Source organism: Amblyomma maculatum, chromosome 11 (genome assembly GCF_055883805.1).
Source record: "Amblyomma maculatum isolate TAMU_Amacu chromosome 11, ASM5588380v1, whole genome shotgun sequence".
NCBI classification, from domain to species: Eukaryota; Metazoa; Arthropoda; class Arachnida; order Ixodida; family Ixodidae; genus Amblyomma; species Amblyomma maculatum.
The window spans coordinates 31445238-31515510 of record NC_139354.1 but is presented as its reverse complement, the minus strand read 5'-3'; the positions used below and the strand labels follow the sequence as shown (position 1 = coordinate 31515510).

Here is a 70273-nt window from a genome sequence, read left to right as displayed (position 1 = left end):
CTTGCAAGTATTCAGCAACCGATATCAATATATGCGTCTAAAATTTAGCAAGGCGGTACTGATTTATGCAGCTGAAAGGAATAGCACAAAACACACTAAATTAAAATTAACCGCCTTTGTGAGGGCGAGGTACTCCCCTCGCCTGCCACAGCCTGCCAAAGAATTTTTTTCTGTTGTAGGCCGTCATTGCACCCGCCACCGTTTCGGTTGTGGACGACGGCTGTTGTTGTGGCGCGCGTTTCTCTCCCTCTTCTTTTTCTTCTCTATTTTCTCTTCTGTCTGGCCGAGGATGGAGGCGAAACGAAGAGGCGTCGTGTGCTGTGCGATGTCAGCGCACGTTAAAGATCCCCAGGTGGTCGAAATTACTCCGTAGCCCTCCACTACGGCTCCTCTTTCTCTCTTTCCACTTCCACTCCCATCTTCCTCCCTTCCCTTACGGCGCGGTTGCGGTGTCCACAGAAATCAAGTGAGACAGTTACCGCGCCTTTCCCTTCCTATAAATAAATAAATAAATAAAAATAAATCAGGCAGCGGAGGTGGCTCAGCTACAGAGCCAGTAGCAGGCTTGTGCATTTTCTTTTCCTTCTTCCTACAGCCACAACAACAACACTAGTCATAGCTTTATAGATCCTCAGGTGGTTTAAATGAATGTGCACGGTCATCGCGACTGCTCCTGGTCCTACGGGGCTGCGCCTGGTAGGTCACCGCCGCTTGCGGCGGAGGATAGCCTGCCACCCGATTTTTATCTATTGTAAGCCGTCATTTCACCCGCCACCGCCTCGGTGGCGGACGACGGCTGTTTCTTCTCTACTTTCTCTACTGTCCGCACGAGGCAACGGAGGTGGCTGAGCTACAGAGCTAGTAGCAGTCCCGTGCATTTTCTTTTCCTTCTTCTTACAGTTGCAACAACTGACATCGCACAGCATACGGACACTTCTTCGTTTATGAAAACATAATTAGAATCAGTCAAGTTGTTTACAGGAAAGGAAATGCCCAATATATGCCACTCGCGGAAGAGGAACTAGTTGGTATGGATTACGTGTGAAAAATAAGGGGTGTCTGTAATTGTAATTGTGCATATCTTGTTCGAATTCTTTGCCTCAGTCTGTCGAAAAGCTGGAACAACTGATTAGTTTTGCTCAAATTTGTGTGTTAGGAAGTAATGTAATCGTCAGCAATTTTTTTGCCTATGACCACTTACTAATTGATAATGGATTTTTTTTATCTCACCAGTTTCGGTTTCGCCTGTGACGTTAAAATCAAGCCTTGAAGCTCGGCATGAGAAAACAGCGACATAATCGCTGATTTGTTCCTTGTAGCGATTTGTTTCTTGGGGCAGGCTAGCTTTATTATTGTAGTGAATCCAATGAAATGTGAATTTAATGGTTGGTTGGAACGTCTAGCGCTGGCAGTACTTTGGGCACAAGGGCACAGCTTCAGCGCGAGCGAGATGGGCGCCGGAGACAAGCGATGGTGATGGCGATGCCGCAGCGTTTTCTGTTCTTTGTCTTCTTTACATTTCCCCCGCATGAAGAAGTCGCCATCCTGGCGACTCAGGGAGAAGAGACGACCAAAGGGTTGTAATATGGCTTGAGGCGGCTAACGTGGACAACCTCGCGGCCGCGACGGCGGTGGTCGGAAGAAGGGGTGACTGGCTCGATGACGTAGTTCACAGGGGATGTGCGTTCTAAGACGCGATAAGGTCCGTGGTATTTGGTGTCTAGTTTGTTGGTGGCGATTGTGGCAAGCTCTCCAAGAGATGGGAGTTCCAATTCACCTCATCTGTCTCTTCAGGAACCTGTATGAAGGACAAGAGGCCACAGTCAGAACTGCGCATGGTTTTACCGATTGGTTTCCGATTGAGAAAGGAGTGAGGCAAGGCTGCATACTGTCGCCCTGCCTATTTAACCTATATGCAGAGTGCATCATGAGGAAGGCCGGTCTGGACGAGTCTTCATATGGAGTGAAGATTGCTGGAAAACGTATCAACAACCTTAGATATGCGGATGATACCACTTTAATGGCAGAAAGTGAAGTGGAACTCAAGAGACTTCTGATGCGCGTACAAGAAGAGAGTGAGAAGTTTGGGCTTAAACTGAACATCAAAAAGACAAAGATCATGGCGTCTTGCCCTATCAAGTCCTGGAGCATCAATGGACAAGAAGTGGAAGCTGTGACAGATTTTCTCTTCTTGGGCTCCAAGATTACCTCGGAAGGAGACTGCAGCCATGAAATTAGGAGACGCCTGCTTCTGGGAAAGAGAGCAATGGTTAGCCTTGACCGCCTAGTAAAGAGCAGAGACATTAGTCTGCCAACCAAGATCCATATAACTCGTGCTATGGTCTTTCCAGTTGTTATGTATGGATGCGAGAGTTGGACTGTGAAAAAGGCTGACCGCCGAAGAATTGACGCGTTTGAATTGTGGTGCTGGTGAAGACTCTTGAGAGTTCCTTGGACTGCCAGAAGATCAAATCAGTCGATATTGTCGACCATAAACCCTGACTGCTCATTGGAGGGTCAAATTCTAAAGTTAAAACTCAGCTACTTTGGTCATCTGATGAGAAGAGAGGAGTCGCTGGAGAAAGATTTGATGTTGGGAAAGGTTGACGGTCGCCGGAGAAGGGGTAGGCAGCGAACGCGATGGTTAGATGGCATCCTCGAGGCACTGCAGATGAAGTTATGTGATGTTAGGAACATAGTGAGAGACCGGAAAGCGTGGCGTGAAATGGTCCATGGGGTCACGAAGAGTCGGACACGACTGAACGACTGAACTGAACTTGTTGGTGGCAGGAACGCATAGCCAAACGAAGCTGTCGTCCAGGAACGTGGGAGCAGGGGTATCGGTATCATGCTGGTCTTTGCGATAGCCTTGAGTGTTGGAGGTAAACGTGCGAGCTAGCTGACGGCATTCCTCGGCCTTCTGTGCAATATCTGACAAGGCACTGTACTCAGAGGCATCTGGATGGTATGGCAAAATTGCGTCCAGAGTACAAGATGGTTCACGGCCATATAAGAGAAAGAAGGGCGAAAACCCAGTTGTTGCTTGGGTGGCTGTGTTGTACGCGAACGTTACGAATGGCAGTACCTGGTCCCAGTTGGAGCTTCCCGATTCAGATGTAACATACATTGCGAGCATGTCCCCAAGCGTACGGTTGAAGCGCTCCGTGAGGCCGTTTGTTTGTGGGTGGTACGCAGTTGTAGCCCGATGTATCGATTTACAAGACGACAGGAGCTCTTGGACTACTTCGGAAAGAAAGACACGACCTCTATCACTCAGTAGCTCGCGAGGGGCGCCGTGTCGAAGAATGAAGTGGTGCAGAAGAAAATGGGCTACCTCTCGGGCTGTCGCCGCGGGAAGTGCAGCAGTCTCGGCGTAACGGGTCAGGTGGTCGACGGTGACGATGACCCATCGATTACCAGCGGCACTGCATGGTATCGGACCATAAAGGTCAATTCCCACGCGATCAAACGGGCGAGCTGGACACGGTAAAGGCTGGAGAGGGCCAGCAGGGTGGCGAGAAATCTTGCGTTGTTGACAGGCGGTACAAGAGCGAATGTAGCGACGTACGAAATTGTACATTCCCCGCCAGTAGTACCTCTGACGAATTCGATCATAGGTTTTGAGGACGCCGGTATGAGCGCTTTGCGGGTCAATGTGATGGTGGGCACAAACCTCGGAGCGGAGGGGGCGCGGAATGACAAGAAGCCACGTTCTGCCATCTGAGTTGTAGTTCCTGCGGTAGAGAAGGCCGTCCCGAATGGCGAAATGGGAGGCCTGTCGGCGTAGTGCTCGAGGATGCGTAGCCGCGGAAGTAGTGCCAAGGATATCTAGCAGGTTAGAAACCCAAGGATCTTGTCGTTGCTCGAAAGGCATATCCTCAATGGTGAGTGCTGACAAGAATGCTTGAGGAGGGGACGATGAGTTAGGCGAGAGCACCGGTGACCGAGAAAGAGCGTCGGCGTCAGAGTGCTTGCGGCCAGAGCGGTACACTACACGGATGTCGTATTCCTGAAGCCTGAGAGCCCAGCGCCCGAGACGGCCAGACGGATCCTTGAGAGACGCGAGCCAGCAGAGAGCGTGATGATCTGTAACTACCTCGAAGGAGTGGCCGTATAAGTAAGGGCGGAACTTCGTTACAGCCCACACGATTGCTAAGCACTCCTTTTCGGTAACGGAGTAGTTGGACTCGGCTTTGGTGAGAGCACGGCTTGAGGCGACAACGTATTCGGAGAAGCCAGGCTTGCGCTGGGCGAGGACGGCGCCGAGGCCGACACCACTGGCATCGGTGTGAAGTTCTGTAGGTGCAGTAGGGTCGTAATGGCGAAGGATTGGGGGTGACGTCAGAACATTGCGCAGTGTCGCGAATGCATTATCGCAGGCTGGCGACCAAGAGGAGAGGTTAGGGGTGCCTTTCAAGAGCTGTGTAAGGGGGGCTATGATGGTTGCGAAATTCCGAACAAAACGACGAAAGTACGAGCAGAGGCCCACGAAGCTTCGCAGTTGTTTCAAAGTGGTCGGTTTCGGAAAGTCAGCGACGGCGCGCAGCTTCTCAGGATCAGGCAGAACTCCATCTTTACACACAACATGTCCGAGTATTGTGAGCTGGCGGGCACCAAAGCGGCACTTTTTGAGGTTGAGTTGAAGACCGGCGCGGGTTAGGCAGGTGAAGACCTGGCGAAGTCGAGTCAGGTGGGTCGGGAAGTCGTTTGAAAAGACGACGATATCATCGAGGTAGCATAAACAGATGTTCCATTTCAGGCCGCGCAGTACAGTGTCCATCATTCTTTTAAATGTGGCTGGGGCATTACAGAGTCCGAATGGCATAACATTAAATTCGTATAGTCCGTCTGGAGTAATAAAGGCGGTCTTCGGACGATCCGCCTCTGCCATGGGCACCTGCCAATACCCGGAGCGTAAATCGAGTGAGGAAAAGAATTCTGCGCCTTGCAAACAGTCTAGGGCATCGTCGATTCGTGGGAGGGGGTACACATCACGACGAGTGATTTTGTTGAGGCGGCGATAATCAACACAAAATCGTATGGAGCCATCCTTCTTTTTAACTAGGACCACAGGAGACGACCATGGGCTACAGGATTCTCTAATTACTCCGCGTTGCAGCATGTCATCGACTTGTTGGGCAATAACACGGCGCTCAGTCGGGGACACCCGATACGGCCGCTGATGGAGAGGTGGGTGAGCGCCAGTGTCAATGAGGTGAGTAACGGTCGTCGTGCGGCCCAAGGAAGATTGCGGGATGTCGAAGGAGGAGCGGAATTGGTGTAGAAGGTCAAGAAGTTGTTCTCGGTGGCGCGGCTCTAGAGCGCTGTCCACAGAATGGTCAAAAAATGCCGCTGTAGCGGATCTGAAGCCACACGAGTTGGAGTCAAGGCGTCAACTTGGCAAACAGGGAATGACAAATCATCAAAGGCGAACAGAAGGTCCACGGGCTCGATGCGGCCGAGGCACTCCCCTTCGATCAAAATAGCGGGAGATGCAAGAGGATTGGCTACCAGAAGTGTGCTAGCGCCGTTGTTCATGTCAAGGACGGCAAACGGCAGCGGTAAGTGGCGGCGGCGGCAGACAACGTTAGAGGGCACAAAGAGGACTGTCGCGGCGGTGGTAAGAGAGGCAGTGAGGGGAACCAGAACAGCGCTAACGGGTGGGACGGTTGTGTCGTGAGCTACGAGGAGTTTGGTCGCAAAACGAGGACACGGCTCGTGGAGCAGGGCATCAGACGGTGCATCACTCGAATCAATGAGCTCTACTTGAGGACTGGCGCAGTCAATAATAGCATGATGCTGGGACAGGAAATCCAGCCGAGAATGACGTCATGAGAACATGTGGGGAGAACGACGAATTCGATGATGTACAAGGCTGCAGCAATGACGACGCGAGCAGTGCAGACAGCTGTCGGCTGTATACTGTGAGCGGACGCGGTACGAAGCGATAGTCCCTCGAGAGGCGTAGTCACCTTTCGGATGGAGCGGCAGAGTTTTTGGCTGATAACTGATACAGCGGCACCGGTGTCGACGAGCGCAAGAGTATGAACACCTTCAATGATGACAGGAATAACATTCGCGGGATTAAGACGAGAACTTTGAATTTCTGTCGAATACGCAGTTCGTGCCTCGCGAACTGCGGCGTTTAGTTTTCCGGCTGGGTAACGGGTCGTCGGCGCATTGGCGAAATGGAGCGGCGACGTGGTGATGGCGAACGACGAGGGAGGTAGTCCGGAGGATCAGGGGGTGCTGTTGGAGGACCCGATGGGACTGGGAACTGGGGGGCCAAATAAGGTGGCGCAGGCCGTGCAGCAAAGGCCATATTTATTCGGCGCCGGCAGTAGCGTGTAGTGTGTCCGGGGATGCCGCAGTGGTAGCAAATAGGCCTGTTGTCTGCAGTGCGCCATGGAGATGGTGTCTGACGCAAGGGGGGAGCAAAGGCTGTTGGTGCGGACCGCATGGGGGGCGAAGCATAGGCATATGCTGGCTCAGGCGGTGGACTTGAAGTGACTTCGGCATACGTGCGACGCAATACTTGAGGAGGAGCCGGCGCGAATGCTGGAGCGTAGCTCAGTGGCGCAACGCCGGACGATGAAACTGTGGGCGTGAGTAACGGCATTGAGGGTGCGACCGGAGCTGATTGAGGAACAGGATTAGGGAGGACTTCAGAGACATGCTGCTGGATTGCATGGCGAAGCTCCGGAACAAGGCCAGTTGTTGACGACTCCTTAACATATGGCTGTAGGGACAGTTGGCGCCCGACCTCCTGACGTATAAAAGCTTTGATGTCTTCAGAGAGGCTAGATGACTCCCTCTCCGCGGCTAATCCAGCGAGTGATGCATCAGGCTGGCGAATCAAAGCACGCTCCTTGCGGAGTTCGTCGTAGCTTTGACAGAGGTCGTATATTTCCTTGACCGTATTGGGGCCTTTGGCGATAAGCATGTTGAAAGCGCCGGCATCAATTCCTGTGAGGACATGACGTATCTTAACGGCCTCGGTCATGGTCGGGTCAACGCGGCGACACAAATCAACAATGTCCTCAATATAACTGGTGAACGTTTCACCGGGCAGCTGTAGTCGCGATCGAAGACGCTGTTCCGCGCGGAGTTTTCGGACGGCGGGGCGGCCAAAGACATCAGAAAATTTAGTCTTGAAATTCGCCCAGGTGGAAAAGTCCGACTCGTGGTTTCGAAACCACAGATTAGCGACGTCGCTCAAGTAAAAGATGAGATTGTTGCGCTTACGGTTGTCGTCCCAGTTATTGTGACGGCTGACCCGTTCGTAAGTGGTCAGCCAATCGTCGACGTCGTCATCGCTGCTTCCGCTGAAAGTAGCCGGGTCCTGTTGACGGAGCGCACCTGTGCAGGTGACGGGCGGAGGCAGGTGCAATGAAGTCGGCTCCGTCATTGGGGTAGTCAATGTTCTGCTGCGAAGTTCCAGGGCGAGATGGGTACAGGGAACTTCAGATTGACCTCCACCAAGTGAAATGTGGATTTAATGGTTGGTTGGAACGTCTAGCGCTGGCAGTACTTTGGGCACAAGGGATCGAATTACCAGCCGCAGGGCACAGCTTCAGCGCGAGCGAGATGGGCGCCGGAGACAAGCGATGGTGATGGCGATGCCGCAGCGTTTTCTGTTCTTTGTCTTCTTTACACCAATGGCATAGGAACGATATATCACTCTATTAGCCCTTCACCTAACCTAGACTTGAATTTGACGTCACAGCCGTCGCACGGCTGCTGAAACCAAACCGAAACAGGCGAGAAAAGAAATTCGATTATAAAATATTCAGCAGCCGTAGGCGAGTATGACGTGGTGATATCTGTGTAGTAATGTATTAGGCATGATTGCAAAGGATAAAACACCAACTAAGAAATGAGCTAGCTGTTTATCCTCTTTTTAAGCTTTTCAATGACGTCAAACATATTGAATGAATGCTATTTACTTTTCAAGCAGAGAAGGAATCTCGGAAGGAGCAACCTTATTCCGTACCAATAAATATGCTTAAGTACCTACACCTATGGGGCTGAAACGTCGAGGCTAACCAAAAGAGTTCTACTCAAGTTGAGGACAACCCAGAGGGCTATGGAACGAAAACTGGTGGGGGTAACATTAAAAGATAGGAAGCGTGTAGAGTGGGTCAGAGAAATAACTCAAGTTACCGACATTCTAGTGGAAATTAAGAAGAAGAAATGGGCATGGGCAGGACATGTAGTGCGAAGAGAGGATAACCGACGGTCGCTTAGGGTAACAAACTGGATTCCAAGGGAAGGAAAGCGTAGCAGGGAGCGGCAGAAAGTTAGGTGGACGGATGAGGTTAAGAAGTTCGCAGGGGTCAAGTGGATGCAGCTAGCACAGAGCCGGGTTAAGTGGAGAAATATGAAAGAGGCCTTCGCCCTGCAGTGGGTATAGTCAGGCTGATGATGATGATGATGATGATGATGACCTATACCAAAATAAAGGGCCAGAGTTAATCGGTTCATAATTGCTAGAAATCGGCAGATCTGGCCTCGAAACACAATGGACACGTTAGCTCTGCCTAAACGGCACCCGTTTTAAGATATTTGTTTCAGTTAATGACGGGGCAGTTCGGATCTTGGAAAGCGAAGGCCGAGATTCCTCGTCTGCAATCAACAATGTTGGTTTCACAGGTCTTTACGTAATGTAGCACGATGACGTTAAAGTGCCTGCTCTTTCAATTGCAGATTTCACGGCGTGCGAAGCACCAAGCAGGCAGAAAAATGTTCAGACTTAAACACCCTCAAACATGGTTGTAGTACCTATAGTGATTCTTTGAGTGTTGCGATGAGAGGGATTTTTCGGCTTGATGTCGTAAAGGCGAAGCCACTCGCGTAAGACGAGGGAATGCTTTTCTCCTTTACCAAGCATGGTGTAGCTTAGATGATGTCGTTAATATTCCACGCTACAGTACAAAATGTCTATTGTATTGGCCTGAATGAACTGCTCTTCCTTACTGAATACTCGTTTATTGATTAGATTGTGGGCGTTGAGCTTCAGACCGAAGGGCTCCCCTATAACTATTACTCTATTATTCCTTACCTCCTGACTCTTATGTATTGAACAATTATGCTATTTAGCTAAAATACACCCGCACTTTTGCTTTCTTTTCCAGCGACTACAACAAGACTGACACATTGGCGCAGGCGAGAGTACTATCGTTACTCAAGCAAGTCGTATAGATATGTGCTGCACAAAAGCTTTTTGCAGTCAGGTAGGTGCACCTGTCAGCACGCTGAAGAATAAAATTTCCATTAGTTGCCAAACTTGAACACTGTGGATGCTGTTACTAAGTTGATAAATGATTGCTCTTTATACGCAATATCTTTTAACATTAGGCCAGGTCCGGTTCGGTTATGCCCGCCGTGGTAAGGTAGTGGTTAGAACTCTAGACTGCTGTACACAAGGATGTGGTATATAATCCGCGCCGCGGTGAGCACTTATCAGTGGAGGCGAAAAGCAAGGTGCCTATAGGCTGGTGATGTCAGTTCACCCCAGGTGGTCGAATCTTCCGGAGCACTGCACACAGTGTCTCTCGGAACCAGGTAAAACACGCAAATGAATAACCTTGGAAGTTGAAATGGGAAGAGGTTGAAGTTACCGGAGTCCTTCACAGTGGCGTCTCCCAGCTCAAAGTCAAATTTACGGCGCCACAAGACCATGGCAGCTGCATTAGAAAGAGCTCACATTTTCACCATATCATCAGCCGCACTATGCCCACTGCCAACGGAGTCATTTGTCGTCACCCTAATTGTGCTTGTGAAGTCACAGTAGCTTCTAATAGCCGCTTAACCGCTATATAGGTTACATATTAGGAGCAAGCTACATAAACACCAAGTTGCTTGAACCCCGGGAACTGAAGCACCAACAAGAATTCAGCAGCCTTGATTCAAGTGAGAATTAAAGATTGCTCTTCTTTTTATTATAATGACTAAAGAAAGGTACCGTAACATTACTATGCAGTCCAGTTGTGATTCCCACAAACTCCTCTTCTGCATGTCTGAAAGGGAAAGAATGAGAACATATTTAGCAGGCGCATATGAATAATTTTGATCTTTGCGGGACATGAGAAACAGACAGACTTTCCGATTGCTTTCTTAACTCATCATTTTCTAACAGGCACCGAAATCAAATAGCCCAGCATTTGTATTTAATGAAATGTCTTCCTAAATATGCCTTGGCCTTTTCAACAAATCTTCATACCTGAATTATTCAACATTTTAGATCATTTCAGCTGGTATGGTGGTGAAAAAGAGACAAAGTGCTTTCTTTCTGGGAACAAAAGAAAATTTATTTCACCAACCTTCTGTTATTGCTCTAGCTGTAGCGCGTTTTGCAAGAAGAGTGGTATAAAAAGCGTCTCCACAATATTTAGTACCTTTCATTTTTATTCTTTCCTGAAGTTTGCCTGTCACCCTCACTATCTGTTGCCTGAATCCATTTTACATCCAAAACGGGAATAGAGCTACATTCTTGGTAAGAGAATATAAAGTAGGGCAGAAGAGAACCCTCAGGCAACCAACCAATGTTTTGATAACAACTTTTTTGTTTACTTGAGATTAGCTACCTTTGGAAATTTTCGGACAATAGTTTCCTTTTAGAAAAGCTCCAATACGGCAACTCAATTTTTTCAGATCGTGGTACACATTTTCCACCTACAGCGACCATCTTCGTCGGCCTTATCATCCCCGCGTTTTCCATGATTATCGCGTTAGACACTTTACTCAAAGTTCGATTAAAAATACTAAGCTTTGGTGTTCGCATGCTAAGCCTACACATTCTGCACGTAATCCGAGCCCTGGACGCTGCTTCTCCAAAGAACGAGCTCCTAATGGCCTTGATGGCCTAGAAATTTACCGCATAAAATAGCCTAATTTCCTTTCAAAACTTCATCTTTCAGCAAACAAAAGTTTCGATACAGAATACTTGGGCAATGTCCACAAAACCTTTGAGTGCCGATTCAAGGCTACCAGTGTTTGGCAAAGTATTAAGCGTGCCCGTACATGCATCTATATTTAGCGAAGTCGAAAATGAGTGAAAGAAATCTATTATTTCGCGTGTTGGGAAAAGGATCGAGCTTTTTGTCATTCCGGTAAAACGTTCACACATAGTCATTGAAAACCATGCATTCCTGCTGGAACGAGAATTAAGCACTCAGAAGAAATGCTGTTACTTACCTTTTGTTGGTCGCATTTCATACCCTCTAGTATGTCAACTTCTTGGCACCATATTCGGTAGCCTATTTGGAAGCAGCAGTTCATTTTACATTTTGTGGCTAAATGTTGTGGCTGAAATATAAAAACATAAATTTTCTGAGCACATCATTTTGATAGGGCGCACCTTTCTTTGCGCTCATCTGGCTTCAGGAGAAATAAAAATAAAAAATAAGCGAAGTACGCTCCATATAGTTACTACGATCAGCTCTTCCCAAGTTTGTTGAATGATCTGCAGGATTTGAAGCATTGAAGAGCGAAGGGAAGCATTTCCGACAAATCGTTTCAGACCGCGGGGCTTACGCTCTGCTAAAATCATAGACACTTTTGCTAGGGTACCTTGTATGCATCGCGTTAACAACAGCCGCTCGGAAAGCCCACATCAGTAAAATGAACTCAGTTTTATTCGTATTTTGGTAGAAAATAATAAAAAGCTACAGCTTAAGGTTTGTCTATGATTCTGCAGAGGCGAATATGAGTTGAGATTTCTGTGCCGCCAGCAGTTGAATGTCAGCTTCGAAGTTGAAAGTGTCATACCTACTTGAAAGTGCGACTAGCCTATCGACAATAGTTTCTGCACTCATACACCTAACATTGAGCAAATTAAGGCATTTGACCAGGAGACAAAAAACGAGATGTCATACAAGACATAGTGGCGAACAGTTAGGTTGAGAAAGTTTGAGGCTGACCTGAGGCTTGAAGGGATATGGTTGTAGTGCCGCACATCTTACAACAAGGTATAACCGCTGTACAAGATCTGCACAAAGCTTGCAAAAGGCGCTCGGAAGTGTTTGAGGATGTGTTACGCACACATGCCCAACCCAGGTGATTAAGAAGTGGGTCAAGGCTGAGTGCGAAGTCATGGAATGCGTTTGTAGTGCACAGCGACCCTCCTCTCGTCGCAATATTATTTCATAGCTTTATAGCTGCTCCTGACTGATGTTTGCATCACTATATCCGCATCTGTGATTCCTTATGCAGATTCCTTAGGAACGGGGCTATTACACGTTATAAATTTTACTTCTGCGTAGTAAAGCAGATAGGCATGAAAATAACGTGAACGTGTACGCAGCATAAACGGGAAGCGTTATAATTTTCGTATCTCGGTGACCATACCCTACATGAACGCGGACACTAAAAGATGTCTAGATGGTATGTGATCTTACCAATTTACATAAGGGCCCTGCAAATTAAACTGTCTGTGGTTCTGGCAGCACTCGGTAGTGGCAATAATCTTTCTTCAAAGCCGAGAAGCGCCGGAACAGGAACGCGGTAGTAGATGAAAGCTTATCTAGTGACTCCAGATAAGTGAACCTTGTTGCGCTGCTCTCTAGGGCTCAATATGTGTTACCGAGGATACCACCCATCGCAGAGCACCTTACCCTAACTAGACTCCGGAAGCAATCTATTTGATACATGTATGTCCACCACGACAGTGTCAATAAACATCTCTGAACGTACACAGCAGCGCACCGAAATGCTAATAATTATAATAATAAATGGCTATTTAGGTTAGAACGTGCCATTATGATTACCTCCCGGCTTCATATGCGACCAGTGCAGTTCTCTACAGGAGTGTGCCGGTTTAACCACTGACGATTCCAATTTTTGTTATCATTAAGCAGTAAAGTCCAAAGCAGCGCTGATGAGTGACAGTTTCCTTCTATTTTTTGTCATCATCGGTGAAAGCATGTCTGCACATTTTCTCTCCTATTCGATTCACCGTACATCCCTGATCTCTTAACTATGTTCATTTTTCTTCTAGGTGCTCTCTGTCCTTTCGACAGACCATATTTGGCTGGATATACTGATCATACCTGTGGCCTAAGATAGCTGATTGATTGAAAATCGAACATTAAGCACGTCAATTTATTTATTAAGCAAATCTAGTTTGGTTTTATCTCTCAATTGTACATTTATTGTTTCCCTTGTTAAAAAGCCGATGGGAGTACATAAAATTACACGACTGCTCGAAAATATATGTGTAAATGAACCAAGAAGTAAAAAGTTATCTCGTTGTGCAGCTTACCTTCTGATAAGTAATTTTGTATCTTCCGTATTTTCCGAGCATCTTTTGGCAATAAAAGGCTTCAGCTATCGTTTGGCCGGGCAGTTTCTTGTGCTGATTCATATAGTTTGTAAGCGATGTTTCCCGCAAACAAGCATCAGAAACCGTCCTGCAACAAATCGAAAAGTGCTAATGTTGAGGCGGGTTCTAGATATGTATTTGAACGAGAAAAGCTGCTATGTATACGCTCAAAGAAGCGTTGCCAAGCTTAAATCACGACTTTGCGCATTGGAATCATTGAGGTCAGGATACTCTGTCAGCACGTGATCACCAAGTATGACTATTTTTTGCTTACCTCTACCAACACGAACACTTTTTTGGTTCCACGTGACCCAACGGCGCGACCACGTGACCCAATGGTGGCTTGGGGCGAACGCTATTTTCGAAAAATAGGGGCCGCCCTAGCGTTAACCCAAGACCCCAAGCGCGCATTGCGTTCTGCGCATGCGCGTTTCGACGCTCCAAGCTCCTTGGGGGCCCCAAAGCTTGATGCACCCTATTCAAAAACTCTCTTATATATATATAAAGGAAAGAAGCCAATAGTCGGCGAGGCCAAGGAAAGCATTGGGGATTGTACTTTGTCTTTTTTTTTTAAATTATTACTTGGACAATCACAGAAATTAGTACTGTAATCTGTTTAGGGGAAAGAGAGTTAAACACAAAGTAGAAGAAAAAACAACGTGCCGATGGTGGGAACCGAACCCACGACCTCCGAATATCGCGTCCGGTGCTCTTCCAACTGAGCTACATCGGCCGCTGTCCCCCCTGCTACTTTCTTGGGTATTAATGTTGGCTGTGTACGAACCTTGAGAGTGTTCACCAGCGCAAGTAGCAGGGGGGACAGCGGCCGATGTAGCTCAGTATATATATATATATATATATATATATATATATATATATATATATATATATATATATATATATATATATATATATATATATATATATATATATATATATATATATATATAGCTGCGATCGCTCCACAGGCAAACGATAAGACGGCCTTGGACGTGATCTCCACTGGTATCCCTGGGCGCAACGAAAAGGAGTTATTTCGCGTTGACCGGGGACATCAACAAAGGCAAGAACTCCTCATTCGTCCAAGCTGTGGAAGAGTGGTGTCACTGGGAGTTATGTCCGCAACAAGTCAACCACACATTTGGCCAGAAGTTTGGACTTGGTGTTCCATGAAGGTACACCGGAAACCGCATACGCCATCAACAAAGTAGAAACCAAGACATACTTCTTCACTGATCACAAGAGCGTATTCATTAGAATAAATAAAGTAACTACATAAGATACACCATGGCTCTGTCTACGGACAGAGCCATGAAAAACCGAGGGCGTCAGTGCAATCCGCATCCGTGATGAAAGTGACTGATAAGATGGCATGATTTGCTGCATCGGTAGTGAATTTCTACTGTGAATGACAGTCGCAATGGAGAGCAGCCGTTATCACGATGCCAACTCCTTTAGATGTATCAAGATTGCAAAAACTAAATTTGGATGCTTTTCTTTTTATCATCTGAATGCATGTAGCTTAAAGAACAAAGAAGAAGAAGTAGGTACTTTTTTGTCGACATTAGATCATGATTTTGACGTGCCTTCTTCCACTGAAACGTGGTACACTGATTTGAACGATGTTGTCTGCTTTCCGGGTTACAGATGTGAAGCACTGTTCAGGAAAAACAAAAAAGGGGGTGGTGTAGCTTTGTACATGAAAAACAGTATTCCTTATGAACTGCTCCCGCAATGCACAGTTTTGAGCCCCGCATACGAGTCACTTTTTATTCAGACAGGTGCATTCATCTTTGGCGTAATTTATCGGCCACCTTCTTCGTCCCTTCAAAAGTTTTTTCATTTTTTCGACGCTGTATTCGATGATTTTGCCTTGCAAAGTAAACCTGTGGTAATAATGGGTGATTTCAATATTAACATGCTAGAATAGTCACATTCTGTGAATGAATTCGTTGATATAGTATCGGCCAATGGGTTTTATAACATAATCACAAAACCTACCCGCATCACACACTCCAGCGAAACACTTATTGATCTTTGTATAACAAACAGCGATATTCACGGTACAATAGCAGGAGTACTCCTGAGTGACGTCAGTGATCACCTATCAACTTTCTGCTTCATTCAAAGGTCATATAAACAGATTGTCGAACGTACCGATCGACCACAGAATTTCCGGATTATAAGCAAGATCAAAATTGACCATTTTCGTCAACTCGTTTCCTCTATAGACTGGAGCGAATTACTATGCGAGGAGGATCCTAATATTTTGTACGACAGATTCTTGGATAAAATAATAAAGTTGTATGAATGTGCTTTCCCAGTTTCCCAGTTGTAGCAACAGCCAAATGCAAAAAAGGAAGGAAGCCTTGGATTACGCGAGACCTGCTTAGACGAATCAATGCACGAAATAGACTTTTCAGCCAGTTTATAAAATCGAAAGATTTGTCAGTCCTGAAAGAGTATAGAAAAATTAGAAATAAGTTAGGTGCTGATATAAAAAAGTCTAGAATTAACTATTACGCTCAGAAGTTCTCGGATATTTATTTTGACCCTCAAAAAACCTGGCGTACAGTAAAAGATCTTCTACAGAAACCGGAGAAGAACGTACCAACTCAAATGACAATTGGAGGAACTGATCTTAGTGGTAAAGATCTTGCTAATGAGTTTAACAGGCGCTTTTTGGCACTTGGAGCCTTTCGTGCAACAACGTCCAGAAATACTGGACAATACGTAGAATCTAATGTACAATATAGCCTTTTCCTATATCCCACAACTCCTTCAGAGGTTAATGACATAATACTTGGCCTCAAAAACAGCTGTTCCTGTGGTTTTGATGGCATTAAGGTAGCACCAATTAAAGCAATTGCTGACTTAATAGTTAATCTACTTTGTCATCTGACAAATCTAATCTTGACAACAGGTGTTTTCCCCGACAAAATGAAGATAGCAAGAGTGGCTGTTTTGTTTAAAGGCGGTGCTGCAAATATCATCAGTAATTACCGACCTATATCAGTTCTCCCGTTGTTTTCCAAATTAGTAGAGAAAGTGATTAAAATTAGAATCACTACCTACCTTAATAAACATGAGTTAATCTCTTCTAGCCAATACGGATTTCAAAAAAATAAATCGACTGAATCTGCTTTGCTTAGTATCAAGGAAAAGCTTATCAAAAACATAGAAAATCATCTGTACACATTAGGTGTTTTTCTAGATTTTAGTAAAGCATTCGATTCAAATAAACATGATATACTTCTTAACAAACTGCCATTTTATGGAATACGAGGGGTTCCACTTAAACTATTGCAGAATTACCTTTCACGCCGCTATCAGTATGTTGTTGTTAATGGTTTCACCTCCGAGTCTGAGTTGATTAAATTTGGGGTTCCCCAAGGGTCAATTTTAGGACCTACCTTGTTTCCTCTGTACATTAACGACATTGTATCTCTGCCAGAAACTCCTCCTATCATCCTTTACGCCGACGATACAAGTGTATTTTTTTCAGCAGAAAACTTAGACTCCTTAATTCCACATGTAAATTTATGGCTTAAGAATTTATCTGATTGGCTTATTGCAAACGAGCTAGCATTAAATGTTGACAAAACAAAGTACATTGTGTTTACTCCAGTTAACAAGGCTGTTCATATTAGTAATGAAGTGATATTTCAGTCGCGACCACTAGAACGGGTTTCAGAAATCAAATTTTTAGGCGTTCAGTTTTAGGAAAACCTGAGTTGGTCTTGTCATGTTCGCTTCATTAAACGCAGTGTTGCACAATGCATTGATATGCTCAATCGGTTCCGTTTACTGTTGCCTCGTTATCTCCGGCATCAGCTCTATTTCAGCACTGTTCACTCGCGGCTACATTACTGCCTGCTTGTATGGGGCAGCACTTCGAGGACAAATATGGAAAGCCTCTATTTATTACAGAAGAAAGGTGTTCGCTTTAATGAAAATCTATCACGACGTGACTCGACATCATTACATTTTAGGCCAAATCGAATTCCGGACATTGAATCATTATTTAAGCTGCGATTATCAGAGGTTGCCTTTTCAGATTTTAAAAGCAATCCAGCACTATTCATATTCAAATATACAAAACATGAGCCACATTACGAATTTAGGAAAACCATTTTTATCAAGAACAACTGCCGGACAAATTATGGTAGACAATTATTCAGTTGGCAAATTCCTAACCTCCTGAACCTCTATCCTGACCTGATTGATATCATGAAAACCTGTTCCTCTCTGCCTGCCTTCCGGAAACAGGCAAAGATTTTCTTCTTTAGTCATTTTCTTCACTGAATGCCACGTGAATAAGTTTAAACCAGCTGGTGTGTGTAAGCAATGCAATGTTCCCATATTATACACTGTTTGGAAGATCAAGTTCTTCTGGAATGTCTTTCTTTTCGCTCTGTCAAATTAACGTATCTGTTTGTATTATTTTTTTGAAACAAAGGTGTTTTTTTTTTGTCTAGCAAACCTATCTGTGGGTATTGTTTGTTTTGTAACAAAGGCGTTTTTTTTCCTATGTATATATTGCAACATGAAATCGTTTGCTGTGTTCTTGCTATGCTCCAAACTTGCTGTGTTCTTCCTGTGTTCCAAACTCTGTCTGCATGAATGTAGGGTGTCTAGGGCCCAGTCAGGTGACCGCGCGTGTCACCTTTAGCCCTCTTCACCCAGACAGTTTTGTCTAAATCAAAATAAACTCAAACTCAAACTCAAACTCGATAACCTAAGCTAAACCAAACATGGCTCTAGCAATTCTTTAGCTTAACCAGAGCTAAACGGCAGCCATTTGTTTTTCAGCTTTCGCCGCCTCACAGCTTGTCATACGCAGCACCAATTTCCAGCGACGCTAAAAGTAGATTTCGGAATGTGATTGTCCTGGAAAATAAAACGGTGATCTTTTGAATGGGATGATGTGACCCTCTGCTACTTTACAAAACCATTGCATACCTGCCTCTGCTTTTATGTTTAATTTAGTATGTGATCTATCCTTCGAGCTCCTGTATTGTGAGCTTCATGGGTACGTTATTGCCTAGTCAAAGCATTAGAAAATATATCTTCCTAATGTCTTTTTATGCATTCAACCACTATTAGACGCCATATATCCTAGTGAATGTTTGAAGCTCTACTTCGACGGTTGTAGTTAGCTGGATTTTGGACGTTGCAATAGTTTTGAGTGCGGCAGTCAGTAACCTCACTGTGGCCTTTAGTTGAGTCGAATTATTTCGACGGTAACCTTAAAGAGACTTACTGGACTTTGATCCTAATCTGTCGCTCGCTGCAAGGTGAAAGCCGATACTTGTTGGTTCCTCCATCGACGTAGCTCATCAGGTAACCGGCAGACCATGGACACTTCGGGGTCCCGTCATGCTCCGCTCCGAGGCTGCATGAGGAGGAGCCATTAGTGGACGTATGTGCGCATGTGGCTATTAGTAGCTTCTAAAACACAAAGTTAAAACGTAGATGCGTCGGACATGAGGATTACCACAGCCAGCTGAAATTTTGGAGCAGTCGTTTATGGGTTATGGATTTACGCCATTAGGCGCATCTGGAGAAATCCTTGGGAATGGTGTCGAAGCAACTTAGTCTTTGTACATGTTTAAGTATATCTTTCAGGAGTGGCAATTTTAATTTGGAACCAAATGTGGAGTATTATAATATACTGGTATGGAAAGTTTGAAGGAAATGAATCCGTTCTATAGAAGGTACCGGCATATTACTTGTATGCAGTATCTAAGGCCACTATAGAAAACAAATACCACATGTATATTACTTTTATATGAACCCACTCCTGTAATAATCCCCGATGGGGATTGACAGACCTGCTAAATAAATAAATAGAGCGGCCTTATGACAATAGCGAAAGCAATACATTGCGAGCCACCTGTGGCAAGATCAGCGGAAATATTGATTGACACTGTGAAATTGCCGATATAATAAAATTACGTTCGGAAACAACGTCAATTTCAAAAATGCGTTTATCCTGAGTATCTTGTAGGTAAACGCTACAATAATAAAGCACAAAAATCTCTAGAACTGTAACAAGCTTACTTGTTCATTGCTGTACCTATAACACGCTTCATCTTATTTTTAAAAGAGCCTCTTGCAAATTCAAGATCATGATAGTGTGCTCAGCAATAATAGTCTCATCCTTAGTACTACCTGATTAAAAAAAACAAAAAAAAAAAGAATCCACTCCCAGAGCTGCATCGCTGGGCCGTGGGAGAGCAGTCGTCTTTCGCGCGCCTTCGCCAGCCTTCCATTAAATGACAATCTTACCGACTGCGGTGGCTTCAGGCTTAATGCGCTCGGCTATTGAGCCGGAGTTCTCGGCTTCAAACCCGATCGTAGCGGCCACGTTTTTATGGAGGCAGAATGAGAATGCTACACGTGTGCTGTATGATAGCACTGTAATCTAAATGTCCCGAGGTGGTCGAAATTTTTTTGGAGCCCTTTATTTTGGCGTCCCTAGTAGTCTGAATAGTAGTCTGAATAAACACGATATGCACAGAATATCGAGATGACCGCACGATTGTGCATAAGAAACTGCTTCAATGAGGGAGCGGAAAGGGCGTTTCAAACACGCTATTCGGCTAACTCGTTCCGACACAACCACGTGACACAACTTCGAGAAACAGTCATCAATCAGAGAAAAACGGATTCTCCTGCTATGGAGCCGAAAATTTCCCTGTCTGAACTACAGTTGCGAAGTAAAAGTACTCAGAATAATTGAAAATTCTGCCCCTAGAGTTAAAAACCTCCTTATCTCGTCGCCACTGTTATGTCCGCGGTTGTCTTGAAGAAAAGTAGCAGGTCATCTAGCTTGGCTGACGTGCCGATAAAACAAGGCGCTTGGTATTCACAAAACAGCAGAGATTGAGCTGTCTGCAGGCGTAGGTTCATGCAAAACGATCCTTACATGTGTGCCAGCTCATGGGCCATGGGATAGACTCCTTTGTACGAGCCAGCGATATCTTCTCCCTCGGCAGCAGCCAGCTTGGTGCACAATTTGCCGAGATATGCAAGACCTGAAAGAAAAATAAATATTTTGTATATTCCCATTGTTTACGCGAAATATGGGCACGTAAAACCTAGCTTCATGAGTGTGACTTGTACGACGGCGTCGGCATGCTCCCCAAGTGGTTTGTCATAGTTGCCGTGTTGGAACCGATTCATGTATAGTTGAATTCATTTTGATGAAACTAGTTTCATTAAATCATTCCAGCGGGATCGATTGCAGCAAATTGATTTCAGACGAATGTCTTCTTTTTCTGCTTTGAGGACTATCGTTCAAGTATAACACGCGTCTTAGCGCACTTAATTTTGAGAATAAACCGACCTTTCCTGTGCGTAAAAGTGTGCACCCAAGTTTCCGCTCAAAAACGTTCCTGTCCCTTTTAATGTATAGTATATGCAATATTTTAAGGCAGACCCTACTGAAAAAAACAAAAGGTCTACGTGTCAATAGCCTCTTAAAATCTCATCTAATCGCATAGACTCGCATACGGTTCACATTATTATCATAAAATATCGTTCATAATTTATGATAATGCCCAAGAAGCTATGAGATCTTATGCAATTATATGCAACTTGTATGTGATTTCTTATGTGAATTGAGTGAGATTGTGTGAGAAATTGTGAAGTTATTGCCTCACAATTTTTTCTGTAGGGTAGTACTGATATAAGCCCTGCAGCTTATATCAGTCACAAGCAATGCCATTTTTGAACTCAACGATTTACAGGATCCACAGACCTACATTGCTATACTGATGATGCGTGGTAGTACAGAAATAAGAACTGTGGCGAAAAGTGTTTTTCACAGGTTGAGTAATATTCCGAGAAGTGGCTGCTTTGGCTCCGCCTTCGCAAAATTACTTTGAACCATTACATGCGCATCATGACATTTTGAAAGATGCCAGCTGTACAGGACAGCAACGCTTTAGCTGCACGCTCCAGGACGTAACTCCCACGTACGAATTTCTGCTATCATGCGATTAAATGTAGTGTAAGGTAACGCGAAGGTCGGACTTGGGAGATCAGGCTTTATTGCGGACCTGAAGCCTTGGTCGCACACTGCAGCCAAACACACTCCGCGATGACGATGGGTATCTACAAGAGGGAGCAGGATGAAGATGAAGCAGCACGTTCAGCCGTGTGGAAGATGAAGCGCCACACAGTGCTCACACTATTTCGCCCGCGCAGTTGAAGCGGCCAGCCTGGCCGCAATTAGTCCGCAGGATTGGGCCGAATAAAAGGTTTCATACGTGAAACGTGGACAACTTCAGTGCCACGGTAACGACTGTCCGGAGGAGGGTGAACAGGGGAGACGCGATAGTTGACCGGGGAGGTTTTTGCAAGAACTGTGTTAAGACCAATGTAACGGTGCTGTAACTTGTCACAAAGGCCAGGAGTGCGTAATGGGGTCCAAAATAACACCTCGTCGCCGGGACGGAACGAAACTTGGCGATGGGTTGCATCATAGCGGGACTTGCGGTCTTCCTGGCTAGCTTCCGTGCTGACGCGAGCAAGCCGGCGAGATTTGGCCACTCGGGAAAGGAACTGGTCAGGAAGAGAGGATGAGGAACTGGCATGTGCAGAAAGGAAAGAGGCGTTAAGAAAGGTAGCGGGAGAACGGCCGTAGACGAGGAAAAACGGGGTGTAACCTGTGGTCCGCTGTACAGCCGTATTGTAGGCGAACGTAACAAAAGGAAGTATTACGTCCCAGTCTCGGTGGTCCTGGTCGACGTATATAGACAACATGTCAGAAAGCGTGCGGTGGAACCGCTCAGTCAACCCATTGGTCTGCGGGTGATAGCTGGAGGTCAATTTGTGATGTGTGGTTGAGGCCTCAATAACTTCGGCTACAATCGTCGACAGAAATGTCCGACCACGATCGCTGAGAAGCACTTGAGGGGCCCCATGGCGCAGTACGAGCGATTCCAAAAAGAAGGACGCGACCTCATGTGCTGAGCCATTAGGCAGGGCAGCGGTCTCAGCGTAGCGTGTTAGGTGGGCGACGGCGGTGGCGATCCAGTGATTACCTCGAGCAGACAATGGAAGTGGCCTGTATAAGTCTATGCCAACAACGGCAAAAGGAATAGCAGGGCAAGGTAGTGGCTGTAGTAGGCCAGCAGGAGGAGAAGTGGGCCGTTTGCGGCGCTGACATGGCAGACAAGAGGCGACGTATTTTCCCACACTTGAGGCGTGGCCTGGCCAAAAGAAACGGGTTTTCACGCGGTGGTAAGTTTTATGAAAGCTTAAGTGACCGGCTGTAGCATCATCGTGGAAAGCCGCCAGGATACGGGTGCGAAGCGCTCTCGGAATAACGAGGACCCAACGGGTGCCTTCAGAGCAATAAATATAACGGGAGATCACGCCGTTGCCAAGTTTGAACTTTTGGAGTTGCCTGCGCATCCTAGCAGTAGGAGGGCGAGAAGCACCGGTGAGAAGGTTGATTAGGGAAAGACAGTAGGGATCTGCTCGCTATTGTGAAATAATGGCGTAGCGATCTGGAGAAGCGGCAGGAGTAGCACAGGTGATGTTTGGAGCTCTGGACAAGATTGGGACGTCGAGGGTGCACGCAGGAAGGCGCGAAGAAGCACTAGGTGGTGATTCTGGGAGCGGGCAGCGGGAAAGAGCATCGGCATCTCGATTTTTGCGACCCGATTTGAATATGACATCGAAGTGGTATTCCTGCAAACGCAGAATCCAACGGCCCAGGCGTCCAGTCAAATTTTTGAGGGTTGATAACCAGCACAGAGCGTGGTGATCGGTAACGATCATGAAATGGCGGCCGTAGAGGTAGGGGCGGAATTTCTGAACTGCCCAAGCGACGACGAGGCACTCTTGCTCAGTGACGGTGTAGTTGTGTTAGAGTTCGACTGGCAAACGCAATTACTTTTTCCCGAAAAGCGGTGTCACGTTGCAGAAGTACGGCGCCGATACCGAGGCTGCTGGCATCGGTGTGGAGAATGGTAGCAGCAGAGTCGTCAAATTGAGCGAGAACAGGGTCCGAAGTGAGGGCATTCCTTAGGGTTTGGAAAGCTTTTTCGCATTCTTCGGACCATTTGAAAGTAGTACGGTCGGTAAGGAGGCGGTGGAGCGGTGCAGCAATGGTAGCGAAATTGCGAATGAAACGGCGAAAGTATGAAGACAGGCCAAGGAAACTGCGTAGTTCCTTAGTCCGCTGAGGGCGTGCAAAGTTCAAAATTGCAGCAAGCTTGTCAGGGTCGGGTCGAATGCCATCGCGGCTGACGAGGTGGCCCAGGATCTTGATTTCTTTCTTGGCAAAATTACACTTTTTTGTGTTCAGCTGGAGACCGGCGGATGCCAGGCACGTTAATACTAGATCAAGGCGGCATAAATGATCAGAAAAAGTCGCAGAGAAAATAACTATGTCGTCCAGGTAGCACAAGCATGTTTTCCACTTAAGTCCTCTAAGAACAGTGTCAATCATGCGCTCAAACGTAGCGGGGCATTACAAAGTCCAAAAGGCATGACATTGAATTCGTAAAGCCGATCGGGAGTAGCGAATGCGGTTTTTTCTTTGTCGGCTTCGTGCATCGGTATCTTCCAGTAACCGGAACGCAAATCCAAAGTGGAGAAATATTCGGCGCCCTGAAGACATTCAAGGGAGTCGTCAATTTGTGGCATAGGGTAAACATCTTTGCGAGTGGCTTTGTTAAGTGCGCTGTAATCAACGCAAAAACGCACGGACCCATTCATTTTTTTTTTTTTTTGACCAAGACGACCGGAGATGACCAGAGGCTAGGTGAGGGCCGAATAATGTCTCGTCGGAGCATATCATTCACATTATCTTCTATAATTTTACGTTCTGATAAGAAAACACGGTAAGGGCGGCGGCTAACAATAGAAGTACCTTCTGTAATAATGCGGTGCTGTGCAGAAGACGTTCGGCCCAAAGTCGGAGAAGTGACATCAGAGGAGGCTTGGTGTTTTCGAAGTAATTCCTGCAAAGCTTGGCGGTGAGTCGCAGGAAGGTCAGGATTGATGGTGCCAAAGAGAACACAGAGAGAAGCATCGGAAGAAGCTGCTGGTGAGGAAGGGTGAGGGTGGTGAGTGACACCGGGTGAATGTACAGGGCACAAGGAAAACATGTCCCTTTAGTCAGCACAATGGGCTCTGGGGAAGTGTTCGAAGCAGCGACAAGCGCTGTGCCATGCTCCAACCGAACAAGACTTGGTGGTAGCGCGATTCCACGGGTCAGATGGCGATCAAAAGGCACGATTAGTACATCTCCGTTATCAATGTCAGTAGAAGTAAGCGCGACAAGTTGTTCGCATCCAGGGGGCAACACTGAGTTAGTAGCGGCAAGCAGGCGATGACGGGGCTCGGGAGGTTCAGAAGACGGATCGCTCTCGTTCATGTAAATGACCCTGTCGCGACACGAAATGCTGGCTGATGCGGCAGACAGAAAATCCCAGCCTAAAATAATTGGGTGAGCGCACGGTGACATCACGGCAAATTGTACATGGTGGCGGACACCATCAACAAAAACTCGCATATTGCACCATTATATTGCAATTATTGCACCATTAGCTCCACGGAGTTCAGGTCCATCATAAGAAGTTTTCACTTTTCCCAAGCGGGAGCACAAGTCAGTGTGTATCACAGAAACAGCGGCGCCCGTGTCAACCAAAGCCTCAACAGATAAACCTTCAACCCACACTAAAATAATATTCCAGGGACGTTCCGGAGGATTTTTGGGATGGCCGAAGAGTGCAGTTTTCCCTCTTAAAACTGCAGTGGTCAGTTTTCCGATAGGCGGGCGGTAGTCAGAGAAGCTTGACGGAGAGGCGAGGTTGAGCGGCGAAAAGGCGAAGGAGAACGGCGTCTTGAAGGCCTGTAACCAGCAGGCGGAGCGGGGCTTTCTGGCGGGGGTGATGAACGTCGGGGATAATCAGGGAATGAACGGTGGTTAGAGCCGGAAAAGCGAGGAGGGTAGTCTGCTTCAAATGAGTCGTAGCCGCGGCGTTCATTCTGGAGCCTGCGATCACAGAAGCGGGAAATATGGCCTCGGTACCCGCAGTAATAACAAACAGGGCGGGCTGGGCGCCAGGTGGGGTAGTATGTCGGCGCCGCGGTAGGTGGTGCCATTGCAGTAGCAATATCAGCACTTTTTCATATGTGTGTCTGTGCGTGTGTGTGTGCGCGTGTGTGTGTGCGGCGTGTGTGCATGTGTGTGTGTGCGTGCGTGTGCGTGTGTGCGTGTGTGTGTGCGTGCGTGCGTGTGTGTGTGTGTGTGTGCGTGTGTGTGTGTGTGTGTGTGTGTGTGTGTGTGTGTGTGTGTGTGTGTGTGTGTGTGTGTGTGTGTGTGTGTGTGTGTGTGTGTGTGTGTGTGTGTGTGTGTGTGTGTGTGTGTGTGTGTGTGTGTGTGTGTGTGTGTGTGTGTGTGTGTGTGTGTGTGTGTGTGTGTGTGTGTGTGTGTGTGTGTGTGTGTGTGTGTGTGTGTGTGTGTGTGTGTGTGTGTGTGTGTGTGTGTGTGTGTGTGTGTGTGTGTGTGTGTGTGTGTGTGTGTGTGTGTGTGTGTGTGTGTGTGTGTGTGTGTTTGGCAGTGCTGAATTTCTCAGGCTGCGCCGCAGTCACCCGAAAGCTATCGCGCGTATTTAGGGACTAGGTCTATCTTACCTGCGACACTTGTTTTAAGCACTCCATTGTCGATGCTCGACAAGTCCCGGCTGCAACAAATAAAATCAAGAAAATTGTCTTAGTTCCTAAAAGAGCACGCACATGTATGTGGCGTACATAAGAATATGCACCGTTGTGACATAGAAATGGGAACTGTTTTGCATGCACAACAAATAAGCGGCCTTGGCACTTACTTTGTTATTAGGTAGACGGCATCGGGATTGCCTGGAATGTTTCCTTGTTGATAGTATTTGACAAGACCTTGAAGAGTCCGAACAGCTTCAAGAGTATCCTGAATTATGTACGCAAAAGCGTCGTCCTGGAGGAAAACAAAACAGTTAATCAGTATCTTCGCATTGCGGAAGGGCGCAAATAATTGGGAGTATTTTAACTAAATTACGGGGGCTTTCCTTTTTATGGTATAAGGAAAGAAAAGTATTGCGTTTTGTGGTACAAGCAAAGAAAAGTGCGTGCGTCCGCGAGCGAACACACGTTAGCCTTTGTGAATACATTGATCAGGCGGGCTTGATGACCCGCCTATTACACCTCCCCAGATAGTGCGCGCTGTGACCGAACGCCCCGCGTGTGCTATTGAAGATGATAACGGCCGATCGCCTGACGTCGGCCGTCAGTGTTTTGTATAGTGTGCACATAGTGTACGTGCGTCGTAAACAGTTGCCTGGACGCAGAGTTATTGCGGAGACCCACCCGATGTGCCGAGTGCCCAGTGACCTAATACATTTGCGGGTGGGCCTCAAGCAAACTACTGTATATTGTGCCATAGTGTATATATTGTGAAGAAGAAGATGAGTCCTTTTTGCTGGACGCTGATGAAGAGGAAGCAGTCTGCGGAATTGTGATCGCGCAGATCATCGTGCTGGTTTGATCATCGCGCGCTTCCTTGCCGACCTCGACGCCGTCCTCGACGTATAGATTAAACCTTCTCTTACACTTGGTAGAGGTGCGCCTCCACCAAGTGTAAGAGAAGGTTTAATCTATACGTCGAGGGCGGCGTCGAGGTCGGCAAGGAAGTGCACGATGATCAAACCAGCACGATGATCTGCGCGATCACAATTCCACAGACTGCTTCCTCTTCATCAGCGTCCAACAAAAAGGGCTCATCTTCTTCTCCACAATATTTATTTTTATTTTTCCCTACCCTGTCATTTCTCCCTATCCTTCACCCCTTTGGTTTCCTCTAACCCTTCTTCGCTATTCTTTTATTTCCGCCGCTCCAGTTCAGGTGCTTCAGATATCAGATAGCAGATACCGGGGCTTGTAAACATATTTTCCTTGCTTTTGTATATATAATAAAATAACCACTACAACAAAAGCAATACTGATATCAATGTCCAAGATGTACTGCCTGCAACTCACAAAGTAATGATCCAGATATTTACCACTTGTTGTGGGTTTGCCCGGCACTGAAGCCGAAGAGAATTCAGCACCCGAGGACAGTGGGCTTACGCCGAACAACCCATGTTCGTACATTGCTTAGACGAAAGTGTTTTAACATCGTTCCCTCTTGAAATTTATTAGGACAGCCAAGCTTTTTTCTTTATTTTAATACCCGTTTTAATTTTCTTTTTACATATTCCTTTATGCAGTCGGAGCGACTTACCGTGTTAAGCGTTATTCCCACAAGCTTGAACGTTATTTTAGGTCGCATCATATCCAGGTATCTTAAGTTTACCTGAAATAAAGAAAAAAGTCCGATTATTTTATTTCCGAAAGGAAGAATACTTAAACTTAAATCGGTAAATCGGTAATCTTTACACAAAGCTTGTTCCGAGCGAATAGAGCCGATTCGCTGTCGTTCAAGAAGAATGCCCTAAAAAAAAAAAACAAAAAAAAAAACAAGGAAAACGAACACTTAATTTTGCTTGGCTGATTTTGCTTGGCTGATTTTGTTTCACGAAGTTTGCCGTGTATATAAATGAGCTCGGGATGTCCTGAGAGGTAGGTATCCCCGCATTTATAAGGAATTTCTTTTTGTTAAGCTGATTCACAATCACGAATTGTAGTAGGCAATGCAGGTACACTGCGAAACAAGGAGCTATCATTCTTTGCCGGTTTTATTTCGAGAAGGTTTTCAATTGAACTTCTTATGGGTAATTTCAATTTGCTGTAGCCTCCAAGATTTAAAACAGAATTTCGACTTGGGATGGTTTAGTAGGAGTGCAGAAACTAAATTAAACACTTGCACTAAGCTGCGCACAGCAAGGCACTATTCCTTTTTTTTCTTCTGACTGATATCGCAATGCCGCGACAAATAGTTTCGGCCATTTCCTTTCATTGTTACAGAAAATACCAGGGTGACGTATCTGCAGTTTGCTTCGAATGAGTGTGCGAGTATTTGAGGCGTTAAAGCCTGCGCTTCTTGGAGGGTGAGGGGTGTAAGTAAAAAGTAAAAGAAGCAGACATACTCACGGCATTAGTCATGACAGCCAAATACGCAATCAATTCTTCCTTTGTGGAGAAGTACTTATGGTGCTCCTTATCGGAGACAACGTGGATCTCCACCACGAAAGTGTCAATGTTTGTTCGGGGCTTTCGTGTGGTGGCCGTCGGAAAAATATCTAAAAAGCGTTTTAAGAAAACGTTTTAGTTACTTCCACAGGGGAAATTCCTATGGTAATACGTGTATGAATTTTACAGAACGCTAATGTGGAAAAGCATTCAAATGTTCATCAATGACAGTAAGGAATATGCCGGTAGCAGCGAATGGCTTCGTAAAAAGACACGCTAAGGAAAGAAAAAAAGGTTTTTGGATTGCAGGATGCTTGCCCGAACGTAGACGAAACTTGGATAACCACGAAAGACAAAACCTACATTCCTGAATTCAGTAGGTGATAGACGTTGGACTCACGTTAGTCGACGTATCAACTTCTAGAAGCATGCTGTCCAGGTGAAACGGTTTTTCGGCAAGTGCTAATGTGCTACATACACAAAGATCTGTGATTCTTTGTTGTGCCACATGCTATTTTCGTGAAACATGAAACAGGGTGGAGAAATGCCAGACGACTGGAAACAAATAATGTAGCAGAGGTTATTTTAATTTTCAAATTCAGACCATCACTCGGCTCATCATAGAGGTGAAATTAAATCAGCACACTACAATAAGAGGGCCAGATACCGGAGCAAAAATACAAAAATGTGAAAAAACTAAAAACATTCATCTTAACTGATTGGGAGGATATAAAAAAAATGCAATTGACAGCAGTACAAAACAATCAATAAAACATAGTACTAGTTACGTAAGCCCATTATGGCTATTAAATGTACTTATTTAAAAGAAACAAAACACTTACTCCAAAAATTGCCCCAATTTCTCCAGAAGGACCTCTTTAGCCTCGGTTCTGTAAAAGAGCATGTACAAAATATACCCTTGTCGATTGTGACCAGAAGTTTACGTTAACATTGCGTCAACCAGCACCACTTCAATGAACACCACTCAGGCGGGGTTAAAAAAAAAGAACAAAGCACATCGGCATATATTGGTTACAGAATTGGGGCTCATCCATGGCTTTTCCCGCTGTGTAATGACATAAATGGTGCCTCTCCTCCTGCTAACAAATTCACACAAAAAATTTTGAGAATACTTCAGAATCTTCACAGGAGAAATACGTGAGCCATGGACGTTGCTGTGTTATCAGCGAGATGTGCCATCGGGATTCCGCGAATGACAGATACAGCACCTTCGCCGGTGAACTCTGATGCGTTCAAAGGAATGACAAGAGGCGTTCCACTGAGACACGTGGCCGGAAGCTGATAAACTAAACCTGAATTTAGATTACGGCCATCTTGGCTCCAAATTACACACTTAACTTCCTCTAATTATTTACATATTTAGCCCACATCAACCATTGTTTTCACTTGCACACCTTTCCTTGGCGCTCTATTTGATAGTACCATTCTTTTTCCTGATATACCAACTATTCCCTCTTTTACAGCGCCGACAAGATTAGGCCCATGCGTAACCCGCCTACATAGCCATACAATGCTTACGCATTATTAATGCCACATATGTCTTTACAAACTGTCTTACTCTACAAACACAGAAAACTTGTCTGCCGCTGCGAAGGATTGGAAGCAGTCTTGATGCAAATGTGTGATTTTTTTTATATTCCTTAAGACATCGCCACTGTTTTAATGTTAACGTCTAGGGGCCAGGCGAAATTTCTTTAAGCCTCCGAAGCGAAATGCGTAACTGAGAAAAAGCATTATCGCCGTCGTCAGTCTAGGTATAGTGCCTATAGTCTAGGAGCGCACAAGTCTAAAGAGATTTTTTTTTTTGTCAGCGTCCCTAAAACCGATGTAAATTTTTTGTAGAGCCTGTAAAATTTAGTACCATTACCATGCGAATAATGGTAACTTAAACATTGATTTTTCTCTGCACGGGTATTCGAATGCCTATACTCATACAAGTGTCTGCGCCGAATAAGGGCGTAGCTGAATGTTTTTCCAAAATATTTAAAGGGCATACAAAATTTTATACTAAATTACGAGCGAGTTGGGTTGTTCCTAACGCAACAACGTTAAAGGCCCTGTTTTCCAGAAACTTCGGCATTACATTTACAGTTGTGAGCGAAAAAAATACAAAAAAAAGTATCTTAGAGGGCTTTGTTTGCAGGTGACGTGGACGGCGCTGATTGGTCGGAGGGTTGTTCGGCGTCATGGCCGAGTTGTGAGGGGCTTCCAATTTGCGTAGCTCCTGAGAGACGGGGATCAATCAATTCTGGGAGCCTTTGATCTCGATCCAGACCCCTTAGCCTTCGATCCTCTATAGCCCACACAGGTACGCATGTGCTGCTTGGTTAAAGCGGAATTTTGTATAATCGAATGGTGATGCTCATGACTTTGAAGCTTACGATTATACACTCTTGACTATGCATGAAAGGACAGAGGTATAAGTTAAGGGGGTATTGATTACGCGAATAGCATAATGCAAGTACGCGAACGAGAATCGGGAAGCTAGCCGTGGACGCTATCTATGAACGCTGATGAATAATATATCCTAAAGGCGGAGATAAAGGGTCCTACAAATGTTTATAGACTACAGCCATCCGCAATCACTGTTGCCTCTGCAACGATTACATAAATTTGTCAGCATTAGTCTGTCATCAAGGTATCCGCCGCTATTGTTTCAGCGGGATCAAAAAGGCCGTCGTACTCAGGGAATTCGGATTATACAAGTTCCAAGAGTCATCGGGACCAGATCTGGAAGTGACTGAAGTGTGCTGTCACAGTACATTGTGCACCCGTAGAGAAAAAGTTAGCCCTGGAAAAAAAAAACGCGATCAGAGGTTCTCATAGCTTGAATCCAGTGGAAATAATGTTTAGATTTGAATGGTTTCAGCAATATGCGTCTTTTTCTGCCGGCCAAACATGAGCATAACCAGAGACAACAATGGTATAATGTTTTAATTGTCATCAAGAACGATGTATAGCGGCCATTAGTGTCTCTCTTAAGACTGGTATCAGAACCACGCTTCGTAACAGCACGTAGAAAACATTTTTTTTCATCCTTGGGTTCTACAAGGTTAAAAAATATGTCTCTAATGAAGGAGCTGCACAATTAGTTCATTTGAGCAAGTTTTAACAGGGAAAGAAACTGTTTGCTCCCCGTTTCTGCTAGCATCTCAAAGAAGTATCCCGGAATGCCATCCCCGGTAGGTTTCTGAATTTCAGGGTGTGCACATGTGACGTCACAATGTCTTGCGCACTCATGCCCCAGGCAATTATGCACCACCAATCAATTCAAAACAGAGTTCATGAAGATTGATAGCTGGAATCTATTCGCGCGAAAACTAACTGAGCTATGTTCTGCGTTAAATTGTCTTTCGGAGCCCGAGAAGCCCAAACGTAGTCACACGGTAATCATATAATCGGTTTTTGATTACCACCAAAACGAGCTGCACTTTGTGTCGCTTAACACTTTGCTCGTAGCCATGGTTAGTAATATTAAATAGAATTCTGTTTATTTTAAAATTTGCTTCTCTACGTTCTGTTGTGTTAAAGAATCTATTCTTAATCTAAGAGTTGCGCGCTTTTCTTTTGAGAAGGATTTAATATCAATAGCACTGCTTTGGATCGCCCTTGCCCTTAGCAGTTTAAGAAGGACCAAGGACGACAAAAGCAATACTAAATGTGCATACTGCAGAACCCTTATTACTTTCTACCGCTGAAGTAAATTCTGTGTCTCAAGTGGATTCTATATTGTGTAATCAACTCTGGAACTCAAACCGGGCTGTGCGTATATTTCTGGACCACTTCTGCGAGTTTTTTCTTTGCCCTTCTGGGGCGAGTATGTTTCATTTAATAGGTAAGTTTAGATAGCATTTTATTTTGACTAGCAAACAAGTATGTGCAATGGAGAAGCATTTGAACTAGGCTCACCCATTCCCACCATGTCGTCTTTGATCTCTTGAACTTCATATACGTGGTGAATAATTTGGCCTTGCAATGATCTCTCGGCCTGGGGCAGTGGCTTGATTCTGAGCTTGCTGTTGATAACGCCCTCCTGAAAAGGTATGTTCGAGATTTATTTTTAAGGCGTTGTGAAATTTGTGATGGCGGATATGCTGTATAATTTCCGCTGATTACAGTATTGTTTCAGTAGAAATTTCTGCTGGGCGATTTGGTTTATTATTTCAATGCAAAAGTAAAAGATTTGGCGCAATAGAAAAGACGAAAGATAGCAGACGAACGGGACAAGTGCTACTCTCGACTGGTTTATTATTAGCAATGAACCAGTTCAGAGTAGCGCTCGTCCCGTTCGTCTGCTGTCCTTCGCCTTTTCTTTTCTGCTACAAAGTCCCTTTTCTATTGACTGCATCTTTTAGCTTATATTACAAAACATCGTTAAGATTATATCGGGAAAACTTTAAAACAAAGCTTACGACTTGCACAGCTCCATCCCTTTGCTGCACCATGAGGGAAGATTGATGATGAGTGTCATGGTACAAACTCCCTTGAATGGCAGATGTGTCGACCTGCGAAAGCGATGTGATTTGTTGCTTAGACGTAAAGTGCCCATGTAAATGCTTAAACGGAAAGAAGACATTCGTAACCGGTTATCTTTCCTTGAAACACGTAATGCAGCAGAAATTGTATTGCTTTTGGCTTCTTATATAAACCTGATTTGTTGTTTACGCCTCAAGTGTCTAGCAAAAGCGTAAACGGTAATGAGACATTTGTTAGTGATTACTTTTTCTAAAAACAAATAATGATGTAAAACGTTATTGCTTCTGAGTGACCGGACGTCCCTCAAATCTGATGTTTCAAATTGACGCAAAAAAACGACGCTTTTAAGAGATATGCGAATGAATACATGTTACAGAGGCTTGTAAGGGAACCTAGCTAGACGTGACACTAGCACGGCATAGAAAGATAATATCCGATATTCCCCCAAAATGAAAAGCGGAAATGCATCGTGCATTCAGACGAAGCGGCCCTAATTTATATGCCTCTAGACAGAAAATACATTTTGCCACTTACTGTCTCGACTTGATTCCCGTGTTCATTGCTTGTGACAAGAAGAAGCTTGTCTGCCAGCACAGTGCTCTTTTGGAGATGCAAAGTAATCTCGTCCGTCAGCCGAAGGACCAAGCTCCCTGTGGTTGTTCTTTCTTGCACAATCATTGGGTACACTGAGAACTCTTTATTTGCTGCATAAATAGGACCCAAATTAAACAGAAGCCAATTAGACATTCGCACAATAGATAACTTTCGTAAGCACAGCTCAGAGGTTACATTGTAGATTTTTCAGTTTATTGCTTTGTCCGGCTTTCTCATTCCAAGCAGCGGTGTAACATAGAAACAAATGATGGAGTCTTCCGAATGCATGATCAGTCATGCATGATATATACTTACCTGCACAGCAGCAGAGTCCGAAGCACACGAATAAGGCTGGTAGAAGCATTTTTTGCTTGTCCACACTAGTCACTGCTAGTCACTGGCGTTGAAGCCGCAACTGCTCATGCGCTAATTTCTGTCTACGATATATAGGAAACGAAAGTAGAAAACAATCCTTCTTTTGAATTTGCTTGTGCAAAATTCTGCGTCAAAGCGGATGAAAGTTCACCCACAAACGGGGGGCGCCGACTGACGTCGCACTCGTGGTTGTTTTCAGGTTCTCAGAAGACATGAGCGGCCATGGACACCACTGGGATGATCGTGATGCACTTCGTCTCGAAGTGTGAAATGTCTCGGCGAATTAGACGGTGATTCTTCAGTCGACTGGTTCGCTGACCGGTGAACGACAAGACAATACCTTATTATCCGGCAGACCGCGCGAGATCATGATCACATGACGATGATTTTACCCTCCTTATAACGTATGCTTTACTGGACACAGAGCTCACCGCAGAAGTTTAATTTGTCGTTCGAGAAATGTTTCATAGCCTGGACAGTTGCCATCATGATGACGTAGTACGTGTTTAGGAGCGTAAAAATTGTTCTTTTCGCGAAGTGCATTCCTTAAGGCCTGCGTTACTCGTTGTTTACGCCCCCTTTCACTGACGTAAAACCATCTTTCTAATGTTTAGTAGCACTTTTCGCCAGTGTTGCGTTACCGCGGAAGCTTTGTGAGGCTGAAATCACAGAATGTGTTTATGTAGCATTTGACATGTACGAACAGTCTGTGTCTTGTCAAAAATGTACGTTCTTCTTGAACGCTTCGCGAAAACGCGAAAGCATCTCCTCTTTCCTCACTTAACTCTCGAGGAATCATAGCTTATTTTCCTTTCCAAATCAAAGTGACCGTAACTAAAACGCCAAACGCATGTCATGCTTTCCTGACGCGCTCAAATAGTGGATGATTGTGTCATTCGCATCAAAGACGGAAGAAAACTGTTTTCTTAAGCAACGTAAACTAATGCAAAATAGTTACACCAATAGCCTACATGAGTAGTACTGGACCCAATACGAAGCAAGACAGGCCATGGCTAGCCTTGACCGCCTATAAAGAGCAGAGACATTACACTGCCAACCAAGATCCGTATAACTCGTGCTATGGTCTTTCGAGTTGTAATGTATGGATGCGAGAGTTGCACTGTGAAGAAGGCTGACCGCCGACGAATTGACGCATTTGAATTGTGATGCTGGCGGAGACCATTGAGAGTTCCTTAGACTGCCAGTAGATCAAATCAGTTGATATTGTCGACCATAAACCCTGACTGCTCATTGGAGGGTCAAATTCTAAAGCTCAGCTACTTTGGCCATCTGATGAGAAGAGAGGAGTCGCTGGAGAAAGATTTGATGTTGGGAAAGGTTGAGGGTCACCGGAGAAGGGGAAGGCAGCAAACGCAGTGGTCAGATGGCATCCTCGAGGCGCTGCAGATGAAGTTATGTGATGTTAGGAAGATAGTGAGAGACCGGAAAGCGTGGCGTGATATGGTCCATAGGGTCACGAAGAGTCGGACATGACTGGACGACTGAACTGAACTGAACTATTATTGCTGTCGAAGTGTAAAAGCTTTAACCTCAGCGTTTTCCTGCTCGTGGAAAGCAACTTCCATCCTAGATTTGCCTCAATTCGCGATCCTCTCAGTGTAATCGTAAATTGCCCGGTATGAATTTTGCAGCCCTTTTTTGAACACGCTTTAAATCATATTTAAGAACTTTTGTTAAGCTTAAGCATCTTTACCACGGTTTTAATTACGTTGTGTTATGAGCACATTCTGTTGTGAGCCAACCATGTTTCAGGGTTGACACGACAAAGCGCTTTCTATGAAACGTTATTGATATTCCTGAAGGAATGACAACGACAACTATATTTAAACTCCCCTCGAAGCTTAGGCTTTCTTCAAGATAACCTTATTTTTCTTGAATGAACATGAGCACACTGCGTGCACGCGGTAGGTGCAGCTAAACGCTTCTTGGCTAACCACCTTTACCCCCTACGCCGCCATGAATGTCAAAATATTGGCGGGGATGAGTGATCTTTCTGCACCTACTCTACTGAAAACATTGTATGAGGCAATAACCTCACATTTTCTCACACAGTCTCACTAAATTCTCATAAGAAATCACTTACAAGTTGCATATAATTGCATAAGGTCTCATAGCTTCTTGCACATTATAATAAATTATGTACGATATTTTATGATAATGATGTGAACCGTATGAGAGTCTATGCGATTCGTTGAAATTTTATGAGCTTATTGCCACGTAGAACTTTTGGTTTTTCAATAGGATAATGCTTATTGTTGCACACAATTATGTGTAAGTTCGGCACGTCTGCCAGCTGTCCTTCTCAGTTCTAAATTAAACGGCTCGTGCAATACAGGCGTCAATTTCTTCTTGAACTAATTTCGAAGTAGCATTTAAGATTTATAAAAACGGGGAAATAATGTGCAAGCACCACTTGTCTTCGAGACATTTGGTTATAGTCGTGCCTGTTTTCAGTTTGCGATATTCGGTGGTTCTACGGCAGCCATTTCTATTCACCTGTCCGACCTGTGTTGCAACCGCGAACCGCATACATAAAGCAAAGGGGACGCACATGAAAGAAAAATATTTTAACTGAGTTTTAAATGTATTTGATACGGTAGTGAGTCCAGGAGCTAGCGAAATATTTTATCTATACTTAAAGAAAGGGCATAAAAATATCAGGAAGTTGGTTTGTCAGGCGTTATTCTCTCTTTGTCAGCAGGACACATCCTGTGAGGCTTCTGCTATGTACCCTTTAAGAGATATTTTAACGCTCTTTGACGATTCTAGCCCTTTGTGGAAAACAAAGTGACAAGGTCGGAGTGACAGCATGAAAGCCATTGTTCACGCTTAGCGGTACATAGAAGAGGCAGGTGAAAATGCTAGGTTCTGAACACCTGATGAGAACAGTAAGAGCAGCCCTCGGCGCATTACAAATGCTGTTTCGGCCTTTTATTTAACCTGCATCACCTCTAGGCTTTAACAAGAATAACAACAAAATGCAATCTCTGTCGTGGCTTAGGGAATCATGTGACTCTTAACTGGTTCAAAAATAAGAAGGATACGGATTACTATCAAATAGTCTATCAAATCAAATCCGTCTATTGCTTGTAAAGGCAAGGAGGTTGGCGGGAAAGATTAATATCTGGTCTGCCAACCCACGCTGTGGAAATGCGAGAGAAGAAAGAATATTGTGACCGGTGCCGAGGTCTCTCAAGTATGTTGAGGAGGTTTGTGTGTTCGCCCCAATAGTGACTGGTGTCAGCCGCGGCTGTTTCGTTGGTATGGTCTGCGTTTCTAGATTTATAAAGTAGAATTCGGCTTCCAATGTGAGAAAAGAAAACTTCAGCCTTTGATTATACTACCTAACGCAATCACCTGTGGCAGTGTAGAGCATACAATTGTTCTGAACAAACTTACAGCAGTACGCCTACATTTTACCTTGTGGAGTTTCTTAGCGGGGCTGGGGCCAGGTGCGCCACAGCTGGCACGGACCAAACCTGTGGCCACAGAGAACGAACGCTAAGGAATAGCCCACAGGAATGCAGTTTTTTGGGATCTAAATTGAGGGAAAAATTTGTTGGTTGTGCAAGTAGGCAACAGGCAGTATACAATACTGGCGCGGGAGTTACCTAGGCTGGCACTCGGCTCTGTCCGCTTCGGGTTCCGTCTCCCGCTCCACTGCTCTGTCACTGCCCTTCCCCTCATGGCCCGTCTCCAAGGAGCGGCGGCAGATAGAAGTGGCGGGTGAAGAGGTATACACACTCCCAGCGACTGCGAGGAAAGACCACTTTCCAAAACTTCCATCCATAGATTCCGAAATTTCTGAAGAAAATCCTTTTCCTCTGGGCAGATAGAACTTTCTTTTAAGACTAGTACGTTTATACCGGCGGCGTGGTAGAAACATCGGTTCTCTCGCTACCATTGTTTATATTTTGCTGCGAGATATACCCATTCACTAAGACATTGATATAGCTTTCTTTTTTCACTTCTGAAAAATACATTCTTGCACTCTATATAAGTAATTGAAGGCCTAGCTAAATGCTTTAGAGGTCTCGCTGAAGAAGACACTTAGGTATAAATGTGCACAAATTCAACGTGTTCGTGCTCCGTTCAAGCACACCGTTGTGTACACACCTTGTTAACTTATCGATCAGACCAAATTTAACAGGTAGATTCATTCAAATGTCTAGGGGTCACAAATCACCCTTCTTTCACTGACGCTCTCGCAAATGAAATAAGGATCCATAACATAAACATGCCACAAGCCGCCTTGCAAGAATAAGTAATAAAGCTTAGTATGCCCCAGACATGCTCCTGATACTTCAGAAGGCATTTTTGAGTCTCATACTAGAACTTTGGGCTGCCCAATTTCATGTTTACCTCACATAAAATTGTCAAACGTATTTCTATTAGAAAGGCAAGGGTGCTTCTTTGTCCAGTGTTCCCTAAATCTAGTTCGAACACGCTGCTTTTCTTAAAAACTCGTATGCCTTACAAGAGTTCTTTTCGGGGATGGATGTGTGGAGATCCCGTGCGGGCCAGTGGAAGAGGTCAAAGACCCCTTGGAATCTGTTGAGGACGAGAGGGAAACCTGTGCGCACTGCTGCCGCTTCCGACAGCACATCGCAGAATCGGCATTGAGTCCAGTCTAAACTGGCCTCCGTAGAAAGTGCGGTCATTTAAGCTGCCATTGCGGTGCCTACATTCATTCTTGCCCAACAAACCGGCCTGGTTTTCCTAACCAGTGGCCGCAAATTTGGATTCCTCAAGTTGCGCACAGGCAGACTTTTACCAAACATTAATTAAATCCCAATTTTTTGTAAATGCCACACTTTAAAGCTAAAGGTATACTGGCTTTGTCGAGATAAGGTCACTGGTGCCATAAATGGACCTCAGGTATGGCCCTCAGTTTCTCCTTTGCACGCGTGGCTGGCGGAGCCGCTCTTGCTTCTTCTTTGACATCTTCCACTGCTTCTTCACACACTTCATTTGTGCCGGTGCATGTCTCCACAAATATACAGTATTGCCCGACACAATGTCACACATCCTTCCAGTCCCTTTCCCGCCATCGCTGTCCATTTGACTCGCCTCCTGGGATCTCCCGATTCAGAATGCCCTCGACGCCTTCGTGTCGACTAGACCCCGCTATGGTGTCATTGATGTTCGCAGAGAGCCATAGAGAACTCGAGCGCTGGAACTAGTGTCTCTGCTGCATTTCCTTGAAATTTGCACAGCCATTTGGGAGTCAAACCCCGGCTAACCGTGTATAACCAAGCTTAATCAAGCTTCCTCTCTGTAAACTAGGTTATCTGTCTGAACCTGTCTTTGCAACACAGTGTAACCAAGGATATCTTAAGCCGGCATATGGCCGGGCTTAAGTCGCAGCATTTTTTTTGTTAAATTTTCCACCCAGTCAGGGATACTTGTTCTCTAATGTAGAAGATGTCTACTCGCTGAACATTTAAAGCACTTCCTCAACCACACTGTTATATAAACGGACACCTTTATATGTAACTACAAGGCGTCGGTCGGGATTTATTCACGAACAATTCCATGGAGTTATTGAGTTAATCTCTCCGATGACATACCAATATTGTATGCAAATGTTTCGGCTCTAGAACCCCAGGTGGTCAAATCTTCCAGAGGCCTGCACTACAGCGCCTCTCGGAACAAGGCGAAACACGCAAGTGAATGAACTTGGAAGTTTCAGTGGGAAGAGGTTGATGTTACCGAAGTCTTTCACAGTGGCGTCTTCCGGCTCAAAGTCAAATTAGTGGCGCTGCACGATCCTGGGAGCTGCATTACGAAGAGTAGAGATCAAGCTTTTATCATCAGTAGGCGCATTATACCTACTACAGGCCCAATGCCTCCCCCATTGTCCTCGTTAACCCTATCTGGTGATAGCTGTATGTACTTGACTCCCACAACGTCCTTAACTTTATCCGCCCACCTAACGTTCTGCCACCCTCTGCTACGCATTCCTTCCTTTGGAATTTAATTACTTACCCTTAACGACTATTGGTTATCCTTAATTCGCAATGTTCTACCCATGCCCATTTGTTCTTGATTTTTACGAGAACGCCATTTACTCGATTTATTTCTCTGACCCACGTGTGCGCCCTTCCTATCTCTTCACGTTGCAGCTGTCATTTTTCGTTCCATGGCTCTCTGCGTTGTCCTCAACCTAAGTAGAACCCCTTCTGCCACTCATAATCTGCGTGTGCTTGCCAAACGCGCTATATCCCAATGGTTTTCTCCCAGTTATTACCCTTTCGTGGTTCTCATCTGCAGTTACTACATCAGATGAGCAATGGCGGTGTGATCCATGCCACGCCTATACGTTATTCCACTGCAGGAATGCATTCTTGCTGGCCCCTGTTCTGATGTCATATACAAAATAGGGTCTTCGCTGAACGTTACTCAAGCATGTGTTAGTTGTGTCGCGCAGGACAGCGAGTAACAGCAGGCGGTAATTGAAGCAATACACATAATTCATACCTGTTTTATCGCGGTGCTGACGCCGTCATGAGAGGTCACAGCATCTTAGTAACAGTCGACAGTTGAGCGAGAAATCTAAAACGAAAATCGTCGTTCAAACACGTGCGCATTATTAGCTTAGCATAAAATTTTGAGCAGCCAGTGCACACGCGCTGATTGGGTAAAAACGCCGAACTTTCGGAACCCTAAAGTACAAGCGGCGCCATCTGGTGTCACCACCAAGATTTTTGTTTGAATGGCTGTGTACCGCGCAACGGCGGCGATTCTATGAACCATGCCACAATCGCGAAACTCTTCGGAACAAACAACCTTCTACTGCTGCATTGTCGCTATTATAGGTAGTAATGTAAAAAAAATCGTTCGCCGGTAGTACTGCTTCACATAACGATATTTGAAGATATTCAACATACGAGATTTTCGAGAGACATTTGAGCATCACTAGGGCACCTATGGATGTGCTGTAGCTCTAGAGGACAGAACTGTCACGGACAACGGCAGTTTACAATGTGGCCGTTAAAAGCAATGATGGAATAAAATCTTTGGTGCACTCTTCTAAAGCGAAAATGCATTTCCTTGGAAGCGAAACTGGCGTTGTTCACCAGAAGGGGTCCGAAAAGACACATACTTCCGTTTGAAAACAGGATGTCAAGCATACGGAAACGTAGGGTCATTTGTCGTCACCTTAATCATGCTTGTCAAATCCCAGTAGCTCCCAACAGCCGCTTAACGACGATATAGGTTACGAATAAGCAGCAAGCTATTTAAACACCAAGGCGCCTAAACCCTGAAACTCCGGAAGCACCACAAGAATTCAACAGCATTGATTCAAGTGAGATAAAATCATGGTTTTCATTTTATTATAACGACTATAAAAGGACACCATAGCGCTACTTTGCTGTCCACTTGTGAATCCCACAAACTCCTCGTCTGCATGTCTGAAAGAGGAAGAAAAACTTACTTAGCAGCGCATATGATTATGTTTCATCACTGCACGACATGACAAAAAAAATAGACTTGCCCATTCGTTTCTTAACCCATGCTTTTATTAGAAATTCCGAAAGCCCATAGCCCAACATTTGTATTTTATGAAATTTCTCTCTAACTATGCATTGGCTTTTTCAACAAAATCTGTTAACTGAATTATTCTACATTTCAGATTATCTGAGTTGGTATCTTTGCGAAAATAAGACGATGCGCTTCATTGCTGGGACACAGAAGTAATTTACATACTCATACATATTTCACCAAATATCTGTTCTCGCTCCATTTGTAGCCTGTTTTGCAATAAGAGTGGTAGTAATAGCATCTCCGCAATGTTCAGTACTTTTCATTTGATTTTTATTCTGTTCTAAAGTTTCTCTGTCCCCCTCACTATCTGTTGCCTGAATCCGTTTTACATCCAAAACAGGCATATAGATACATTAGTGACAAGATAATACAAGGAAGGGTAAAACGAACCCTCAGGCAACTAGCCGATGTTGCGATAACAACATATGTTTTTGTTTACTCAAGATTAGCGATGTCTGGAATTTTTCTGACTATATGTTTCTTTTAGAAAAGCTCCAGTAAAGCATAACTCATTTTTTCGCAGATCGATCGTGGTGCACATCTGCCGCCCACAGTTATTGGCTTTGTCGCCCTTATCATCCTCGCGTTTCCGATGATTATCGCATTACACACTTTACTCAACATTAGAATAAAAATACTAGGCGTTGGTGTCCTCATGCTAGCCTACATATTCAACACATCCTCCGGTCTCGGATGTTGCTTCTCCCTACTACGAACGCCTAATTGCATGCCCCCCCCCCCCCCCCCCCCCCATTCTACGAAGGTCTCTACCTATATCTCCACCCAGACTCTAGTGGAAATACTATTCAAAATCAGAAATAGCTGATCTAGTGGCTTCACCTGAGCACCGCAGTTGATAACGGCTGGTAAACTTTAGTGGAAACGTATACAGAGCCGTATGAATTGCATTAATTGTGTATATTACTATATAACATATTTTAAGAAAGCAAGGCCTGCTAAAAATTTGTGATGCACGGTGTGCGAATGAATTTTCGCTCTGACGTCTGCCTAATTGAAGCTGCATTCTCTCTCAAAAGCAGAAAATCTGCAGGATTACGGAAAATAAATGGCCGTTCGTCTACGTATTGTTTAAAAAGGTTCATTTCGTGATAACTTTTACTAAATAAGTCTTCTCTGCGGTGCACAGTCCACCCCCTAATTCGTGACAAATTCTCTTTCCTGCAGTAATGATTACAGCAAACAAGTTACGCATGTAGTCGTCTACTCTGCATCAACACCCGCCCCCTTTCCTTCCCCGAAATTCAGGCGAACAAATACTCGGTGAAGCCTATGGTCTGAAACCCTTAATGAAGTGAACAAATGTCAGACCCTTTTTGAAGGAACCTGTAAGAGCAAGAATGACTCGTAATTACTAGGCGTATGACACTAAAACTTAGTTAGTATATAGATTGCATCTCGCTTGCGATACTCAATGTACCATCAGCGTCGAATGAAACGAGAACAGGATACCTTGAAGGCTATTGCATGAGCGTCTATTTAACGTTCTCTGGGTGGGAAGTACAGGCGGAGTTTGTTTAGACTTCTGTGCATTGAGTATGGCGCCATGGAAGGTACAATCGAAACGCTTCAGTTTACTCAGCCCAAATAACGTATCATGGTTTAGCTATTCTCAATGCAACTGTCTATAAATTGATGTAAATTTTTGATGACAGCACATTCAGCTACTGCTATTCTTTTCTTCTGATCGCTAGAAATTGTGCACGTGCACATCCTTTTGCAAAATATGACCCTTAAACTTACATAATGACCAGACCGGCCAATTGTATACCCTGATTAGCTAGAAGTTTAGAGCAAAAAATAGCCTAATTTTCTTCCAAAACTTCAGCTTTCAGCAAACAAAAGTTCGCTGCACAATGTTTGGGCAATCTCAAAGTCCTCAAAACCTTTGAGTAGCGATTCAAGGCTACCAATGTTTGGAAAATTATTAGGCGTGCCCGTACATTGCACCTATTTTCAACGAAGTCGAAAATGAGTGAAAGAAATTTATTATTTTGTGTATTGGGAACTGTGATAGTGATTTTTTTCTTTCCGACAAAATGTTCACACATATTATTTGAAAACCATGCAGTTCTGCTAGGACGACAATTAAGCACTTAAAAAAAAATGCTGTTAGTTACCTTTTGTTGGCCGCATATCATACCCTCTAGTATGTCAACTTCTTGGCACCATATTCGGTAGCCTATTTGGAAGCAGCAGTTCATTTTACATTTTTTGGCTAAATGTTGTGGCTGAAATAAAAAAAAAATCAATTTTCTGAGCACATCATTTTGATAGAGCGCACCTTTCTCTGAGCTTATCTGGCTTGAGGAGAAATAAAACTGAAAAATTAAGCGAAGTATGCTTCATATTTACACTATCAGCTCTTCCTAAGTTTGTTGAATGATCTGCAGGATTTGAAGCATTGAAGCGCGAAGGGAAGCATTTCCTACAAATTGTTTCAGACCGCGGAGCTTATGTTTTTATAAGATCATAAACGTTTTTGCTAGGGTACCTTCTATGCAACGCGTTATCAGCAGCAACTCAGAAAGCCTACACTAGTAAACATGTACCCAATTCATATTTTACTAGAAATTAATGAAAATCTGCAGTTTAAGTTTGGTCCATGATTATTCAGAGGCGAATATGGGTTGAGATTTCTGTGCCGCCAGCACTTGAATGTCAGCCTCGAAGTTGAAAGAGTCATATCTCCTTGAAAGTGCGACTAGCCTACCGACGATAGTTTTTGCATTCATACACCTAACAGCGAGCAAACGAAGGCATTTGACCAGGAGACAAAAAACGAGATGTCATATAATACATAGTGGCGAACAGTTAGGTTGAGAGTTTGAGGCTGACCTGAGGCTTGAAGGTATATAATTGTAGCGCCGCACACCTTACAACTAGGTATAACCCCTGCCCAAGATCTGCTCGAAGCTTGCAAAAGGCGTTCGGAAGTGCTTGAGGATGTGTTACGCACACATGCCCTAACGAGTGATTAAGAAGTGTGTCAAGGCTGAGTGTGAAGTCACGGAATGTGTTTGTAGGGCACAGTGACCCTCCTCTCGCCGCAACAGGATTTCATAGCTTTATAGCTGCCCCTGACTGACGTTTGCACCTTTATATTCGCATCTGTGATTCCTTATGCAGATTCCCTAGGAACGTGACTATTACACGCTATAAATTTTACTTCTGCGTAGTAAAGCAGCTCGGTATGAAAATAACATGAACGTGTGCTCAGCATAAACGCGAAGCTTCATAATTTTTGTATCCCGCTGACTATCAATCCCTACATCAGCGCAGACACTAAAAAGATGTGTAGATGATACGTGACCCCACCAATCTACATAAGGTACCTGACAAATTAAACTGTCTGTGGTTTTGGCAGCACTGGATAGCGGCAATAATGTTTCTTCAAAGCCCAGAAGCGCCAGAACAGGAACGCGGTAGTAGATGAAAACTTATCTAGTGACTCTAGCTAAGTGAGCATTGTTGCGCTGCTCTCTAGGGCTCAATATGTGTGACCGAGGCGCCCACCCATCGCAGAGCATCTACCTTAACTAGACTCCGAAATCAATCTTTTTGATACATGTGTGTCCACCAGGGTAGTGTCAGTAAACATCTCTGAATGTACACAGCAGCGCACTGAAATTCTAACATTTCTAATAATAAATGGTGATTTACGTTATGACTATTACAGGTTAGAACATGCAACCATGATTACCTTCCGGCTTCATCTGCGACCAGGGTTGTTCTCTACACGAGTGGGCCGTTTAACTGCAGGCGATTCAAATTTTGGTTATCATTACGCAGTAAAGTCCACTCCAAGACAGCGCTGATGATTGACAGTTTTCTTCTATTTAGTGTCATCATCGGTCAAAGTATGTCTGCAAATTTTCTCGCCTCTTCGATTCACCGTACATCCCTGATCTCTTCACTATGTTCATTTCTCTTCTAGGTGCTCTCTGTTCTTTCTACAGACTATATTTTGCTGGTTATACCTTATTGGTAAAAAAATGGAACATTAAGCGCTCTATCTATCCGTTAATCAAATGCTTTTCTAGTTTTATCTCTATATTTTACATTTGTTGTTTTTGTTGCTGAAAAGTCGCTGGGAGTACATAAAATTACACTACTTCTGGCTCGAAAATATATGTGTAAATGAATCAAAAAAGAAAAAATTATCTCGTTGTGCAGCTTACCTTGTGAGCAGTAATTTTGTATCTTCCGTATTTGCTGAGAATCTTTTGGCAATAAAAGGCTTCAGCTATCTTTTGGCCGGGCAGTTTCTTGTGTTGATTCATATAGTTTGTTCGCGATGTTTCCCGCAAACAAGCATCAGAAACCGACCTGCAACAAATAGCAAAGTGCTAATGTTGAGGCGGATTCTAGATATGTACTTAAATGAGAAAAGTTATTTTAATCTCGAAGAAACGCTGCCAGCTTAGAGCATGGTTTTGCGCTTCGGAATCATTGAGGACACGATACTCTGTCAGCGTGTGTTCTCTGACTATTTTCTGCTTGTCTCTGCCAACACAAATACTTTCGTGCTTCACAGGTGCTGGCATAGGTTTTTTTTGTGTAATTTGGTATGTATATTTTTTCAGCTACCCCCGTCTTGCAGCAGAATGTTTTACGCAGCACCAATTCCCAGCGACGCTAGAAGGAGATTCCGAAATATGCCTGTTCTGTAAAACGGTACCGTGATCCCTGCAATGGTATGATGTGGTCTTCTGCTACATTATACAACCATATCATGCCTTCCACAGTTTTTATAATTAATTTCGTATATGACCTGTTTTCGAGCTCCGGTATTGTGAGCTTCAAGGTGACATTTTTGCCTAGTAAAAACCTTTAATATATATATATATATATATATATATATATATATATACATACATACATATATTCGGATTATTGTATTTTTATGCGTTCAATAATGATTAAAGGCTCGCGGCAAATATATCCTGGTGAATGTTTGAAGCTCTACTGCGACAGCTGTAGTTAGCTGGATTTCGACGTTGCAATACTTTTGAATACTGCCGTCAGTAATATTATTGTTCTCTTAACTGAGTCGAGTGATTTCGACGGTAACCTTAAACGGACTTACTGGACGGTGGTCCTAATCTGTTGCTCGCTGCAAGGTGAAAGCCGATACTTGTTGGTTCCTCCGTCGACGTAGCTCATCAGGTACCCGGCAGACCACGGACACTTCGGGGTATTGTCGTGCTCCGCTCCGAGGCTGCATGAGGAGGTGCCATTAGTTGTCGTGTGTGGGGACTAATATCTTCCAAAATACAAAGTGAAAACGTAAATTCGTCGCACATGAGAACCGCCCTAGCCAGCTGAAATTTGGGAGCAGTCGTTAATTAGTTATACAATAACACCAATAGCCACATCTGGAGAAATTCTTGGGAATGATGTCAAAGCAACTTGGCGTTTGCAGGAGCCATCCACGTTTCCATCTTCGTTGTCCATTTTTCGTTGATGAAAATTTTAATTTTGAACCAAACATGGAGTATTGTAATATACTTATATAGGAATTTTTAAGGAAATGAATCAGCTTTAGAAGGTACAGGCATAATTAATTGTATGTAGTATTTAAGGCCGTTACCTAAAACAAATAGAGCGGCTTTATGACAATAGCAAAATCGTTATTAGGAGTACATTGCGAGCCTCCTGTGGCAAGATCTGAGGAAATATTGATTGTCCCCGTGAAATTGCCGATGTACTAATATTTCGTTCAGAAAAAAACGTCAAGGTAAAACATGCATTTGTCCTGAATTTCTTGTAGGTAAACGCTACAATAATAACGCAAAAAAAGCTCTAGAACTGTAACTCACTCGCATTCTGCACGCATAACACGCTTTATCTTATTTATAGAAGATCCTCTTACAGTTTCAAGATTATGCTAGTGTGCTCAGTGATAATATCATCCAAAGTACGGCCTGATGCAAAAAAAAAAAGAATTGACGCCCAGAGCTGCATCGCTCGGCCTTGGGAGAGCAGTCTTCTTTCGCATGCATTCGCCAGCCTTCCATTAAATGATGATCAGGGTATTTCTAGGACAACCTTACCTACTGCGGTGGCTTCATGTTTAATGAGCTTCGCTACTGAGCCGGGCTTCTCGGCTTCAAACCCAACCGTAGCGGCCATATTTTTATGGAGGCAAAATGCGAAGGCTACACGCGTGCTGTACGATGTTACTGCACGCTAAATATCCTGAGGTAGTCGGAATATTACTGGAGCTCTCTATTATGCCATCCGTAGTCTGTTATGCCATCCCTCGTAGTCTGAATAGCTTCGGGACTTTAAACGCGACTTATACAGAATATTAAGACGACCGCACGATTGTGCAAGGAAAAAAGGCTTCAACAAAGCAACGGATAGGGCGCTCCAAACATGCTTTCGGCTAACTCGTTCTGAAATGACCACGTGACAAAACTTCGAGAAGCAGTCACCCTTTAGAGAAGAACGGCTTCTGCTGCTATGTAACCGGATATTTCTCTGCCGCAACTACAGCAGCGAAGAAGAGCTTTTCAGAATATTTGAAAATTCTTCCCTTAGAGATAAAGTTCTCAATAGAGCTGAATGAAACCTCAGGACGTGTGACCTTGAGCACTCGAATATCAAAGGCAACAGGCTATCTAGCTTGACTGCCGTGCCAATAGAATGAGGTGCTCCATATTCACAAAACAACAAAGATTGCGAAGTTTACAGGCATAGATATATGCAAAGCAATCCTTACATGTGTGCCAGTTCATGAGCCATCGGATAGACTCCTTTGTACGAGCCAGCGATATCTTCTCCCTCTGCCGCTCCCTGCTTAGTGCACAGTCTGCCAAGAAACGCAAGACCTGGAAGAAAAAATAGTTGGTATATTCAGATTCATTAGACGAAATAAGCGGACATATAGCCTTCAACGGCATGACTTGTACGATGGCGCCGGCATGCTCCCCAGTTTATGCGTTGTAGTTGCCGTGTTGAAACCGATTCATTTTTGTATAGTTGAGTTCATTTTGATTCCATCTAGTTTTATCAAATCATTCCAGCGTGATCGATTGCGGTAAGTTGTTTCAGACGGATTACCTGATTGAGCTAAATCTACTTCCATCGATAGCATCTAGCACACGTTTTAGCTCACTTAAGATTTTGAACAAATTTACCTTTCCTGTGCATGAAAGCGTCTACCCAAATTTCCGCTCAAAAACGTCCCTGCCACTTTTAAGGTATAGTGCCTGCAATGTTGTTCCCGAACTTTATATCAGTCACATGCAATGCCATTTTAGAATACAACTATTGACCGGACCCACAGGTCTACATTGCTATGCTGATAATGCAAGAATGGTGGTGAAAGTGGCGACAAGTGTTCTTCCCAGGGCGAGGAATGTTCGCAGAAGTGGCCGCTATGGCACCAGCTCCGCAAACGTTTCACCATTACATGCGCATCGTGGCATTCTTAAGGAAGCCAGCTGGGCAGGACAGTAATGGTTTAGCTCCACGCCCAGACTTTATATTTATAGGTGTAAGTTGCTGCTCTCTCATGTAATAAATGCAGCACATCAGTATTTTGTATGCGTGTGTGAAGGTTGTGCAGTGCGGAAGTTTTGAATCTGCGCCACAGCTACTTGAAAGGTATTGCGCGTATTGGGTGATCAGGTGTGTCTTACCTGCGACGCCTTTTTCAAGCACTCCATTCTCTATGCTCGACAAGTCCCGGCTGCAACAAATGAAATCAAGAAAATGGAATTACTTCCTAAAAAGAGCAGGTATATGAGGATTGCGTAAACAGCGATGTGGCATAGAAATTGCCAACTGTGTCGCGATGCAGAGTAAACGAGCGGCCTTGGCACTTACTTTGTGATTAGGTAGATGGCATCGGGATTGCCTGGAATTTTTCCTTGTTGGTAGTATTTTACAAGACCTTCAAGAGTCCTAACAGCTTCAAGAGTATTGTGAATTACGTGAGCAAAAGCGTCGTCCTGGAGGAAAGCAAAACAGTTAACCAGTATATTTGCATTACGTAAGGGCGAATATAATTGAAGATGCAATAATTATATTCCGGGGCTCTCCATTATAATGGGTAAATAAAGAAACGTATTACAAATCTAGAAATAACGTTACAGCAGTATGACCTTAGCACCAATCAAAAAGTGGTAAATGAGCACGGCATTAAAGACTTCAGCCACATTGATGCAGAACTGAAATAGGACACACAGAATATTGACAATGAGTACTGATACAGAATCTTGTTTATTGCTCATGTTAAATGATAAATGGTTTACATGCGGGGAAAATATTCTTTTTGACGCTAGGAATACTCTGTCCTGAGTTGAGACTATGGCCGTAAATGAGACGTGGAATAGCTAAAAGGCAACAGCAAAACATCAGACATCAAACTCCCAATGGTTTATGAGTAGGCGATCATTGTGAAGCAGTACACAGTGGTCTCAATCGAAATTTGAGTACCGAAACCTAGAGAAGGTATGGTCTTTAGTAACGGGGGGGAATGCTTATTAATGGGCTTTAAGTATTGAAATTTTCAGATCTTAAAATGCGATGTGAATAAATATATGTGCTTTTCAGCGTCGTAAACAACGGAGCATTAAACCGCACAGAAATCAAACGTCCTGAACATATTTCCTGGGCTCACTTTACATGAGACGATGTGCTCATGGTGCGTTCTGGCTGACGGGGGAACAGATCATTTCACCATCTGTTGCCTTTGAGCCCAGACTGTCGCCAAACAGCTCCTAAGAAGAAGCGTGGAAGAATGATGCTTATGATAACTTTGAAAAACGGTTTTTTGTTTTCGCACTGGCCTTGCAACCTCGAAACAAGCCAATGTGTCAAAAAAAAAAAAAAAAACCTTTCTCTGGGAAGAAAAAAAAAACTTTTTTATTCTTCAACAGAAAGTGGCATATATGCTATGGGGATGACCCTCCGTTAACCTTCCTTGCCTCTCAATGGCGCATTGGATATAAAAACAAAAAGTACTCATCCCTGCCTTGTACTTTGCATTTCATGGAGGTCCAGTAGATTTAAAACTAAGGATGTGTGTAAGATAAAGCAACGTTCTGCGCATCATTTGTTCATTTTGTTTTGCCACGGAATCTGTTTACAGAGTGGAACTCGAACTGGTGGGTCTTTCCTCAGACACATGCAAGAGCCAGGAAGATTTCTTTAGTCACAAGAGAGAATATAACCGAAGAGGAATCTTCGAGCAGCATAGCAGCTCCCCGAGGTCTCATTGTGAGACGTGGCGCACGGTGGCGCAGTTAGAGTCTATATAATGCACTCGTTACTTTCTATAGAGTGATGCTACCCACGGATATTATGGCAGACAATTTTTTCATTGACATAGTCAACACGCTCTATCGCGGTAGTACAAGGAATGGACCAATATCAGGAGAAATGTTTCGATCATTTTACAGGCTAAAATAGTGGAAGGTTTTTTCATGATCCTTGGCTGTCGCAAAAGTAAACCACTCGCGTTAATAAATTCTCAAATCACTTATCAGTTCGTTCTCTGGTGTCAGTCGGAGCGACTTACCGTGTTCCGTGTTATTCCAACAAGTTTGAAGGTAATTTTAGGCCGCGTCATGTCCAGGTATCTTAAATTTACCTGAAATAGACGAAAATTTAAATATTTTTTTCCCGAATAAAGGGATACGATATCTTAAGGCGCCAACGTTAATAAGATCTTGCTCAGAGCGAATAGAGCCGATTGAGGTTTGGGGAAGAATAGAGGTGAAAAAAAAAAGGCACTTAATTTTGTTTGACTGATCTTAAGTTATGAAGTATGTCATGAATAGAAATGAACTCGGTTGAAGCGCTGCGAGTCCGGTTTAACTGCATTTATAAGAAAATTAAACTTTATGTAAACTCACTCGAAATAGCGAATCGCAGTAATCAGTGTGATGATACCGCACAGCAGTAAGCTGCACTCTCTGCCGGCTTCACTTCGAGAAGCCTTTTAACTTTGCTTCTTATGAATTAGTTTCAATTAGCCGAATTCAGAGATTAATTCCTAAACGTCAGCATAGCGGTGGTATAGTAAGACTGCTGAAATGACATTAAACAACTGCACTAGCGCTGTACTGCAGGATAGTAGTTCTTGTTTTTTTTTTTTTTTTTTTATGTCGCAGTAACGCAAGAACTAGGTTCTACCTCTGTCTTTCATGTGCCCAGAAAATAAAAGGGTAAGATAGTAACATAGCCATAATTTGTTCCAAATTAAGGAGCTAGAACTAGGCGTTTAGTCTCTGCTTTGGGTAAGGGGGGGGGGGGGGGGGGGGATTAGAACGCAGAATAAGCAAACATGCTCACGGCGTTAGTCATGACCGCCAAGTACGCAATCAACTCCTCATTCGTTGCGAAGTGCTTATGGTGCTCCTTGTCGGAGACAATATGGATCTCCACCACGAAAGTGTCAATGTTTGTTCGGGGTTTTCGTGTGGTGGTCGTCGGGGCAAAGTTGGCTGAAAAACATTTAAAACAGGTTTTTCAGTTTTCGCCACTTGAAAAATTGCTATGCTGATGTATGATTTTAATTTTATCAACGCTTTATAGAAAAGAAGGTGTACATAAATTAAACATGGAAACTTTTTCAGTTGTTCGCCGATGGCATTTAGGGTCACGGCAACAAGAAAAAGTTTTGTAAAGGCGTGATTTTCAAGTCAGAAAAAAAGAACACTTTTTGATTCCAGGAAGCGTGCGTGTACGTAGTCGAAATTTGCCTAACCTCGAAACCTAACTCCTGCTTGTCCCGAATTGAAAGGTTTATAGACGTTCGACTCAATCTAGTCGACGCATCAAGACACATAAACAAGCTGTGCAGCTGCAGTAGTTTCTCGGTAAGTGTTACGTGTAAAGGTTTGGAGCATTGTGATCTGTGACATGCTGTTTTTGTAACACAGAATGGACAAATGACACGGGACTCAAACAAAGAATGTAGTACAGGTTTTGTTATGAGTTTCGTAAAAGGACCTCAATCGGCGTATTAAAGAGAAGAATTCTGTACACGCGTAATGAGAGGTCCTGCCAGGTGTAGGAGCAAACGTGAAAGAATATAAAGCGGCTAAACAACTAACAAAAAGGATTTGAGCAGAAGCAAAGCCATATATGACGAAGAGTACACAATCATTCATCAGACATAGCACCAGCAGCGTGATGCAAACTGATGCCAATTAGTGCAATTACTTTAAATGTGCACAACACTTACGCCAATAATCGTAATCGTCATAGTCTCCCCAGTAGGAGCTTTTTAATCTTGGCTCTGTAAAAAAAAAAAAAAACGTACACGTGGCAGCTGTAACCAGTAGTTTACTTTGATACGCCATTGCGATAATATCCCATCAAGCAAGATCGCTTGGGCATGGTTAAAGAAATGAGGCACATTGGTAAACTATGTCTTTACCTAAGGGCACAACAACAACATCGATAAATATTGGTTAGTGTGCTAGGGCTAATCTATTGTTTACCCGCTGTTTAATTCTGTAAGTGGCTCTCCTGCTGTGCTTCAAGAATTCTCAGAAATAATAGCATAGAAGTATTCAAGAACTTTATTGCACTCCAAGCACAGGAACCTTGTGTACCGGTTCGACCTACCACCCCGTTCGTTACAGTGCGGCAGCTGTCTCACTACAAAATGTGGAAGATTTCTCATTTTCTTAAGGCCGCTGTTACTTATACGAGTTGCATTTAGGGGCGAGCTGAAAGTTCTTCAAACCGCCTAACCAAAGTGCGTAACTCAAAAAGTGCGTTGTCGCGATCACTAGAAATGCACAAAAGAAAGAAAAATGATTTTTTCAGCAATCCCAAAATGGTTTTAGGAAGTTTTTGCTGCCTTCAAAACGTAAAGTTTCGCTACCAAGGGGGATAATGGTAGCATAAATAATTAAATATTATAGGCACAGGAATTCGAGTAATGTAGCACAAAAAGTGTAACCAAAAAGGAGGGTGCCCCATGATGTCTTTTCCAACCTTTTAGAGGACACAAACAATTACACCCCTAAATTAGGAGCAAGCTGCGTTACTTTTAACACCACAATAATTAAAGTCCCATTGTGCCGAAAATCAGGCCCGCGTTGAGCTAAAATTCACGAGAGTATCTTAAGGAGGTAGTAGTTGGCGGATGAAACGGTCAGCACTGATGGGTTGGTGGGTTGTACTACTTACCTATATTATATTACATAGACAAATTAACGGAAGCTACCAGCTCGTGTAGCTCCTTGAAGATGGGTATTAAGCCCGGGGCCCTTCTAACTCAAGCTGAGGAAGAGCGACCGTGGCACGCTCGACTCGATGAATCGGGCGGCGCTAAAAAAGGCTCTAGGACTCCCGGCCAGAGCGTCTACAGAGTGCCTGCTCCAACTTGGGATCCATAACACAATAGGGGAGCTGATTGAGGTCCACAGAACAAGCCAAATTGCTATAGGCTGTCGGTGACCAGCACCGGCAGGCAAGTCCTCCGAGACTCAATCTAGGGCTTCTCCCCACCACAGAAAACAGAGTGGACATCCCGGAAGTGTGGAAAAATACTTTGACGGTTAGGCCGCTCCCCAAAAACATGAATTGGAAGTATAATCAGGGGAGGCGCGAAGCCAGGGCAACATTTATACAAAATAACTATGGCAGTAAGACAGGCACATATTACGTGGATGCAGCGGGTCCCACCGAAGATGGCATCTGCACCATTGCTGTTGTGCACGAAGGAAAGCAGGTGAACGGGCTCTCAGTAAAACCTAACGACGCGCTAATGTTGGAGGCAATGGTGATTGCACTGGCCGCCACCCACTGCGACGCAGCCTACATAATGTCGGACTCGCAACAGGCCTGCCGAAATTACATTCGGGCTAGGATAGCGCCACTCGCCCGCAGAATATTATTGGCACATACGAAAAATTAGAATTCGGCTACTAGTAAAAAACAGGTTATAGGGGTGCCCGGTCACCCGGGGGTGGAGGGGAACGAGACCTCTCACGCGGCTGCCCGAGCGTTCCTCCCCCGGGGTTCTGCTCAATCCTACGGTTCTACCGAGGCAACCATACTAATCCCGCTCATAACTTATGCGGATACAAATTATTTACGCCTCTGAAGCAGAGCACTCCCGGGACCCGCCAAAGGTCTCGACAGATCTGAGGAGTGCTACCTTAAACGGCTCCAAACCAGGTGTTTTCTAAATTCCGCCCTACTAAAACACATGGACCCGACATTCACGGGTAGGTGCAAACTCTGCGGGCAGTATGCTGACTTATACCACATGGTGTGGGCCTGCCAGCAAAATACAAAGCTAAATGCAATAAAACAGCCAACTAGGGAGGGCTGGGAGGCGGCTCTGTCCTGCTCGGACCTGGAGGCCCAGCGTGTCCTGGTCCAGAGAGCTCGGGCAGCGGCGGCGGCCAATGGCGTCCCGGAATAGGGTCTGCCACTCAGCTCTACTACGAAACGCACCTCCCTTCCCAAATCATATGATCGTAAATAAATGTTTTCTCCTCCTCCTCCTCCTTTCTCCTGAGCCAGACAAGCTGCCCCTACCTAGTCCATGTAGGTACATTGGTATGGATTTATAGAGTCACATGGTCTTTCATATTGTAGCCGCTTGCGACAATATACTATTGAATGTGCACGATGACGGACGTGCAGAATAAGGTGTTAATGGTTAATCGAGTAGAAAAGTGCATGTTGAGAAACCAAATCAGGAAGCCGTAGACGGGAGGTATTAACGTAGTCGAATCCATAGGTCCTAAAGGTGAAGCTTAAGGCGGACGCATGGCTAAAATCAATTTTCACCAAGAATGCTCGTTTTAAAAATTTCGTTATTTTCTATTCTGCATGTATTAAAGAAAGTTTCCACCATTGCACGGTAAATTAAAAAGGTAAACGAATATATATATATATTTTTTTTTGTTCGCGAGACGTTGGGGGGCGCATTCATCGCCGAAAGCGCATGCGAACGCTGTTTTCAAGACGCAGCCGCAGAGCGGGAAAGATACTGAACGCGGAGTGACTACTCTATTTAGACCATTTGTTTTTTGTGCTTTTTTTTTTAAAGAGCGCCTGCTATCAAGAGTACAGCAGACTGCTAAAAAAAAGGCATACTTATGTCCACACCAATGGCGGTTTGGTTGGAAAACCGAAACTATAATGCCTAGAATATATTCTAGGCACTTTACCGAAATGAAAGCTTGGATTAGCAGAAACGCATCACGTGACCTTCGAACGCTATTTTCGACCTACCAGGAACATGACTATATAGAAGTATTCGACAAGCTACAAATAGAATATGGTTCCGAAACGAATAAGTACGCCCGGCAAGCCATGAAAGGAAGCGTTTCACGAGCGCAGAAAAGGAGTATGCATAACTTTAACACTCAAAAGAAAAAAGAGCGTCCTCTGGCAGCAGTCGCCAGAGAACAGCGTCGTTTTGAAAAGGACGACTTAACATGCCCAGCGGGAAACTGTGGTTTATTATTTTTGGCTCTAACCGGAATATCATGTTCTGAAAATATTGATTTCAGCTGTTTCTAAGTTTACACTTTTCGTCAGAGCACAACCGTTTAAAAGAGTTTCATTACCAAACTGTTTCTGAAAAATCTGCTTTTAAGATATTTTTTGTGCTGAAATTTCGTCGGGAACGAATGAGGTACTTTTAAGCTCCCAAATTTTTCTTTTGGAAAAAACAATTATCTACTATACGTCACATAGTGAAAACAAAAAAAAAAAAGCAAGTTTTCAAAGTACACAGGGTTTAACGAAAATACATGAAGTACCAGCGACTGGTCTCATCCTACACAATGAACCACCCAGAAAGTATAACCAATCACAAAAAGCGTATCTTCAGTGCTTTTAAAACGATAATTTTCCTAAGCTGACGCATTTATTGATCAATATGACTGTTACATCTTTTTCCTGTTTATTCTAGAGTAATTAATTATTGAAGGTAGTCTAACAAAGGGAAGATAAGAAATCCCTCAAAAATTTATCAAAATTCGTACAGATAATAGTTGACCCTTTGTCCTAGCATCCTGCCTTAAGTGTCCCCCACAAATTTGACATACTATAATGGATCCGCATGCACTGCGATGCTATTGGACTGTTAAATAACTTTGTGAGCATAAATCCGCCAACAAGATATTCTTTGGTGGCACCTTTATTTCAGTAGATCCAAAAAAGGCACTTTGATAGAAGAATTTGGACTTTGTCAAACATCTGAAGTGGTCTAAATTAGCACACGAACAAGTATTGAAGCTGCTTCATATATTAATACTACCCCGTTCTGTTAAAAGCCACTGCTTTCCATGAGATTAGGTATTCTACAGGTTAGAAGGGACAAAACAAGTAGTTGTTATGGCAGACCGGTTTCGGAAGTGAAATGCATGTGCGTCACACTCTCGTGTGCGCCCATTCCGGACAAAAAAGTTGTACCACTAGTCACTTCAAAATAGCGAACACTGACTCATGTACAAAAACGATCTAATTATTTCGTCAATAAATGTGTATTTGGCTGCTGCGCAAGCACGAGCATGTCCAGAGATTGAAAGCAGATTTGATCTTTAATTAGCAACAAAGAGAAGGTTTAGTTGCCTTTAGAATCAACAGTTGCCACAATAAGTAATCGCACGTAGCATTCTACTTTGCTCTCCTTCCATCTTTACTCTTGTATTCTATAGGGTAAAAAAATTATACTTAGTATAAGAGCTCTGCGTTGTTTTTTTTTTAGAAAGTTTTATTATTGAACGAACTGTTTTAAACCATGTGGAAGCTGCACGTTTAAAGAAGGGCCGAAACGTATTGATACTTTAGACCCTTTATTACCTCCTACAAAAAAAAAAAGGCAAGTTGAGAAGACTCGAGTGTCATTTTAGGGGACCCTATTTTTCATAATCAATAATATGCGTACAAAAGCCGGGCTTCAGCTTGACCGCTTCTGCGCGTCTTTAGTTTGTACTATTTCCGGTGCGGGTATGCTGGATTTTATCGCTCGTTTGAGACTTTAAGCTCTTCATTGGCAGTGCAGAATGTGGGATTACGAAGCATTTGAAATCTCCCTACTGAAAGAATTGTATGAGATCATAACCTCACATTTTCTCACACAATCTCACTCAATTCACATAAGAAATCACACACAGGTCGCATATAATTGCATAAGGTCTCATAGTTTCTTGTAGATTATCATAAATAATGTACGAGATGTTATGATAATGATGTGCACCGTATGAGAGTCTATGCGATTACATGAAATTTTATGAGGTTATTGCTTCGCAGAACGTTTAGTTTTTCAGTAGGGCTGCTTACCCATTCGTACGATGTCGTCGTTGATCTCTTGAACTTCGTATATGCTGTGAAGAATTTGGCCATTCAACGAACGTTCGGCCTGGGGCAGTGGCTTGATCCTGAGCTTGCTGTTGATAACGCCTTCCTGAAAATGTATTAACGAGATTTGTCCCAACTTCGAATATGAAATTGTCGCTGGTGACATGCTGAATCACTTCTTCAGGAATTTTGTACGATATTTAATTACTGATATTTCTGCATTTTCTGGTTTAGATTGAAACATATTGGGGTTTGATGAAAACATGGATGAATTTAAAACAAAGCTTACGACTTGCACAGCTCCATCCCTTTGCTGCACCATGAGAGAAGATCGATGATGCGTATCATGGTACAAATTTTCTTCAATGGCAGACGTGTCGACCTGCGAATGTGCACGATTTATTATTTCGGTGTATAGTACCCAGAGAAATGTGGAAACCAATGTGAGATATTTTGAGCCAGTTATCGCTTTGTGAAAGACAATATTCTGCAGGAATGTTACTGCTTTTGGGAGGACAATGACTCAAGTGTCATGCTTGAAACTGGCATGAAAAAAAAAATCATGATGAATTTTAAAGATTCGTGAATAGACAATGTTATGTGCAAAAACAGTTCAAAATGAAAGAGAACGGGATAGGCCAACCATGGCACTGTTCGAAACTGAATGGGAAGATTATGGCCATAGAGAAACTGCCAAAACTAAATAAATATGCATCACGGTATTATACCAAGTAGTCCAAATTTAGATATTTCTAGCAAAAAATCATTTGCCCACTTACTGTCTCCACTTGATTCCCGTCCTCACTGCTTGTAACAATAAGAAGCTTGTCGGCCAGCACAGTGCTCTTTTGGAGATTCAAAGTAATCTCATCCGTCAGCCGAAGTACCAGACTCTCTGTGGTTGTTCTTTCTTGCACAATTTTCGGGTACACTGCAAGTTCTTTCTCTGCTGCATAAATTGAGGACAAATAAAACGGAAGTCAGTAACACGTTCAACATAGAGATGCTTTTCGTAAAACCAGATTAAAGGTTAAGTTTAGATATTTAATTATTACCCCTAAGGGAAGTTTTTCGGCATCCTCATTCCAAGAAGCAGTGTAATATCAAAAAGAGGATGAAGTCTTGCGAATACGTGATCATTAATGCATGATATACACTTACCTGCACAGCAGCAGAGTCCGAAGCACACGAATAAGGCAGCTAGAAGCATTATGTGCTTGTCCACACTAGTCACTGAGGCTAAAGCCGTGATGGCGCTTTACTTATGCGCTCATTGCTCTCTACGATATATAGGCTGCGAAAGTAGTAACAATCCTCTTTCGTTTGCACGTGCAAAATTCTACGTCAAGGCGGATGAAAGTTCACCCACAAGCAGGGGTCACCGATTGACGTTATTCTCGTGCTTGTTTGCAGGTCTTCTCAAGACACGAGCGGCCATGCGCTCCTCTGAGATGATCGCGATGCTCTTCAACTCGATGTGTGAAATGTCCGGGCGAATGAGACGGCATTCGTCAGTCAACTGGCTCACTGACCGGTGAACGACAAGACAATACCCTATTTTCCGGCAAACCGCATGATATCGTGGCCACATTATTAAAAATGACTTTACACTACTTATACTTAACATTTTTTTTTTTTACTGGACATCCAGCTAAGAACTTTAATTCGCGGGTCAAGAAATGTGTCAGAGCTTTGACAGTTGCCGTCATGGTGGCATAGTACGTGTTTCTTGCATGCGTAAAAGCTGTTTCTTTTTTTCTTTTTTTCGCAAACCGCATCCCAGAACGCCTGCGTTAATAGTTGTTTATATCCCCGTTCGCTGACGTAAAGCCGTCCTTCTAGTCTTTCGCCAGCACTTTTCGCTAGCTTCTCGTTACCGAAGAAGCTTCGAGAGACTGAATTCACTCAAATGTGTTTATGCCAGCTTTTGGCTTTTACGAACATTTCTCGTCTCGGCAAAAAAAATTACTTTCTCCTTAAACACTTCGCGAAAACCCGAGGGCACCTCATCTTTTCTCAAATAATTTTCGGGAAATCATAGCGTATTTTCGTTCGTAAAAGCACCATTACCTTAAAAAAAAAATCGCGGAAGACATACCACGCATACCTGACGTTCACATAGTGAGTGATTAGGTCATTCACACCAAAGCCAAAACAAAACTTTCTTTTCATATGGAACGCAAGTTTGTGCAAAACATTAGCACCAATAGTTCACACGAGTATCACCCACTATTCCCAAGCACGTGGGATCGACTCCCGGCCTCGGCGGCCGCTTTTCGTTGGAGGCGAAAAGCAAGGCGCCCGTGTGCTGTGCAATGTCAGTGCAGGTTAAAGAATCCTAGGTGGTCGAAATTTTCGGAGTCCTCTACTACGGCGTCTCTCATAGCCTGAGTCACTTTGGGACGTTAAATCCCACTAACCAGTCTACATGAGTAGTATGCGATCAAATAGGAAGCAAGAAAGGCGATCGCTTAAGTTACGTGTAAATGTGAATTTTAATAAGATGTCCACACCTAAACCTAACAAAATTCACACATTGACGTAGGACAACCAAATCACCAGGTATCCGTTTGAAAACAAAAAACAAGACATTTCGGTAACTAAAATAATGAGGCGAGAAATAACACACGAACAACACAGACAGAAAGGTCTGGCAAATATCAAATAGCTAAATAGTGTACCGTAATTAATTCTAATTTGACTGAGCGAGAAACATAGCTTCGAAGAGAGCTTGTATTTTCTGGCGGGGAATATTCTACTGGCAGTTAATTCCCGACTTTGCCGGCCCTAATGGCCTTCTGGATAGGACGCTCTACTGTTACACCGATGGAAGCGGGTTAGATCCTGGCCGCGAAGGCAGCTTTTCGATGCAGGATTAAAACAAGACACCCCTGAACTGTGCGATGTCATGTCACGTTAAAGGCTCTCGAGTGGTTGAAATTTCGGGACCTTTGAACTGCGTAGTTGCTCATACCCTGAGTAACGTTCGAATAGTAAACTCTACATTTTGAGAATTCGGTGCCAGTGAGTTAGATGACAATATAATAGTAGCCATTGCTATGATGTCGGCAGTTAAAATTTAAGTTAGCAGCTTTTATTCGGTAGCAAAAAGTAAAATGAATAAAATAAACAGGAGCGGAGTGAGCATGGGCACCTGTCTTGCTGTACCGGTTCAGTCAGGATTATGATGATGCAAGTCCTCTTCTAGTAAACAATATAAAAATTATTAAGATAGAACTTTTATAATCGCGCCAGAAATAAAACCTTATTCGATGTTCTTCAGACAGGCAGACTCTTGCTCGGAGGATGTAGTGAAAAAGTTATCCGCAGCGCTCGAAAGCATAAGTGAGTGCGCGCCCATAATTCCAACATTTCTTCTTTTTTTCATCACGACGCTTTTTGTAATGTAGTCATATGAAGTTTTGTGATAGAGAACTTTCTTCTTATCGCTACTTTTAAGTTCCTATAGTACTCTTTCAGGATTTGAAAAAACTTGCTTCGGAAGTTTAGTTTCTAAATAGAGGCGTGTAAATTGTGTCGCGTGGCACTTTGCAGTAGATTTTCGGGTTCAAAACTTGGTATCATTGTCAACATATAAACCCACCTCATTTACATACCTCGAAAGTTGTGTTAAATATAATCCGGTTATGTACTTTCCTGTAGGAACCAAAAAATATGGATCAACACCTCTGATATAAAAGAAAAGTTATGGAATCAGTCAAAACTGAAAAATGCCAGCTTCAGACTACTGAAGTCGACCAGCAGGCACTAAAAAACTGACCGGGGTGTGTGTGTGTGTGTGTGTGTGGAAGGGGGGGGGGGGGGGGGTTTGATGCAGAGACGTTCCAGACGCATCCGCATCTGCACCGCTCTAACAATTGAGTATTTCCAGAAATCAGTAGCTTCTTCATAAGGTACCGTAAGCATTTGTTCCCAGACGACACTCGCGCATTATTCGTGGAAGCAGTAATAAGAAACGTTGTCGTTCCGTGGCGGTCGATTGTGTGTTGTTTACCTTAGAGGTTCCAGGGGGTGAGGGGCAAGTTCGATTTGACTGAGATTGATTTAGATTTCGACAGTTACCGGTAGTACATGGTGAGCACTTTCGTTGGCTCTCCTTTGTTTCGAAAACCGAATGCATGGGACTGGCCAGTATTTGCCGAAGCGTCTTCAGACATACAATAATGTTGTGCTAGTATACTGAAATTTGCGTGCTTTCAACACAAGGGAGTGCTCTGGTATGGCTTATGGCTACCTAAGTATTTTTTATCTATCACTATCAACCGAAAGGTACATTCGCTTCATGTTCAAGAAAATTTGTGTATTTTGGCATATATATTAAAATCTGCTTTTTAGAATTTTTTCGCTAGTTATAACCCCGTTTTACAATTTGCACCATGCAACTAGCTGAAAAACACGGATATAGAAAACACGCAAAAAAAGTCGAATTTTCGAAATATAAACACCGGAAAGAACACTGCCTAAATATAATAAAACAAACTAGAACGAGACGAACACTTGAGGAAACGTTCCGATTAATATATCACACTTCACCAGCAAGCGACCCCGCATAGGCTAACAGCAGCAAACTAGAGCAGATGGCACAGCTCAGATAAGTGCCTAAGCCCAGGAAACGTGTTAGAGGGCAGAGGTACCATCGGTTCCATTATCTAAAGATATTTATTCTCCACTGAATATTCAGTGCACCAGAAGAGGAAATCCTTCCAACCTCAACAGCGCGGTGCTGCCGAACATCGCGTGGCTAGGCTTAGCGCAACCCATGCGTTCAGGCCTATTTGTCGTCGGTGCGGCTGAGAGTGGACGCGACGCTGAGCTGTCGGGTCCCGGCAGCGAAGGTGCGGCGCGCTACTCAGCGTGCGCAGAAATGTGAGCAGCCGCAGATTTCAGCCATGCACGAGGCGTAGTTCTCGGCGGTCAGACTGAAAATTGGTCTGTAATTAACGAATCATCTGTATAGTTAGTTTTACAGGAATATAACACGTGCACTAACGAATGAACGGCGTGCTTAACATATTAGAGGCTATAGCTGTTTAATATTTATTCACCAACACTATATCACATCACATGGGCATGTCAAAACATAGATGTGGTCCCCAAAATTCGAAACCCGAGTGCGGAGCAATGGGAGACTCTGCTGTCCAGCGACCGCTGCGAAGACCAGCAAGGTCTGGTACAGCGAGCCCAACGGGCGGCAGCAGCCAGCGGAGCCCTGGACTGAGGGCAACCGACCATTGTGAAGAAGTGGACGAAGTCGACGGAGAAGACTCTTGTGGATACAACAAGCAGACATCTCTGAAGACGTCCAAAAACCGCCAAATAATATAGGGCTAAATAAAGTTTTTCCTCCTCTTCTTCACCTGGTAACTTCTCTGACAGACTCTGCTGTCCAGCGACCGCTGCGAAGACCAGCAAGGTCTGGTACAGCGAGCCCAACGGGCGGCAGCAGCCAGCGGAGCCCTGGACTGAGGGCAACCGACCATTGTGAAGAAGTGAACGAAGTCGACGGAGAAGACTCTTGTGGATACAAAAAGCGGACATCTCTGAAGACGTCCAAAAACCGCCAAATAATATAAGGCTAAATAAAGTTTTTTCTCCTCTTTTTCACCTGGTAACTTCTCTGAAGTTCTTCTGAGGCTTTGTATAGATAACAACCAAATTATGTTAACTAGCTACTGAAAAACCTGTAAGGGGCAATAACCTCACATTTTCTCACACAATCTCACTCAATTCACATAAGAAATCACGTACAAGTCGCATATAATTGCATAAGTTCTCATAGTTTCTTGTACATTATCATAAATTATGTACGATATTTTATGATAATGATGTGCACCGTATGAGACTCTATGCGATTAAATGAGATCTTATGAGGTTATTGCCCCGTAGAACTTTTGGTTTTTCAGGTACACACTGTATCGTGGACTGTGCAGGTGGGCGCACATGGTGAGAACGAGAGCGTCGTGTTATGGGGTACGTAATACAGACTTGAAGCCCGCGCACCGAGGCGCCTCTCTTCTGCATGTATATGAACTCGCTCGTATGGCGCTCTCGCTCACTGGCCAGTCTGCTGTACTGAAAAATCTACTGAAAACCCAAAAGTTCTACGGGGCAATCACCTCATAAAATCTCATTTAATCGCATAGAGTCTCATACGGTGCACGTCTTTGTCATAAAATATTGTACATAATTTATGATCATGTGCAAGAAACTATGAGACCCTATGCAATTATATGCGACTTGTATGTGATTTCTTATGTGAATTGTGTGAGATTGTGTGAGAAAATGCGAGGTTATTGCCTCATACAATTTTTGCACTAGGGTCAGCTAGGCCTGCAAACGATGTGCTCAACGGGGTACTCGGCCCGACTTCTAACTTTGGATTTCAAGGGACGAAACACACACAACCTGTCGTTTCTCTCAAAACAGATGTGAGTCCGACGAAGGAGGCCCTTAACGACGGCGGCCACCTTTCATGGAGTTAATGATCATTTTAGGAGGTGATGTGCCCTTTTTTATTTATAAAATACATCGCCCATATGTCGTTGTTCTAAGGGTGGTAATTCCAAATATAAAGTTCAGAAGGCAAGAAGCCCTAACGACCACTGCAAATGAAGGGTACTGCTAAAAAAGAAATCAACGACCCTTGTAATTGCGGGGAAAGAAAGCATATTCAACATCAAGCGCAATATATCTGAGGAGAAGTTATGTCTCACGTACATAAACAGCACTCTGGAGTCATTATTTAAAACAGATTTATGTAATATTTCTTTTTTTTGTTTGTTTGTTTGCCGGCGAAAAACTGGTTATCTCATTCTAAAGCAAAAACCCTTGTGTATAGTTCGCGACAGAACAAAAATATGAATAATGTTTTTTTCTAAGTCGTAAAACTGAGTTTAAAGCGCATTCCGTGAATTACAGAATAGAATAGGAATGAAATACTAAATTTTTCATGTGTTAATTATACCAAATAAGGCGTAATCTTTTTTTTTTTTTTTGAAATGTCGTGTTTCTTATAGGCATAATAAACATAGTTTAAATTTAACTTTTGTCGACTACTGTGTTATTGCTGTTGGCGTTCTATTAAAGCTTTCATATGGCTTTCAGCTCAATGCTATCGTGTCGAAAACAACTTTCCCCCTTGATTTGCCCTAATTTGCGAACCTCTCATTTTGTAATCGCAGATGCCCGACAGGAATTTCGACCCCTTCTTTGAACGCACTTAGCTCATCTTCACCGTGGTGGTGCAGTGGTAAGACCCCGAGAACAGTTCTGGAGTACCCGGGTTTGATCCCGTCCGTGGTGGCCGCGTTTCGATGGAGGCGAAACGAAGAGGCGTCCATGTGCTGTGCGATGTCAGCGCACGTTAAAGATCCCCAAGTGGTCGAAATTACTCCGCAGCCCTCCACTACGGCTCCTCCTTCTCTCTTTCCACGTTCACTCCCGCCTTCCTCATTTGGCTTACGGTGCGGCTCAGGTGTCCGCAGAAACACGTGTAACAGACACCTCGCCTTCCTCTTTACTATTATTATTATCATTATTATATTATTATTATTATTATTATTATTATTATTATTATTATTATTATTATTATTATTATTATTATTATTATTATTATTATTATTATTATTATTATTATTATTATTATTATTATTATTATTATTATTATTATTATTATTTCATCTTCAACAACGTTTATGAGCTCTTTGGGACCCTTACCACGGTTTTAATTATGTTGTTATGAGCGCATTTTATTATGAGCCAACAACGTTGCAAGGACTGATACTACAAAGCGCTTTCTACGAAACGTTATTACATGGGCCTGGAGGAATTAAAATCAAATTTATATTCCCTTGGAAAATTAGACTTTCCTCAAGATACCCTTGGCTCTTTTTTTCAATGACCACGGTGACACTGTGTGCGCGTGGTAGGTGGAGCTAAACGCTTCTAAGCTAGCCACCTCATCGGCGGACATGAGAGATCTTTCTGCAACTAATACTTATTATCCCACAAAATCGTGAGTAAGTTCGGTACGTCTACTATCTTTCCTCCTATCTATCCTGTAATACTGATAGTCCATGCACATGTACCTCACAGTGAAAATAAAGATGAAAGATGAAAGTTAAACGGCTCGTGCTAAAAGAGGCGCCTGTTTCTCCTCCAACTCATATTTCTCGCTGAAAAAAACATTTCAGAATAAGAATAATGGATAAGGATGTGTAAGTGTCATCTGTTTTTAAGACATCCGGTCATACTCGTGCTTATTTTAAATTTTCACTATTTCCTTGTCCTACGACAGTCATTTCTACTCACCTGTCTGTCGTGTGTCGTCAGCACGAACCGCATAAATCACACAAAAAAAAGGGAGCAGTACATGAAAGGTAAATATTTTTGACGGCGTTTTTAATGTATTTGATGCGAGAATGAGTGCAGGAGTTAGCAAAAGTGCTATCTACGCATAAAAAAAAAGGACACCGAAATATTAGCAAGTTGGCTTGTCAAGTGTCATTTTAAATTTTTTAAGTCAGCATGGCAAATCCCCTGAGTCTTCTACTATGTACCCTCTAAGAGAAATTTTAGCGCTCTTAGACGCCTCCAGCCATTTGGGGTAAACAAAGTGACAAGGTCGGACCCATTGTTCACAGCCATTGTTCATGATTTGCGGTCGATAGGAAAGGCAGCTGAAGATGCCAAGCTTTGAACAGCTGAGGAGAACAGTAGGAACGGTCCTCGACACAACAAATATTCATGTTTAAGCAACGAGGTAACAGGACAAAAACAAGAGTAAGATGGTACAAAACGACAGCGCTAAACTTACAACTGTCTTTATTAGGAAAGCACATGTCAGTGCCCCGTCGGGATGGTGCAGTGGTAAGACGCCCGACTACTGTCCGGAGTTCCCGGGTTCGAACCCGACCTCGGCGGCTGCGTTTCGATGAAGGCGAAACGAAGATGCGTCCGTGTGCTGTGCGATGTCAGCGCACGTTAAAGATCCTCAGGTGGTCGAAACTCCGTAGCCCTCCACAATGGCTCCCCTTTCTCTCTTTCTACTTTCACTCCCACCTTCATCCCTTCCCTTACGGCGCGGTTCAGGTGTCCACAGAGTAGGTGTGAAAAATACTGCGCCTTTCCCTTCTTGTGAACCAATTATTATTTATTATTATCACATGTCAGTTTCATCAAATCAGCGCACACGCGCAACGTCAAAAAACATACGTCAAACCCAGACGTACATATTAGGATAAATTCACTTCCAAACCGCATGTGTGTGTGTGTGTGTGTGTGTGTGTGTGTGTGTGTGTGTGTGTGTGTGTGTGTGTGTGTGTGTGTGTGCGGTTTGGTTTGTGGGTTTTAACGTCCCAAAGCAACTCAGGCTATGAGAGACGCTGTAGTGGAGGACTCCAGAAATTTCGGCCGCCTGGGGTTCTTTAACGTGCACTGACATCGCACAGCACACGGGTGCTTAGCTTTTCGCCTCCATCGAAAAGCAGCCGCCGAGGCCGGGATTCGATCCCGCGTCCTTGGGCACAGTAGTCGAGCGCCCTAACCACTGCGCCACCCCGGCGTTCACGGCTGTCTAGTGTTGAGCTCAAATTTTTTAACAGCACACACTCATTCCTTTAGTGGGGAAAACTAATCGCAGCGGGATATAGTCCCCAAACTTTGTAACAAGCCATCACATAGTTGCTGTCTTAGCGGCGACCAGATCTGCGAATTCGAGGTGCCGTATCTGTCCAGCTTGTTCATTGTCTGAACTGTGTGAGAAATTACGGAGTGCCCTGATGCAAGGATTGGAAACTAATGCAGAGTCAAACGTTGCTGCTGTAATAAGGAGCAAACAACAGGAAAATATTTAGAGAGAGACAGTATTTACGACAATAGGAGATGCGACGTTGTGCGAAGGATAGCCACCGTTTCTATGTTTACCGAGCTTTCGTTATGCAGGCTGCTTATAACTGAAACGTGTGTCCATATGTCTTGGGAGAGGTTTTGCCTTAGGTCTCCACACTAGAGTCGCTGCGAAGTTTTGACGCCATACATGCCTCCCACAGACCTCAGAACTTTATTTCTACAAAACGCCATCAGAAACACCCTCTAAACCAACTTTGGCTTACACAATTCCGGCCTTTTCTAGTGAATGTCGTTGCTCTTCCGCGTAGAATTCCTCCTCTGAAAATGAAATCAAATTGACCGAGTCATCATTTTTTTACATTTGCGTTCTATTCCGCTCAATCTATACCTAGTTGTCATGTCCGTCGACTATGAATCAGTTATTCAACTCAAACAAAACAGCGGCTAAAATTATTTCTGTTAGTTTTTCAAGTTGTTTCCTGAATAGCATCTTTCATATTTTTTTTTTTCCTTTTCCGTCGAACATGTTTTGAAACAGCTGCCACAGTGTAATCCTATTGCACCCGTATACTCTGCTTGACGCCCGTAGAGAAAGACCCGACACCGATTCATTAATGTGCCGAGCTCTCTGTCTACCTTAAGAACTTCATGCAATTTAGCTGTCAATTATTTGATTATATATGCCATGGGTAACTTACGAAATTTCTATCCTTTTCGAACATTGGCAGCTATTCTAAATTTTAGTAATCTGATACAATACTTCCACAAAACTCAAGCAACAATCCAAGCCATTGTGGACCACACTGCGTTATCAAGAGTCGTCGTTCTGTTGCAAATAGGTTCAGTTATACTTACTCGCTGACGATTACACAGTCCCTTTGTAGGTTGGTGTACAGCATAATAAGAAATTCTTTCTATGCCATCTCCAACGGCGCAGCAAACTCGGCATTTGCCATCCAAGCTCAACTAATAAATTTACGGAATAAAGTTTTATACCACTACTACTACTACTACTACTGCTACTACTACTACTACTACTACTACTACTACTACTACTACTACTACTACTACTACTACTACTACTACTACTACTACTACTACTACTGGTGGTAGCACTTTTATCGGTAGTATGTATCGGTGGCATGTTAAAGACGCTTCATGTCCACTCTTATTTCAATCTCATGTTTACGACTAGCACCGACCGCCGGTGGCAGCGCTTCGATGGAGAGCAAAACGAAGAGGCGTTTGTATGCTGTGCGATGTCAGTGCGCGTTAAAGATCGCCAGGATGTCGAAATTTCGCCGTAGCCCTCCACTACGGCTCCTCTTTCTATCTTTCCACTTTCACTCAGCGCTTTCGTGCCTCAAATATAATATCATTGGTTCACAGGAAGTGAAAGGCGCAGTATCTGTCACACTTGCTCTATGGACACCTGAACCGCGCCGTAAGGGAAGGGGGAAGGTGGGAGAGAAAGAGGAGCCGTAGTGGAGGGCTACGGAGTAATTTCGACCCCCTGGGGATCTTTAACATGCGGTGACAACGCACAACTCACGGACGCCACTTCGTTTCGCCTCCATCGAAACGCAGCACAATACATTGCTGTCATCGACAGGCAGGTAAACCACGTGTTGTTGGTGCCAAAGCAGCTCTCAGCATTATCGCTTCATAACCCGTCTCGTAGGAGCTTCATGGGACTGGTTATTTATCAAACATTGATCAAAATTATTCGCACACTTGAAATATAACCAAAATTTCAAAATTTTATTTTGGCCGAAATATATTTAAGTACGATTTCAGGCTACTCGGAAGCTGCAGTCTCAACCGCAAGCATTCATGTTTCCGTCTAGAGATAAATGACAACGCCAATTTCAAGTGTAGTTCGAAATGCGAGAACAGTGCTGCATTATATGAACTCCGTAAAAGACCGATTTCACGTAGAGGGATTTATTACTAGGTTAAGTCGGCACCTTCGAAATCAAAGAAAACGTCGTAAACTTTCTGAAGGACTTCGCTCCCGAGAGCAGGCCCCGCGCATAAATATTAACATTGATTACGTCACACTTATTTTTGAAGCACACTGCACCATCAACAGAAAGCGGAATACGTACACAGTCACGTATAGGCGATTGCAAAAAAAAAAAAAAAAAAAAAATGTCAGCTGCTGGAGAGAAAGGCTGAATTCGTTAGCCCACTCATGCAGAAATCTAACGCCACCGAAGTGAAAAGCAATTGTGCTCTAGAATTTATTCCCCCCCCCCTTCCCCACAACTATGAGCTCCTCGCTCAGCTGCGCTCATAGCAACCCTCCTGCTTGGATTGCATCGCATGCTGGCATGCATACAAGAACTTTTTTAACATTTTAGTCACGAAGAAACATGCATGTATATTTTAATAATGTACCACCCTTACCCTGACAGAATTAACAATGCCTTCGACATGATTACAGAAGGAGCTCTCGGGATCATTTCCTTTCAAACCTTTTCTACTTAATTAAGCCTAATCTCTTGCAATTATTGCATCATGGAGAAAACAAAATTTGTTCACCGAGGGAAATGTAAGTGCTCTAAATACGCCACTTTTACGAATGAGCAAGAGAAATCTTCT

General features: G+C 43.9%; 1 protein-coding gene across 2 annotated transcripts; it reads right to left on the bottom strand.

The window, feature by feature from the left end:
• Positions 1-18565: 18565 nt before the first annotated feature.
• On the bottom strand, positions 18566-59098 carry LOC146173376 (venom metalloproteinase antarease-like TserMP_B). Of its 2 annotated transcripts, XM_084584297.1 has the most exons (14): positions 58961-59098; positions 58579-58748; positions 58089-58181; positions 57782-57905; positions 52707-52760; positions 51812-51963; positions 51036-51107; positions 49340-49464; positions 49153-49202; positions 48231-48339; positions 46593-46724; positions 45685-45832; positions 43624-43734; positions 41244-41352 (listed from the first exon to the last, which is right to left on the bottom strand). In XM_084584297.1, exons 1-14 carry the CDS (start codon positions 59007-59009, stop codon positions 41305-41307), a joined length of 1437 nt encoding a protein of 478 aa, XP_084440423.1. In that variant the 5' UTR covers positions 59010-59098; the 3' UTR covers positions 41244-41304. The 2 variants fall into 2 exon arrangements, with proteins under 2 accessions (XP_084440424.1, XP_084440423.1); XM_084584298.1 differs by lacking the exons at positions 41244-41352; positions 43624-43734; positions 45685-45832; positions 46593-46724; positions 48231-48339 and adding exons at positions 18566-18716; positions 20253-20361.
• Positions 59099-70273: the final 11175 nt, after the last annotated feature.

Bases quoted from the DNA above. Each gene is read 5' to 3' on its own strand.
- LOC146173376 (XM_084584297.1), bottom strand. From the start codon at position 59,009: ATGCTTCTAGCTGCCTTATTCGTGTGCTTCGGACTCTGCTGCTGTGCA. The intron at 58,749-58,960 runs GTAAGTGTATAT...CAATTTATGCAG, and splicing joins CGGACTCTGCTGCTGTGCAG to CAGAGAAAGAACTTGCAGTG. The intron at 46,725-48,230 runs GTAAGGATTGCT...CTCCTCATGCAG, and splicing joins GCTCATGAACTGGCACACAT to CCTCGGAGCGGAGCACGACA.